Source organism: Lagenorhynchus albirostris, chromosome 2 (assembly GCF_949774975.1).
Source record: "Lagenorhynchus albirostris chromosome 2, mLagAlb1.1, whole genome shotgun sequence".
In the NCBI taxonomy this organism is placed as follows: Eukaryota; Metazoa; Chordata; class Mammalia; order Artiodactyla; family Delphinidae; genus Lagenorhynchus; species Lagenorhynchus albirostris.
In genome coordinates this window covers 103,076,117-103,148,205 of record NC_083096.1, presented here as the reverse complement: position 1 = coordinate 103,148,205, position 72,089 = coordinate 103,076,117, and the positions used below count along the sequence as shown (strand labels likewise).

Sequence of the window (72,089 nt, the reverse complement as noted above, 5' to 3'; positions counted from 1 at the left end):
ATGAGTTTCCAGGATTTCAAAATTTATCGCCTTCTCCTAGTTCATCCTTCAGCTAATCCGTTCACTACCTGCTCAGAGCTTGGGTGTCCTCAACTACAAAGTAAAAGCTTTGGGCTACAAGGTCACTGAAGGTCTCTTCTCACTCAACAGGGAATCTCTTTTACATGCTGGGGCCACCTTGTCATCACTTCAATGGCCACTTCGCTCCTTTATTAACATCCAGCAATACAGTGTCCCTCTGAGCTCAGAGAACTGGGGGCAGGAGTTTGGAATTAATACATCATTAGCATATTTTTATTAGCTGCACATGGTCAGCACGTCGGTCAAGTTGATAATGAGCCATACCCTCTATCTAGAGGGTAATCTCATCTGTAAAATGGGATGGTTGGAGTGAGCCCCTTCCAACTCTGATGTTCCATGATCCATAATTACTCTCTCTCTTGCTCCCGCAAAGAGCATATCATGTTCTACAAGGATCTGGCCGCCAAGGCACCTGGCAGTGAGAAACAAATACTCAGCTACTCCCAGCCTCACCCCAGGGTAGCTGAATTTCGAGGAGGAGGCTGCGACCGAGCCCAGAGGCTTGAATTTTAGTCACTGACCCCCATTCTTAGCATAAGTTGTTGTGGGAACCAGGTGAACAAATTTAATCTCTGGAGAGGAAAGGGCAACCTCCAATGCTACGTGATAGAAAAGCTCACCCTCTTCGCCTCACGTGCCAGCTCCCTTCCCCTGTGTGCTGCTTCTGGTCCCAGCCACGTGCCCGTGTGTGGAATGAACTACACTCTGCGGGCATCACATCGACCTTCCCCAGCCTCAGCACGCTTGTCGGCCAGGTACCCATCACTCAAAGAATTTGATGTAAGAGGAAAAATTCAGTCAGCTAATTCAAATTTTCCCAAATAGAGGAGACTGACCTCCTCCTAGCCCACTATATTAACCATACTTTCCATCTTCCTACAAAACATGCTGGTGGATGCCCCACACTCGGAGGCTGCACCATGCCCTTTGCTCCCACCAGCTGAGCTCTGGGCTTACCAAGAATCTCAGCTGTGCTTGTCTCCCAGTCTGTTTATGGTAGCAGTCCTTGTAATTGCAGTGAGGCGATTTACTCACATGTTAAATACAATTAAATACAAGTGCAAAACAGAGAGCTGTTGGTTATATAAAAGCCAAAGCATTTAGCTTATAAGGAGTAAACTAAGTTAAATTCCTAAAGATATCTGCAGTCAGTTTTGGCTTGTGGAAAAAATTTTGGTGTTTGGTGAAAATAATAAATATATAGAAAGATTCATCACTCAGATTGCTCTGTAGTGTCTATATCTTCTTGTTCCACTTTGAAGAAACCAGAATAAAAAATTGTAGATGAGACACTATGGCTGGATTCTATGTAACAGAAACAACACAAACGCCACTCAACAGACCCCATACTCAAAAAGAAAAAAAAAAACCTTTACCCAATATCAACACATTGGCTAATATTGTAGGTTGTAAGTTAAAATACAATACATAAGATACGCTCAAATCAGTTACTTTTCACGTATCAGACCTAATAAGATTTCAACCAAACATAGGTGAACAGTGTTCAGTCTGGGACCCAAATATTTGATCAAGTTTTTCATTTTACAGTTAACATTCAGTTCTTAGGGTGTCTCCATTGTTTTTATCACTATTATCATAAAAAATTTCAAGCACATATAAAACTAGAGAGAAAAGTAAATTTCCATATTCCATCACGCAAATTTTGCTATCCATGCTTCATCTATTTCTTTTTTTTTTCCTTTCTGATATATTTTAAAGAAAATTTTAGCTATTGTGTCATTTTATCCCTACTTTAGTAGTTACCTCTTAAAAATGTGAACATTTTCTTGTCTAACCACAACACAATCATCATACCTAACATAATTAGCAACAATTCTTTGCTGTCATCTGACCCTTTGTACGTACCCAGTTTTCTCAGAATGCACCCCAAATGTCTTTTTACTGTCAGTTTGTTTAAATCATGATACAAAAACAACACCCACATTACATTTGGTTGTTATATCTCATGTGTTTTTAAATTTAGAACAATATTCCCTCACATTTTTTTTTTCCTTCTGCTATTAACTTGTTGAAGAATCCAGGCTTTTTTAAAGAGAGATGTGGAAAGTTCAAAGAAGAGCAATTGACAAGGGGTTAGTGGTGAGGAATCTCAAAAAATGACAGAATGAACCCCCAGTTTTTCAGGGTGGTCAAGGAGTTGATGCTGTCATGGCTCAGAGAAAAGTTTCCACTCCTCTGGGAGCCAAGAGCAGGAGATGGTTGAAAGATGAAATGTTTAAAGTTCTAAAACAGATTTAATCTCTCAAAAACAAAAGGTCAAGCTATCAAAGAAATGCAAATCGAAGCCACAATGAAATACCACTTCACACCCAGAAAAAGACAATAAACAATGGCTGTTGAGGTTGTAGAGAAATTAAAGCCTTCACAAATTGCTGGAAAGAATGCAAAATGGTACATTGAAATTGTGCCTTGGGAAGCAGTCTGGAAGTTCCTCAAAAGATTAAACAGAGTTTGCCATGTGACCTAGCAATTCCACTCCTAAAGTATATACCCAAGAGAACAGAAAACACATGTCGACACAAAAACTTGTCCATGAATGTTCATAGCAGATTATTCACAATAGCTCAAAGGTGGATGACGTAGTCCAAATGTCCATGATGAATGGCTAAATTAATGTGGTACATCCACACGATGGAATGTTTTTCACCATAAAAACGAGTGAATCACTTTTACACGCTACAACATGGATGAACCTGAAAACTAGTATGCTAAGTGAAAGAAGCCAGCCTGAAAAAACACATACTATATGATTTCCATTTAAATGAAATGTTCAGAATCAACAAGTCTATAGAGATAGGAAGCAGATTAGTGGTTGCCTAGGTCTAGGGGGTTGGGGAAGATTAGAGGGGGTGATGGCTAAGGCGTGTGGGATTGCTTTTGGGGATGATGAAAATGTTGAGAATTAGAGAGTGGTGATAGCTGCACAGCCCTGTGAATATACTAAAAGCCACTGAATTGTACACTTTAAAGAGTGAATTGTACGGTAGATGAATTATATCTCAATAACGCTGTTAAAACACACACACACACACACACACACACACACACAAAGGTTCAGGGGTTGGTTATCAGCTGGCTTTGAGCGAGTACAAGGACCCAGCCTGAGAGGGACCCACCTCCATAGAAGGCAGGCGGCCACCTGCTTTACTTCTGCTGGAAAGTGTGACTCCGCCCACGCGGCCAACAAGGCACTGCTCACACCGCCTCCCTGCCGGCCCCTGCAGTCTTCTGGAGTGGATCGGTTCCGGGTTATGAACTATGCAACCTCTTGACCCTGGCTTCAGTAATACCATGAACGGAAACCCAAGAGGAACTTAAAGGAGATTCATTTTCACTTTCGCCCACCTGATTTCCCTCCAGGCTGACCGTTTCCTCTCAGACCTGTGCACGTCCTTGGAAAACAGCAAGACCAGATGCAGGTCCAGGTGCTAAACACTCAGCAGAGGAGAGAGTGGGGAGAGCCTGCAGGTCAGCCTCACCGCCATGGCAGCCTCCTTGCCCCCCGAGAAGGCGGGAAGAACCCAGCCCGGAGGCCGAAAGCAGGCTTCCCAGGCAGCGGGGTAAAGATAAGATTTCGTTTCCACATGGTCTGGGGATGGGGCTCCGTGTGACTGGTGGGACTGTTGAGCAATATCCAGCATGAAGTGATGGCCAAGGAACACCGGGAGATTGGTACCGAAGTCTCCTTGCCTGACTCTGAAATTTTCTCCAGGCTGTTTAAGCTGCTGCTCTTGTCAGATGTGGACATCTGCCCGGCCCACACATCTCCAATTATCCCTCCAGCCACAGGATCCTTTGCCCATTTTGGCAAAGACACGGGCCTCAGGAGAAACATTTGGGCCCACGGAAATTGCAGAGGACCTGGGTCTGCTGACACGCCTCTGGGTCTGCTGTTAATAGGGAAAGCTCCACTGATGGAAGGGCGCCGTGGGCGGGCCACATTCCCACGAGGCCCTGAGCACTCACTCTCCTGGCCACCCACAGGCCTTACAGGCCCCTCCCTTCTTTCTCCCATTGCTCCCAATTCCTGGTTCCACTCAGAGGAAAAGAGGCCACAGGCCACAGCCCTTCTTAGCAGCTCCAAGAAAACAGGTCAATAAACAGAGAGAAGAGAGACATCAAAAGAAAGAGTGCAACTTACAAAGCACATGTTTCCAGGGAGAAGAATCCAGAGAAAACATTAGATGCTTGTTTGGAGCCTTCACCCTAGATGCTAAAGAAGTGCCCTCTTTCACCCTGGGGGACCTGACACGCCATCCCCTCGTTGCTCTCGTTTCCAGTCCTGTGAACCCAGGAACCATCCTCCATGCCGAGCAGCCAGGAGCTGGTCTCTCTGTACATCTTGCTGCCAACATCTGTCCTCTGTCCCCTCCATCTCACCTTCTTCCTACCCACGCGGCACCCAGACCCTGCGGCCAGGCAGGTGGGAGTTAGAATCCTTGCTGGGCAACCATGGGAAAGTCTCCTGACCACTGTACTTCCCATTTACGTAATAATAGCACTCTCCTCCTGTAGCTGTGGTGAGCGATGATGAGAAAATGTGTGCACCCAGCCCAGAGCAAGTGCAGGAGATTTTTTTTTAATTCTCTTTTTTCTCTTCTCCTTCCCTCTTTTCTTTCCTTCCACAATCTTTCCTTCCTTTTCCTGAAGTTAAGTCTTCCAGGCTCAAACCTCCATCTCAGCTTCAGTGGTAAGCTGGGTGTGTCCCACTCCCAGATGGTTTGCAGGCTGCTGTGCAACACATTTCTGAACCCCAGTGAGGGCTCTGATTCTCACTCAGTCCCCAGCTCTGCCCATCTCTGGAGCACACTGCACTGCTCTCTCAGGCCAGCCGCCACACAGGAAAGGGGTCCTGGCAGGATTTCCCCATCATCACTGGCACACCCACAGTGTGACCTGCAGTAACTTCTGCATTAGATGACACTCACCGTGTCAGGTAATGAAACGAGGGTCTCCCTTAGCTGCTGCCTTTCCAGAGCTTGAGCACCATCTTCCAGAGCAGGCAGGTTCCTGCGAGGGATGCAGCTCTAGTTTGCTTCCTTTCCGACTCATTTGGGCCGTCGGCTTATTTGGAAAACAGCACTGTGCACCTGTGAGGTGTCCTATGACTGCTCTATGGACCCATTTTTGTCCCTGTGAAGCACCTGAGTAAGCAGGAAGGGGTTGGGGGAAGGGAGGGTCCTTTGGTTAATTCTAGAACTCCATAAAGAATCCATTCCCTCACTTTGGAGCCCACACATCACAGTGTACCAGCCAGGCCTTGTAACTACCTCCTGAGTAAGAAGCAGCGTCCTGGGGAGAGGGTGGTCATCCCTTCCCAGGTGCCTAGAGAAAGCCTTGGCTCTGGAAGGAAGTACTCACCAGGTAGGTTTTATGCATCAAGGCTGCTGCCTATCACCATGATGGCTCCTGACTACATGGCACTCTCTGGCCAGCTGGTGGGAGGCAGCGTGCCCTGCCTTCACCCCACTCCTGCAGTGAGTGATGGAGGTCACCAGTATTACTCTCCAGAGTACCAGAACCAATAGGATGGATGGATGGATGGATGGATGGATGGATGGATGGATGGAGAGAGAGACAGACAGATGATAAGAGTAGGGGCAGAAAAAGAATTCTTTTCCTTCTACCCTTCAAAATTCTCAGCTGGGGTCCCTGTAACAAAACAGATTAACAAGAGAAAGACAGAAGTTTATTAACATGTATATCTCATGTATACACGGGAGACACCCAGAAACTCTCAAAGAAGTATCTTAGAATTCAGGCTTAAATACCATCTTCAGCTAAATCAAAGAGACAAGGGTGTGGCAAGGCCAGTTATGGGGGAGATCAGGAAAAGTATGATAAAGAAAAGCAAAGTTTGTTATACAGATTTGAATCGATGTCTTCTCCATTGATGTCTCTGATAATTCAGTCATCCTTCTCTTTCAGGTACAGAGAAGGAAACATCCTTGTAAACTGAGATGTTTTCAAAATAAATGCAAATTTCCCGTACCGAAGAGTAACTTCTAGTCAGTTTTTTATAGCTTCTCCTGTGTTTACTATTCCTCGAAATAATCTCTATGCCAAGAGCATGTTCTGGGGTGGCCTAGTATGGTCTCCTACAAAAGGTAGATAGAAAGACATTTATTTATAAGGAATTAGCTCATGAGATTATAGAGACTGACAAGTCCCAAGATCTGCAGGATGAGTCAGCAGTCTGGAGACTCAAGAGAGCTGATGGTATAATTCCAGTCCAAAGGCTGACAGCCTCAAGACCCAGGAAGAGCCAGTGTTTCAGTTCAAGTCTAAAGGCAGGAAAAAAAAAAATCAATATCCCAGTCTGAAGGCAGTCAGACAGGAAAGAATTTTCTCTTACCTGGAGGAGGGTCAGCTATTCAGGCCTTCAACTGATTGGATAGGGTCCACCCACATTAGGGAGGGCAATCTGCTTTGCTCATTTACTGATTTAAATGTTAAGCTCACCCAAAATGCTTTCACAGAAACACCAAGAAGAATGTTTGGCCAGTATCTAGGTACCCTGTGGCCCAGTCAAGGTGACACATAAAATTAACCATCACCAGGAAAATTAACACCATTTTCCTGAGCTTCTAGAGCAGCTTTCCTCAAAATATGTGCTGCATGGAGTCCAGTCTTAAGAAATACTCCACCAAAAGAGAGAGAGAGGGAGAGGGAGAGAAAGAGAGAGAGAAACACCATATGGTCAAATATGTTTAGAAAATATAATACAATATATTTCTTCCTACCCTTGCCCCACTTCCTCTTGCGGAGTCTTACCGTGTAGTAACAGATAAAGAAAACTGAGAGGTCCTGTAATTAAGACAACTGTTTAAATGTGTTTGACCCAGTAGCTCCCAGAACAATGGAACACAGGTGTTTTGTTGTTGTTGTTTTTTAAGATTTTTTGATGTGGACCATTTTTAAAGTCTTTATTGAGTTGTTACAATACTGGTTCTATTTTATGTTTTGGTTTCTTGGCCCTGAGGCATGTGGGATCTTGGCTCCCTGACCAGGGGTCAAACTCTCACCCCCTTCATTGGAAGGTGAAGTCTTAACCACTGGACCACCAAGGAAGTCCCTGGGACACAGTTTAAGAAATGCTGCTTCAAGAATGGTTTTGAGACCTGGTTGGACATCCACATCACATGGGGAGCTTTGAAAATGCCAGTTCCCATTCTCTGACTGGAGGGGGACCTGGAAGTCCTCATTCCTAAACACTCCCTGGACTCTTCCGGGTGCTGCCTGTGGATTGGGCCGGGGGTGGGGGCAGGAGCTGCTCCATTTGGCAGTCATCCCATTCACTTAGATGTGTCCAGGGAAGGGGAGCCACTGCCAGTTAGCCAGAACTCCCTCTCTTCGGCCTGACTCCCTACTTTGGTGAGGGCAGCGTGAGGACTAATCCTTCCTGGAATCACCCCTATTTTCCCCCTAAAGCAATGTGAGAAGGCTCTACCTGTTTTAAGCCCTAGGGAGGCAGCAGGATTAAGGAGAATAATAAATTAAGGGGCTGGGTGAACATCCAAGGTGTTGTATGCAGCGGCGGGTCTAAGGCCTGGCCTGGCCCTCTGGGTCCTGCGCAGCCCCCAAAGCCTCTTTCTGTCCTGGGCACAAAGTTGCATTTACCTGTCTCACATGCTAAATTGTTTCACTTCTCTGTGACTGCCATCACTGTTCCCTCTACTTTCTTACTTAATGCCCACCTTTCTTTACTTGGGTAACTCTTTCTCCAAAGTGTAGCCCAGGTATTGTCTTCTAGAAGTTTTCTCACATACCAGGTTGGGCCCAGTGCTTCTATAATGCTGCACAAGATCCCATTTTAGCATTTAGCATGTATGTGCTAAAATGATGTGTTTATTAGTCCATGCCTTCCCAGACCCTAACCCTACTCACTCTACTTTAAAATTGAGGGTGTGTGTGTGTGAAAAATCCGAGGTTCCATTTCATGAACATTTTGGCTAAAAACTGGTGTTCTTAATCTAAACTATCCCTAATTCCTAAGTAGCACTTGCTGAGTACCTACAAATTCATGATTTCCAAACAAACAACTCACTCTTCTCCTCTTTGTGAAGGGTTAGAACACTTCCACTAGGCCTTCAACTCTTTAAAGTCAGATGATACGATTTAAACGTCTTTGAATCCCCAGAGCCTATATATTATAGGCTTTCAATAAATGGTGGAAGTTAACTGAACTGTTGATAACCTGTTAGGACACAGATTTCATTTATGTGATTCATTATCTTCATGATTTCATACCCCGAAAGCTAAGCCAATGATTTTTCTTCTTTGCCAGACTTCTATATTAAGGACCCAGATTTCTAACTCTTCACCAGGGGGAAGAGAGGACAGCAAGCTGTCAGGAAATCATGAGTTTGTAAGAACTCAGCAAGTTCCTGGAAGGAATTAGGGACAGGTGGGGCAATTGGGATTAAGAAATGACACTAGTTTATAGCCAAAATCTTCGTGAAATAAGACCTCATATTTTGCCAAAATAAGTAAATGAATGAAAAAAATTTTAATTTAAAAAAGAAGATAAAAGATAAATAGGCATCTGGAAACATTTGGTGTGCCACAAATTATAATTCTTGAAGGCTTACCACCAACATTTCAAATCTAGGGTTCAGAATCCTGATTTTAAGAATTCCGGTTATAGAGTTCTGGCAACAATTCTCAGAACTAAATTTGGTATCAATCAGCTCTACCTCTTTCTACCTCCAACAGGATGTGGTGAAATTCTGCTTAATTTGTATTCATAGCCAAGATGCCTTTTAGAATATTTTTGCTGGGAGAGAGGGAGGTGGAGAGGAGATGCTGGATGCTTCTAACATCACCAAATGATGGTCAGAAACTCTTTGGGTATGAAAACATTGGGGGATTGTATTAGAATGTTTTTGGCTCTCACACAACAAGGAGAATTTCTTATTTTACATTACAAAAAGCCCTGCAATAGGATGGCCCCCAAGTTAGTGACATCATCAAGAACCCAGCTTCTCTCCACGTTTCTGCTTTACCATCCTTAGTGCAAATCCACTGGCTTATCCTTAGGTTATCAACTTGTGGTTATAAAATGGCAGCCACTGCTAGAAGTATCACTTAAAAACACAAAAATGTCACATAAAAGAAATATCCCTGTCTCTCTTTTAAGGAGCTAATCTTCTCAAATCCCTTCAGCAGACTCCTCTCATTTCATTTTGGTTGGGATTGTATCACATGTTCAGGCTTAAACTATCCCTAGTAAGAGGAACAGGGTCATTCGAAGTGGCTTAACTTCATCAAGACCCAGCCTCTGGAAGCAGGGGATGGTCCTAGCCTCCCTGGAAGCACAAGCGCCTCACTAAGGAGGGGATACCGAATGGAACTGGGGTTCAGTTAGGAGGGAGGGTGGGTACCATGCCCATGGGGGGTACCTAACAGTTCCCACTACAGACATCTAGCCACATGCCTGAGAAAGTGCAGCAGGTTTAAAGACCCTGGTAGGGTGGAAGGTGATGGGCAAGTCAATAAACTCAGGGCAGGATGTTTTTTCAGGGATGCTGCTGCCTGGTCCTCATTCTCCACACAGATATGGGGAGCTCTGTTCTAGGAGACTGGAGGGAAAACAGACAAGGTCAAACCTAGTGGATGCCCTTTCAGTACATGCTTGCGTATGTAACATAATGTTATATTTTTATCTGTATAAATATCTTAAAGTATGGACCTAAAAGATGTATGTATTTTACCTGTGTAAGTATCTTGAAAGTATGGAGTTAAAAAGATGGAGGGGGTAGAATTCTCAAGTCAAGCAATCGGGTGTTCTCCAGCTGTGCTGTATACTTTCCTGTGTTCCCTGGGAATGGCCTTCTACAAACTCTGACTCATTAGATGACTATGTTTCAGATGACTGTACCAATTCTTAGTTGAGAACTAAGAATTCTATGTACCTATGAGGAAGCCAAGAGCTTTCAGGTGAAGTTTCCACATCATCATAAACTATCTCCAGGTGAAAAGATATGTTTGACTTTCTGGGTCCCACCTAGTCCTGCTGCCGCCGATGTCTGGAGGACTGTTATTTCGTGAAGTCTAGACTTGTTATCCCAGCCCCGGCACACACCTGCTCACCTGTGACTCAACCACCAGGGAGCCACCCGACAGCCTCTTGGCCTCCCACTCCAGCCTGCTCTTTGAGAGTCACTTACAGCCCCCTTTTGCCCGTTCTTGTCCCTTCTATCACCCTGAAGTTGGACTTATCAACTTTTAAGTTACAATTTTTAGAGTGGGTTTCTATAACATTTAGGTACAGGTAATTTTCCAGAAATGCGAGTTATTAAGACAGATGAGTGATCTCGCCAGCCCAATTGCCAGTCCTTTCATGAGTAAAGGCAACATTTTCTCAACCAAGGGGCCATCGGCTGGGCTTAAGAGGGCAGCAAGCCAACTCTATCTTGAAAGGGTCAAAAATGAAACATCTTAGCTGCATGTTGCTAAGGGGGACATTATTGTTCATTGGAGACCTCCTGATGTCATTTGTTAAATAAATGAATGGGTCCACCAGTAGCAGGTGGCCTGTCTGTCTACTGGTAGCATGTGGCCTGCTGGGTTAAAGGTCTGCTTACAGCCGGCTACCCTTCCTTCAAGGCACTAACAGGGCCTCTCCCTCTACAAAAAGGTCCTATTCTTCCAGGGAGGCAGTACCATTTAGAAGTTAAGGGCTCTATGCTAGAGTTCCTGCATTCAAATCCTGGTTCTGCCACTTACCTGCTGTGGGATCTTAGGGAAGTTATTTCATGTCTCTGTGAACGTGTCCTCATCTGCAGGATGGTACAATAAGGGTGTCTACTTCATATGCGTGTTGTGACTGTGACATGTAAAGTAATTGGTATATAGCAAGGGTTCAATAAATGTCAGCTATTATTATTTTTTAAATGTTTATGCCCTTTAACCCAGAAATTCTGCTTCTAGGAATTCATTCTAAGAAAGTAATCATGGATTTATACAAAAAACTACCCTTCAGCAATTTCTTATAATAGCAAAATCTAGGTACGGCCTAAGTATCCAAGGACAGGGAATTGGTTGACTAAATTATACTATGCCTATAAAATGAAACATTATTCAATAATTAAATACCAGTGTATCTCTGGATATGACATGGAATGATGCTCATGAAATATGATTAATATGTGATAAAAACAAAAATATAAAATAATATGCATAGTAGATACAGTGTATAAAGTGTTTATAAAAACAATGAGCATATTTTGTATGCCAGGAAAAGGGTATACCAAGATGTCAATAGTAGTTAGGATTTTAACCTATTTTTTCTCATCTACACTTTCAGTTTTTCTATAATTACAAGTAATGCATAGAAAATTCAAAGAATTCCAAACCGTCTTGTATTATTCCTGTCCTGACCTTGGTTGACTGACCTGAACCTGGGTCCCTGCTCAGCAAAGTAGAGTGAGGCTGTAGGTCCCTGGTCAAGGGCAGCTCACCCGTGGGTGGGTCCAGTGACCCACGAGGTGTGAGGGCCTCTGTCCAACAGGGGGACAGTGAACATCAGGCAGAGCAGCCCTCGTGGGATCTGGACAAGAGAGTGGGGAATGGGGTGGGCAGCCTGGCAGGTGAGGAGAACAAACCAGGGCCTCCGAGATGGGCCAGAGGCTCTGTAGGAGGGGGAAACCATGGGAGAAAAGGAAAGGAGGGGGTTCCCAATGCTGCCCTCGGCTCCTGAGGGCTTTCTGCTTCTTGGACCTATTTTAGTCCACAGGTGTCCTTAAAATCAACCCCAATTTCTGAGAGTATGTTTTTTTAATTATTAATTTTATTTATTTTTTTTTTGGCTGTGTTGGGTCTTCGTTGCTGCGTGTAGGCTTTCTCTAGTAGCGGCAAGTGGGGGCTACTCCTAGTTGCAGTGCTCAGGCTTCTCATAGAGGTGGCTTCTCTTGTTGTGGCTCGCGGGCTGTAGGTGCGCGGGCTCAGTAGTTGCGGCGCACGGGCTTAGTTGCTCCATGTCATGTGGGATCTTCCCGGACCAGGGCTCGAACCCGTGTTCCCTGCATTGGCAGGCGGATTCCCTGCACCACCAGGGAAGTCCCCTGAGAGTTTTTTTTGAGCGAGTCTCTGTGTCTCACGGCAAAACTACCTTGAACGGCCAGTGCTCCCAGCACTGTCTTCCCAAACGGATCATGCGTTTCTTTAGAGTAAGCAGCTTGTTCTCCACACCGTGCTCATGTAGCTCAAGACTGGGCAGAGTCTAGTTTTTCATTTAATGCTTCATTTATTCGTTTCTACACTCAACAAATATGTAATGTGTATTTATGATGTGCTAGGTATGCTTCTGAGCACTGAGGATACAACAATAAACAAAATAGACCAAAAAATCCCTGCCCCATGGATTGGCAAAATATCATAAATAAAATATATAGTATGTTAGTTCATGACAAGTGCTAATGAGAGAGATAAAAGAAGAGAGGGAGGACCAGGGTGGAGGGATGGTAGGCAGAAGGAGTTGCAACTGTAAATAACACCGTCAGAGAAGAGAGAAACATAGGAGCAGAGTCCTAAAGGAAATGAGGCATGTCATGTAATTATTTGGGGGAAAAGCATTCCAGTCAGAGAGAACAGCAAGTGTAAAGGCCCTGAGGCAGAGAGAGCCTGGTGCGTTTGAGAAAGAGCAATCACACCAATGTGGCTGGAGCAGAGCGAGAAATGGGGACAGCAAGGCTGCCCATGGGAAACGGGCCCATGCCTAAAACATGATGAGATCGGAGGACAAGGGAGGTGCAAGAAATGCAGAGGTTGTTTCTGGAAGGGACATGTTGAGGTGAAGCCTTGACCTCCAACCTAAGACTAGAAAGTGAAGCCTGAGCCCTTGCTTTGGGTCCTATCTTTAGGTAGGAGAGGAGGTCAGCAAGGTAAGGGAGGGGCCGGCTTGCGTGGCTGGATCACGGAGGGCATGGAAGGACTGTGGCTTCTACTCTTAGTAACGTGGGGAGACACGGGAAGCTTTTGAGCAGAGTAGAGGCATATGTGACTTGGGTTGTAACAGATGATCCAGGCTGCTGCGTGGAAAATGGCCTGCAGGACGGCCAGGAAGCGGGCTTTTGTGGCAACGCCGGGGAGAGATGATGGGACTGCAGATGAGGGTGGTAGTAACAGCCATGGTAAGAAGAGGCAAGACCACATTCCAGATGTGATTTGAAGTTGGAACACTGCAGCAGACATGATATCCTAGAGAAAGACTGCCCAAACCGAAGGCTCTGGCTCCAGTTCCAGGTTTAGGTTGGAGGTCAACATGTCCCTCCCAGGAACAACCACTAACTGTTCTTGCACAACATGACTCATTTTGGTTTTAGACAATAGGGCGTTTTCACGGGTCTCTGCTTGGATGAATCTTCTTTCTTAAACGACTCCCAACTTTCCTCCCTTCTGACTGTTCACCACCAATTGTCCAAAATAATTGGAAGAACCACATTGTCCTTTTTGAGATCTTATCAAGTCTTTGGCAAGTTCAGATGAAATAGCAAAATTCTCCTTTAACATTAATCTACACATTTTCTTTGAAAATGAAAAACAGATTTCCCGTAGCCTTGGAAGGGAGCAGGACAGGGAGACAGTAAGGTATGCTCAGGGCCAATGTTCCTGGAGTAAAGTTGCCCTTGGGTTGAAAGTTGAGAAGACCCTCGGGGGAGTGATTAAGATACCTTCTGTGTCATGAATCACTGCCAAAAAACATCAAACAGCGCCCTGTGGCCTCCAAGACTTAACATGCTTCCAAATATAGCTAATAAGTTACTGGGAAGAATCTTAGCCCCTTGATAAACATCTCACTGAGGCTGAACAACATAACTGCTGTGAAATTAATAACCAGTCCTCCTCCCTCAACTTCATCCCCCACCAACTGAACACTGTTCATCAGAGAGAGACCAGACAGTTTTGAAACATATATTGACCCTGTCTTTCTGGCTATGACCCAAGCATTCTAAGGATGAATTAATAACAGGGAGAAAATTATGCTCAATCATGCCAGGAATAGGGCTGTTGAGTTTCTGAGTCAACCAGAACTAGAGCTAATGTCTGCCGATGTGTGTGGTTTAATTGCTCAAGGTCACTTTCAAGGACCTGTAACCAGAGGCTGACCAGCTTTGTTGGAATTACTGGAATTTTTTCAGGCTCTGTCATGTCGGCCTACTTCATGTAGGAGTCATATGAAATGCCAGTGGTCCGACAGCCTAAACTCCAAGTAACATATTTTCTACCCTGCCTGTGTTCACTAGTTTTCCCTAAAGTGCGTTGACTTTGGGGTCAAACGATCTGGTTTTGAATTTTAACTTTACCATTTCTAGCTGTATGGCCTTTAACAAGAGGCTTAATTAACATCATTCAACACATATTTAGTGAACACCTACTGTGTTCCAGGTACTGTAAACACTGATGAGTATACAGTTCTCTGAGCCTTGGTTTTCTCATATGTAGATGCCACTATATCCCCTCCTTTGAGAATAAGCTTAGTAGAGAGCAGGGTTAGTGAGAAGATTAAGTGAGAGGTTAGTGAGAGGATTAAGTGAGATGTTTGCTAAGCAAACAGCACAGAGTAGGTACACAGTGAATGATATTCATTATTGTAATTTTAAGAAAGCATTCAGATTTCACAAGGGGGTAAGGAACATTTTCTCAACTGGCAGATAAGAAAACCTGGTCCTCTTTGAGAAGGTAATCAGAAGTCTGCTCCAGAACTTCACGCTCTTTTGAAATAGTCTTTCACTGGTCCGTGCCTATGTTTCCACGATGATTAATTTTATGTCAGCTTGATTGGGCCATGCGGTGCCCAGATATTTGGTCGGACATTATTTTCGGTGTTTCCGTGAGGGTATAAACCAAGTAAAGCAGATTGCCCTCTTTCACGCTTGTGGGCCCATCCTATCAGTTGAAGCTCTGAATAGAACAAGAAGGCCGATCCTCTTCTGAGTAGGAGAGAGAAACCTCTCCTGCCTGAATGCTTTCAGAATAGGACACCAGTTTTTTTTCCTGCCTTCAGACTTGAACTGAAACATCGGCTCTTGCGGGGTCTTGAGCCTGCCAGCCTTTGGACACAAACTACACCATCAGCTCTCCTGGTTCTCAGGCTTTTGGACTTGGACTGAAACTAAACCCCCAGCTCTCCCGGGCTTCCAGCTTGCAGACTCATCCAGCAGATCAAGGGACTTGCCAGCCTCATAGTTGCAAGGCTGTAGAGCTTATTAATTCATGTATGGCGTGGTATAGAACACGGAAACAATAAGAAGTTACGACCCCCATTAACTAAATTTGCCTTTAAATTTTTTTCCAGTTTACCATTTTCAAGATAGCCTTAGCTTTTAAAAAACTCATCTCTTGGGCTTCCCTGGTGGCACAGTGGTTGAGAATCCACCTACCAATGTGGGGGACACGTGTTCAAGCCCTGGTCCGGGAAGATCCCACATGCCACGGAGCAACTAAGCCCGTGCACCACAACTACTGAGCCTGTGCTCTAGAGCCCACGAGCCACAACTACTGAAGCCCGCGCACCTACAGCCCATGCTCCCACAACGAGATGCCACGGCAATGAGAAGCCTGCGTACCGCAACGAAGAGTAGCCTCCGCTCGCTGCAACTAGAGAAAGCCCGCGCACAGCAGCAAAGACCCAACACAGCCAAAAATAAATAAATAAAATAAACTTATTTAAAAAAATCTCTTTGTTTTCAGAAAGTGGATAAAAATATCTTACTATTCTAGATTAAATAAATCTCTCCACAGCTAAGCATGTTATCAGGGAACTGCATTCCCTTTGTTTCAACCTCTTTAAACATACCCACCTTGGATTAAGCATTGCACATGGTATAATGTTTCAGTATATTTTAGCTATGAATTGCCCAACACTTTATCAGGAAAGTAAATAGCACTGGGATTAAAAAACTTTAAGCCATCTGGATAAGCAGAACTTTCATTGTACAGGATCGTTTTGCTCACACAGCATTGCTTATACATCATGTACGATTCTGGGGTCTGCACATTGAGCCCTGGCTTCAGTTTCCTGGTGTCAAGGACACAGTCCCCCTTGCATGGCCCAGGTTCATCACCAGTGGGAAGAAGAACACTGTCTTGTTTTTCCTCTCTTCAATAACACCTAGACCCCCATCCCACGGGACGTGTAGAAGCTGTGTCTCAGCTCAAAGCAAAGGACAGTGATGTCTCCCACACACCTGCTGGAAACCCATCTGGATCAACGTGAGGGGAGGCCCTCCTCAACCTTCCCAAGGACTCCCTCCACCTCCCCTCCAACCCCGTGGTCAGTCCCTCATCCCAGTCTGTCTTCAGGGGGTCCCAACCTGGGCCAGTCCTGGAAGAAGGATTGCTTTTCACTGGGGGAACATCGAGAAGGCTAGCTGAGGCCCAGATGGCCCTGACCCAAGGGAACACACAGTACCCAGAGTCATCTTTCGATGACCTTTCCTCAGGGAGCAGGCGGGATGTGAAAAGTCCCCCAATCCTTCCTCTTTGGCTCTACGATGTGTTAATCTTATTATTTCCAGATATTTTTCCTAATAATAGTTGTTTGATCTAATGTAAGAGTGAGTCTGTGTTCCCTGAACACACAGTAGACAAGGGGAAATAATCTAGAAAGGAGTAAGAAAACAGAATCGTTGGAATTAAATACATTTTTTGCCTGGATGATTCTCACAGTTGATAATCACCATGATGGCATACATATTGGAGAGGAACAAATAAAACTAACCTTATTTTCAGACGACATATGGCCTATGCAGAAAATCCCAAAGAATGTTTTTTAAAAAGCCCAAAACAAAAATGAAGCAAACAAACAAAACCCATCTAGCACTAATAGCTTAGCTAGGTCGCAGGATACAAGGTCAACATTCAAAAATCAATAGTATCTCTATATACCGTCCATGACCATGTGGAAGCCAAAATTAAAAACATAATACCGTTTATACCATCCCTGTAAATAAAATTTATAGGCATAATTATAACAAAAGGTGTACAGGACTTGTTTGCTGAAGACAATAAAACACTGATGAAAGAAATTAAGGAAGATGTAAATAAATGGGAAAACATACCGTGTTCACAGCTTCGAAGACTCAACCCAGTAAAGATGTCAATTCTCCCTAAATTGATCTATAGGTTTAACACAATTTCTATCAAAACCCCAGCAAAATTTGTGTAGGTTTTGACACGATTATTATAAATATATGTGGAAAGGCAAAGGAATTAGAATAGCTGAAACAATTTTAGAAAAGAAGAACAAAGAGGAAGGAATCACTGTACCCAATTTTAAGATTTACTATGTAACTACAGTAATCAAGACAACGTGTATTATGGAGGAATAAATACCCAGACCAATAAAACAAAATAGATAAGCCAGAGATAAATCCACACTAGTACAGCCAACTGTTTTTTTTTTCCCAGTGAATATTTTTATTATTTATTTAATAGATCACCAACTTCATCTCCCTCCCTACCAACAATTGGCATTTCATTCTGTTTCCATGCTGAGTGGTGAAACAATGACAAAGCTAATCAGAATAAGCTACTTCATAAAGAGAACTGAGCTAACATAGCTCACTTTCTTTTAACAGGCATAATATAAATACACGCACTCTAGAATGCACAATGGTTTAGTCTCTAAGGAATTCAAATGGGAACTTGAAGAATGTAGGCAAATCCAGGGTGCGGTAAAGGTGAGCTGAGATGCCGTACAACTGTTTAAGGGTTCCTGGCACTATATCTCTTGGCCACTAGCCAAATCTTGACATGGGGGAAGATATTAGCTAATGCCAAGTGGAGATGCAGGAAGCACTAAGTTGACTTAGGGGCTATGCACAGGAACCAAAAGGCGGGAAAGTACTAAACATTGCCGAGAGCATCCACCACCCCAGGAAGGACTTCACCCTCCAGGAGCTCTAAGCTGGCCCCACCTCCAGTGCTCACATGACTGACTTTATCCTCCGTGTTCCATTTGGGACAGCAAGTAGCAGTGTCTCCCCCACCTATGATGGTGATGCAGCCCCTGGAAGTGGCTTTCACCACCTCATCCATGAGGGCTTTGTTTCCTCGGGCAAAAGCTTCCCATTCAAACACGCCCACAGGTCCATTCCACACGGTCTGCTGAGCCCGAGCAACAGCCTCAGCATACTCTTTGCTGCTCTCAGGACCGCAGTCCAAGCCCATCCAGCCAGGAGGTATGCCAGAGGGCACAGTGGCTTGGCCGGTCTTGGCATTCTCATCAGACTTATCAGCAGTGACAAAGTCAACAGGCAAGGTAATCTGCACACCATTCTTCTCAGCTTTGGCTATCAGGTCTTTGATGATCTTGGATCCCTCTTCGTCAAACAGAGAAGTGCCGATCTCCATGTTGTTGAGCACATTCAGGAAGGTAAGGGCCATTCCACCACCAATAATCATCCCACTGACTTTGTCCAGCATATTATTGGTCAGCTGGATCTTGTCTGCAACTTTAGCTCCGCCCCACTTTAGATGGCCAGGAAGGGTCGCTCTGGGCTCTCCAAGGCCTGGGCAAAGCAGTCCAGCTCCTCCTTCATCAAAATACCTCCAGCCTTCTCTGGCAGATTTACTCCCACCATGGAGCTGTGGGCTCGGTGAGCAGTGCCAAAAGCATCATTGACATAGACATCCTCTAGCTTGGAAAGAGAAGCTTGGAAGGCTTCTATTTGGGCTGGCTCAGCTTTAACCGTGTTCCCAGAAGCATCTTTTCCCTTCCCTTCTTCCTCCACATGAAAGCAAAGGTTCTCCAGCAGGATGACAGACCCAGCAGCTGTGTCCACACAAGCTTTCTCCACTTCTGGGCCCACGCAGTCCTTCAAGAACAAAACATCCTTGCCCAGCAGAGATTTGAGTTCTACAGCAACTCGTTGCCAGGAGTACTTGTCAGGCATGGGGACACCATCAGGCAGGCCCAGGTCAGCCAACTGATTTTTGAAAAAGGAGCAAAAGATACGCAATGGAGAAAGGATAGTTTTTTTAAAACAGAAAACGCTGGAACAATTCAATATTTATAGGCAAAAAAAAAGAACTTTGAAACAAACCTCACACCTTATACAAAATTAACTGAAAAATGACCATAGATTTAAATGTAAAATTATAAAACTTTTAGAAGAAAACCTTCAAACCTAGAGAAAAATGAAGAGTTCTTAAACGTGACACTACAAGCACAGTCCACAAAAGAAAAAATTAAGTTGTACTTCATCGAAATTAAAATCTTTTTTTCTGTGAAAGACCCTGTAAAGAGGATGAAAAGACATGCTATAGACAAGTAGAAAATATTTGCAAACCGCACATGTGGCCAAGGGCTCATGTCTAGACCACCAAGAACTTTCAAAACTCAACACTAGCCAGGGGTTGGGGGCGTGGGGGCTGGTGACTATAAAGGTGTAGCACCAGGGATATCTTTGTGGTGACAGAACTCTTCTGTATCTTGACTGTGATGGTTGTTATGTGGATTTACACATGTGAAATGATTTTGTAGACTCACATGTAAAACAAAGGAAATCTGAACAAGATCTGTGCCTTTTACTAATGTCAGTTTCCTGGCTGTGGTATTGTCCTGTAGTTATGTAAGTATTACCACTGGGGGAAATTGGGTGACGGTACACACAACCTCTCTGTACTATTTTTTGCAACGTTCTTCGAGTCTATAATTATTTTCAAATAAAAAGTCTTTAAAAATGGTTGCCTGGATGGTCCTTACTGGTTGATAATCCTCAGGATAACTGTGACTTTCCTCTCCCACTGTAGACAGAAGATCTTCACAGGGACGGACTGAGGCTTCTATCTCTTTGTGACTTCCAATATGCTGACCACAGATACGTTCAATATGTTTCTAAATGACGGCTGTCCTTGACCTCCTTTGGTTCCCTCCTCCTACTGGGATGTCTGCCCCCATGCCTTTACTTACAACTGCCTGAGGTTTCCATCAGCCACGCCCTGATGAGCCCCACTTGTTCCAGATTCTTCAGATCCCGCCAGTGACAGCGGGCTAGTCCAAATGAATAGTCCATTCTGTACTATTCTACACCTTCCAAGGGAGGGAAGTTCTTTGAGGTGGGACCTCCTTCTGTCATGTGCACCCCTATATCTCCATCCCCTAGAATGGTGCCCAGAATAGCAGGGACTCGGAAAATATTTATGGACTGAGGGACTGACTATCCATTAAACAAATACAAAAATGAAAAGAGCAGAAACAATCTTGCATGCCAAATTAAGGAGCAGGTCTACAGGTCTCTCCCCAGGAAGGAGGCAGCAACCTCCTTTACAGGCATGTGTCTTATTCAAGGCCACTTAACACACATTCAAGGGCCACCTTGTCTGCAGCAATTGCTCCCTCAGGATTCCTACAAATACTGCAAAGTAGGGGCACTGTGCAGTGCCCTCTGTTGAATTCTGTTCAGAAGCATCTACTGAGCCATACTGCCTGCAACGGGGATTCAGAGGTGAGCAAAGCCTGCTTCCTGCCCTGAAGAAGTCCCTGGTACAGTTGGGCGAGACAGACAGGCAAACAGATCATTCCAATAGGTGAGCCCAGGGTGCTAGGACAGTGAGCAGAGTGGAATCCCAATCTAGCCCAGGTTGACAGGGAAGGTTCCCCAAGGCATAAGACAGATGGGGATATGGGCAGATAATCACCCCTGAGAGCACAGTCTCTGTCAGGCTCTGGGCTAAACACCTCAGTGAGCCCTCTACTACGCCAAAAGGAAAGTTTATTCTTTCTACTCACCTGAATCTGGAGAACAAGTAGCATTAGGCAGCTAAGAGGAAGGGAAAGGGTGCTCCCAGGCCAAGACAGCATCATGAGAAAAGGCAGGGAGGTGTGCTCCACCATCCGGTGGGGCCCGCCAGCACAAATCGCTTGTATCACTGGTGACAACTTGACTGTGATTAAGGAGGGAAAGGAACCAGAAGTAGTTGACAGGAGCCAGACCCTGGAAAGCTTCGTTTGCTGCTCCCACGAATGCCAATGGCCTTCAGACTGGGCTCTGTGGAAGCCTGGCAATCGCGGGGCTAGGCCACGGTTGCTGCAAATGTTTGGTTCAAATTTCATTCAAATGTTTTTAGGAGAATGTTGTAGCAGATGCTGTTGGTGCCCTGCCCATACCTCGTGCTCCTTACCATTTCAGGGCACACCTGCACATTCTAAAGGGCCAGTTCTTGCATTTCTTTGACTGAGAGTTTTCTCTGACCACCAGGGTCCACTGTGCCCGGCCGCATGGCTGGTTGCCCACACCGCACAGCCCTCAAACAATGCAGTTGGTTATAAATTACCAGCTTCATTTCCCCACAGGAGAAATAATACTGGGCCACGTGCCCTATGCTGGCTCCCAGAGTTCCCTGGTGGCATTACGCTCTGTTTGTTCATGGTGGAATTTACTCGATGATCTTCCCTTTATTGGCTGCCTTCCGTCCCCATTCTCATACCCCCAGCCCCTGCAGGAGTCTCCTGGGAGCTCTTCCCAGATACATAGCTTCATTTAAATCCTTGTGTCAAGGTCTGTTTCTAGGGTAGCCCAAATTAAGACACACTCACACACACACACAGAATGTCTCTGGTAGGATCAAAAGAAACTGGTAACAGTGAAGAAAAATACTGGGGAGAACAATACTGGTTGAGGATAAGGTGGAGGGAGATTTATTTGTCACTAAATATCCTTCTTTTACCTTTTGGCTTTTGGACTCTGTCCATGGATTTTTCTTTTTTTAAAAAAAAGCCACCCAAAATATGTACTTTAAATCATTAAAAAATCAACTGTAATTTTATATCAACATAGTCACAAGTGCTTTATGTCAAATGCTAACATATCAGAGACCACAAATGCATTAATTCATGTCGCTGGGCAAATGCTCTTTGATACCGTAAGAATTGATCTTTTCTTCTGATTTGGTTCATGATTTTGAATATTTAATAAAGGTGTCACTGATTAGAAAGACTGTAGCTCTTTACGGGTGATTTCTTAAAATCCAGGTCTGTGTATGCCCTCTTGCATCAATTTGTACAGATACATGACCATGGTAAACTGAATAACCAAATGCAGGCTGACAAAACCTAGGTGATCACATTCACTCCCTACTGCATAATGGTTAGCTGTGCAGTCAGGATAATACTGCATGAGCACCTATCTTAAATTTGAGCTACTTCTGATGTGAATTTTGCATTTAACGTAAGCAATGAAAGCAGTTAGATATTGTTCATGATTCAATATTAGACTCAACATTTTCTCCTACTCTGTATTCAAGATCTTGGATTTGTTTAATTAAGAGCATCCTGAGATGGCAAGGCAAGATGTGTAAAAATAAAACATAAAAATGTTGCTAGTTTTATTACTTATATCTTGAGCCAAACTTTCTCAACACTGGGCAACAGAAACAAATACAGGAATAAATTGGATGCTGAGGCTGATCTAAAACTGCAAGTGCACCATAATCAAAAAGTCTACAAATAATAAATGTTGGAGAGGGTGTGGAGAGAAGGGAACCCTCCTACACCGTTGGTGGGAATGTAAAGTGGTGTAGCCACTATGGAGACCAGTGTGGAGGTTCCTTAAAAAACTAGAAATAGAGTTGCCATATGATCCAGTAGTCCTACTCTTGGGCATACATCCAGACAAGATGAAAACTCTAACTTGAAAAGATACATGCACCTCATTGTGCATTGCAGCACTTTTTATAATAGCCAAGACATGGAAGCAACCTAAATGTCCATTGACAGATGAATGGATAAAGAAGATGTGGTACATGTATACAATGGAATATTACTCAGCCATAAAAAAGAATGAAATAATGCCACTTGCAGCAACATGGATGGACCTGGGGATTATCATACTAAATGAAGTAAGTCAGACAGAGAAAGACAAAGTATATGATATCACTTATAGATGGAATCTAAGAAAATGATACAAATGAACTTATTTACAAAACAGAAATAGACTCACAGACACTGAAAACAAACTTATGGTTACCAAAGGGGAAAAGGGTGGGGGAGAGATAAATTAGGAGTTTGGGATTAACAGATACACACTACTATAGATAAAACAAGGACCTACTGTATAGCATAGGGAACTATATTCAATACCTTGCAATAGCCTATAATGGAAAAGAATCTGAAAAAGACTATATCTATATCTATATCTATCTGTCTATCTATCTATCTATATATGAATCACTTTGCTGTACACCTGAAACTAAACTAACATTGTAAATCACCTATACTAAAATAATTAATGAATTAAAAAATAAAAACTGCAAGTGCATCCATGACCATAAATGTCAAATGTTTATGCTTTTGAAAATAGCCTCATTATTCAGAGTGGCTGGCTTTAGAGCAAGCAAATGTTATAAACATTTGCCTGTAAAGTACATGTCTACCAATAAAATAACTTCCCATCTTTCTTCTACTGGTGTTCAATGCAATACTTTACTTGAAAAACAAGTTACATTTCCGGATGTTTGGACCTCTGATGTGGATAACAGCGACCAGTGGAGGCTCCTGGCTGGACCAGGGCTGTGGTCAGATGCGTGTGTTTCAGGCAGGCCACCCCAAAGGGAGAGGGGATTTCAGGGAGTGAGCCTGCAGTCCTCCGCATCCTGGAAAAGCACCTGGGAGGTAGCGGGAAGTCAGGCTGGAGACTGATTTGGCACTGAAAGCTTGACAGAGGGTGGTGATGTCTCTGGTGTGGGTGCGACAGTCCAGGGAAAATACATCGAATAACAAGAGAAATAGTCACGTGTAAGGCCTGAGAAGCAATGCCATGGCGTCATCGACCTGTCTCCCCACAGACATAAGCACTGACTTCACAGCCAGACCAAAATCACCTCCAGGAGTAGGATTTTGGATTCAACCTCCTTGAATAAGGAGGCCCTAAAATAAAACTGCATATATAGCAGCTGTGCTATAAATGCTTCTTGGTTGATTTATTCCAAAACACAAAGGATTATATTACAACAAGAGTCCCATTCAAGGGCTTCCCTGGTGGCGCAGTGGTTGAGAGTCCGCCTGCCGATGCAGGGGACACGGGTTCGTGCCTCGATCCGGGAGGATCCCACGTGCCGCGGAGCAGCTGGGCCCGTGAGCCATGGCCGCTGAGCCTGCGCGTCCAGAGCCTGTGCTCCACAACGGGAGAGGCCACAACAGTGAGAGGCCCGTGTACCGCAAAAAAAAAAAAAAAAAAAAAAAAAAAGAGTCCCATTCAAACAAATTAATCAAAATTTCCATATCATATCCAAACTTGCTTAAATGTCTCTATCTAGACAAAGATAGCAATTGGCACTTTAAAGAAAAATTATTATGTTTTTTTTTAATTGGGAAGGGTCTACATACACCAGCTACTTTTAAATGGGATCTTTTCTCATCAATGAATGAAAGAGAGAGAAAGAAGAGAGGGAGGGAGGGAGGGAGGAAGGAAGGAAGGAAGGAAGGAAGGAAGGAAAGGAAGGAAGGGAGGAAGGAGGGAAGGGAGGGAGGGAGGGCATAGCTCGTATTTAACCAGGCCCCGCAGAAGCCACATCACGCAGAGGAACGTAATGAACACTCCCCCAAACATCTTGGTTTCTTTCCCCACTGCTAATAGTTCATAACTGGTCTCTGAATAATTCCTTTCTTCACTCTCCCCGCCTGCTCCACTCCTGTCCCCAGCCCCTTCCTGGTTTCCAAAGCAGAGCCTGGGCCTCCCTGGGTGGCGCTCACCAGCCAGCTTAAGAGAGTCCCCCAGCTCTTCTTCCGGGACCCAGCCCCGTGCAGCTACTCCCTGAAGGGTCACAGTGGGGGGCCTGGAGGAGGACCCCAGCCTCCTTTCATGTTGAGTGTGTGCTTGCCCTCCTGGTTTCTTTTCCTGGATGGGGACAGAACCACAAAATCAGAGAAATGTCCTCTGCGGAGACGTGATTCCTGTCCTTCCCCTCCTAGGGGGGCTTCCCTGCCACCCTCACTGTCACGGTCATCCCTGTTGGCTGGACTCTGACCCATGTGGCCAGGCTGGGGACACGGTGGTCCCTCAGGTCCTCTCTCTGTCCCCATTGCTATCTGTGCAAACACTGGTTAAGATGGATGTCACGGGAAGCTTGGACCAGGAGAGAAGTCACAGAAGGGCAATGCTGTAGGGGAGGGAGAGAGGGAGGAGGGTGCTGCCTTGGGGTGAGTGGGGCCCTCCGGAGCCATCCCAAGCACAGGCCTTGGGTCCACAGCTCCACCATCGGTAAGTTAAGGAACCTAAGCTTCAGGGGCCCTCGCTTGCATTTCCAAAACCCTGTGCTTAATTTCATATTTGTAATTTCATATTTTTCCTTAAAGAAGGCATTCCCACATTATGAAGACTTCAACGACTCCCAAACCAGAGCCAGCCCTTGCCACCAGCTGATTCGGAACCACTTTTCTCCTGCTGCCACCTGCCAGGATTGCTCTCCACACCTGGCCACTGCTAGTTTCCCAAATCACTACTTCCCCCACTCACTGGGTTCTAGGCACTGGTCTGATTGCTTGAACACACCAGGCGGTGGCCAAGGCATCAGGGCCTTTGCACTGGCTGTTCCCCCTTCGTGGAATGTTTCCCAGCTCCCGTCCCAGGTGCTCACCTCCTTGGTGTTGACTCAGGTGGTACATTCTCTGTGGACCTCCCCGTGGAACCTGCTGCTCCCTTCCCCCTGCACTCACCCTTACCCTCTTTACCATGATAATTTTCCACGTCATTTGTCACCTGTTTACACATTTCAGAATCTAGTTATTTACTTTTTCTGTCCCCCTACCCTCCCCACACTAGAATGGAAGTTCCATGAAGGAAGGGAAATTCAGTATTGGTTTTGTTCATTGGTGAGTTCCTAGCACCTAGTACATAGTGCATAGTAGTCACTTGGTTATTATTTGTCTTATAAATGCATTAAGTTGCAGAGCCTGAGGCAAGGACCCTGCCTGCTGTAGTTGGGGGCTGGCTCTGGCCAAATGAGAGAAGGTTGTTTCTCAGAGGTGACTTGGCTTTATGGGCTGGGCCAAGGCCCGGGCCCACAAGCTGAGGTCATGGGCACCAGTACATCCTGAGCCTGCCTGTCTGCTGCAGGAGGCATCGTCTGGCCCTGGACAGTGCTGCCACCTAAGAATGAGTGTTCCCCAGAAACAGTGAGGCTACGATGAGGAGGGGCTGGAGCGTGTGTGTCTCATCGGGGCTGGGAACCGGGGGACTTCCAGGAGTGTGTCCACTCCTACAAAAGTACAGCCAGTTACCAATATAGCAAAGTGCAAAGATGTTTATTCAGAGCTGGCGCTAATTTCCTGCCTTCGAACATCTGGCAGACACCTGCTGGCCTGACTGCGGGGGGTGCAGTGGTGGAGCTCCCAGGAATGAGGGCCTTGTGTCATTTTAACCCCCACCCTGAGGACACATCGCTGAGTGGTATTTGATCCTGGCGCCAGGAAAAGGGTGTGTGTCTATGAGGTACAGGGAGTGGGTGACACCAAGATGTCCACAGAGCCCATGATCCCCAGTCAGCTAGTCAGGACACCCTCCCCCGTGTCATGCAGACAATGCGATGACACGATCTGGGCTTTATATAGCAGTTGAGGGTTGCCAAAGCTTTTGTCATAGCCTCTTTCATTTCGTGGTCATCCAAACCTGGAAGAAAGACAGACCAGGAAACACCATCTTGTTTTCCACAGGAAGAACGTGCAGCTGAGTGGTTAAGGGGTGCGGGGGTCACAGAGCCAGCACACGTCAAGACCAGACAGGTTGCACCCTGTCCTGTGTGCTCAGCGACAGGGGCCTCTGACGCTCTGGGTTTAACACTGGTGGCAACTATATCCCAAAACCTCCAAGCCACCTGAGTGCAGAGACTTATTCCTGGGGCTGCATGAGGGGTGAGTCATGCCACAGGCAGAAGAGCGACACTGGCCTCTCAGCACCCAGAGCACACCCGCCAGCTATTCTCTAATCTCTAATGGGCCACAGTGATTACCAAAAAAGAACAAAAACAAAACCACTGCTGCTTTTTAGAAAATGGTCAGCAACTGAGAGTCAGTAAAAATTGAAGAGGCAATCATAGGGTGGGGGGGAGTAATTTCATGATCAGGAGGAGCATGGCTGTGATGGCAGGAGCACTGGCAGCTGTTTTCTCTTCTGCACTTGCCAGGGGTCAGACCTGGCGCTACGTGCTTGACACGTATCTCATTTACGCCTCCCAACTGCTCCACGACTGGGTAATATTGTTATTACCATTTAACAGATAGGGAAACTGAGGCCTAGAGATGCATTCTGTGCTTAAAGCCTTACAAGTGTTAAGTGGTGGAGCCCAGACTCAAATTTTGAGTCTGTGGCAAAGCCTGTGTTCTCAAAGTCTACATCGTATGCATGGTATGGCCCCTCCGTGCAAAAGTCTTCTAGCAGCTGCATGGGCTCCCACACTTCTGAAGTCACCCACAGATGAGAGCGGTCTCAGACTGCATCCTGTCTCTTCTCTCAATTCATTCTGTCTGTCTGTCTCTGTCTCTATGTCTCACTCTGTCTGTCTGTCTCTGTCTTTCTCCTCCCCTCCCCTCTCCCCACTCTTCCCCCTCTTATCTCAGGGCCTTCTTCTCTTACCTTCTCTTTCTTGGGCTGACTGGAAAAAATCAAAATTCTCTCCCCTGATCATGCAGAATAATCCATTCATTCAACAGATGGCTTGGGGTGACTGTTTTGTGCCAGGCCCTGTTCTAGACACTGGGCACATGGCAGTGAACAAAACTGATGTGAATCCCTGACTTAATGACGTGATCGTGCTTGTGGAGAGATGGACAGAAAACACATATGTGAGGGCAAGTCAGGCAGGTGCTGCTGAGGGGGAAATAAGGCAAGGGGAGGTGGAAGGTCGGGACGGGGCCATGCTTTGAGATGCAGGGATGAGGGGAGGCCTCCCTGAAGACAGGGCATCTGGGCCAAGGCCAGAGTCCAGTGAGGGGGGAGTCACGTGACTGACAAACATCCCCAGTGACGGGAATGAGCTTGGCATTGTCACCAGATTTAGCAAAAAAAGAAAAGAGAAAGAAAGCAAAGGTTGGACATTCTGTTAGATTTAAATTTCAGATAAGCAAGAAGTAATTTAACTTGGGACATACTTATACTAAAAAATCATTTGTTGTTTATCTGAGACTGAAATGTAACTGGGAAACCTGTATTTTATCTGGCAACCCTAGCCTTGGATGTTTAAGGAGCAGCAAGAGACCAGTGTGGCCAGAGTGGAGGCAGCAAGGCGAGGATGGAGGAAGGTGACGGAGGGGGAAACTGGCAGAGGGGAGGGTGGTTGAAATTTCATACACAGAGAAGCCATCAGATATGCTTCCAGATTTTCCAGTGCAATTTTCTCCCGGCAGTTCATGAGAAAAACGTGTGCTAAGAGCTGTGAAAGAGGAGATGGGAGAGAACGCGTCGCAGGGGGAATTAATCTAGCCTGGGTCATAAAGACGTTTATGTCTGCAGCACCTGTTCTCCAAAGAAGGTGAAACCCTGGGAAACCCCCAGCATCAACGTGATGTTGGTCTTTTACTCAGCACAGAAGCTGGATCCCGAGCAGACTAACTGAAGGGGACGGCATAGGGTGTGAGCCGGGAGCCCAGAGGTGAAGTCGTAGAAGGTCTGGGGCCTCCACCCCTCCCCTCATGATGGGTGGGGAGGTGGAATTGCAGGTCAGCCAGGCCTCCTGGGCCCCTGGTGGCTGTGGGCAGCCAGGAGTCGAGCACTTGCCGTGGGCGGGAGCAGCTGATTTGGGTATCTGAGCTGGGAGGAAACCCTTGGGACTGAGCTGAGCCGTAAGTATTTAGGCTGAAAAACAGAAAACACCCTTTGAGGTTAAAATGTAAATAACCCAAGGGGCCTCATCCTGGCTGACTCCGGGATGTAGAGAGCAGCCAGATAGATCAGAGCAGATATTTCAGGGAAATTCCACTGTAAACCCAAATACCTACTTCACAGATAACCTTGAGAATTAAATGAGGTGATGGATGTAAAGCGCTGGGCTTGGTACCTATGACATTAAATATTCGATGTCCCTTCTCCTTTCTAACAAAAGGAGTTACCTCCCTTCCCAAGTCCTGGGACCTGCGTGGACCTTGAGGGCCTCACAAAAATAAGAAACAATGAAACTAATGTTGGATCCCGGGCAGCCTCGAAGCTCAGCACCACATCTGGATCTCTTCCCTTTCCTGTAACAGTCCTCATGTGACCCCATGAGATTAAAGAGCATGGCATACAGCAGCTGCCTGATACATTTTGCTCCGTGAATAGCACGGAGATAAATGGCCTCCTTCTTGATGTTCTCCTGTAGCTGGATTTCTCACATTCAAACCATCAGAAGAGGAAGTAGAGCCGCCGGAGTGGGGCTATCAGAGAATTAAGAGCAAGCTGTCCCCTCCCTCCCCAGTTCAGGGACATTGCTTCATTGCCCTAGTGAAAAGCAGGCCAGGGAAGCCACGGGGGCGGCACCGCAGTTGCCTTATAAGGACATTCACCAAGCCTGCCAGGTGTGTCATCCCGAAGCCCAAGGGGAGGCCGGTGACAGCCCCAGTGAGCCAAGGCTGGGTGAGTGAAGCAGCCTCAGAAAGCCACACGGGTGGCAAGTGAGAGTTTTCTCACTTCCTTCCCCCCTTACATGTTTCCATATGTTTTAAATTATTATCTCATTTACCTTGGCAATTGAGAAAAGGATTTCCAAGTTAAAAAAAAAAAGGTTCTCATAAGCTATCACTTCAGTAGTGAAGGAAAGTCTCTCTCTACTTTTTTGGGAGGCGTGGGGAACAGGGATTGGCAATGAAATAAAGAAAATGAAGGTCTGGGGAGAGATCCCCTTGAGAATTAACAAACAGCAGCACCTCCAAGACAAGACAATATCCACAGTGATAGAGAACCCCAACCACAAGGGCGGCCACAGGGAGACCCAGGCCCCTCCTGTGGTCTCCCAGCAAAGACCAGCCAGCGATGGGTGGTCTCGGAGAAAAGTGGGGCTTTTGAAATATACTAAGGGGAACGAAGGAGCAGTAGGCCTGACCAGAGGTGGCGTACAGTTGTAGTTAAGAGATTGGATTTTGAAATCATACAGATCTTGACTTTGCCCCTTTAGCTGGGTGAACTTGAGCAAGTTCATTAATCTTTCTAAGTCTTACTTGCCCCTTGTGAAGTATCTGTTCATTTAACAAACATCTACAAAGCATTCCAATGCTTTACATTAACTCCTCGAATTTTCATAAACAGCCTGCGAAGTAGACCCTATTATTATCCCCATTTTACAGATGAGGAAAGTAACCTGCCCAAGGTCACACAGCCAGTCATTGGCAGAACCAGAATTTGACCCCAGATAGTTGGGCTCCTGGGCCTGTGCCCTACAGCCCTAAGCTCTGCTGCTGAGAGTTTATTCAGCACCTGGGGTCGGGGAGCGGGGAGTTCTAGAGGATTCAGTGGACCTGGTAATGTAAGACCTCTCACCACAGTGCCCTGCGCATGGTAGATGCCCAGGGAATGTGACCTATTATTACCCCCTACCCCGTTAATCTCCCCGTTAAGTAGTGGGAGATTACCCAGAGCAGACTCTGAGAGGAAGATTGTAAGGACAGTGGTTTAGTAAGACCGGCCCTGGAAGAAACTGATAGGAGAGTGAGGGGAGCAGGCCATGGAAAGGGAAGGACCCAAGGTTGTGAGATTTCAGGTGGAGCCTCACAAGGGAGAGACTTGTGAGTTTGTGCCCATCGAGGCAAGGAGCTGGACTTCATGTTCACAAACTCTGTCAGCCCTTGGCTAAGGGGGGCCCTGAGGAAATGGAAACTCCCAGGCACCTCTGGGCTCTGCACCTGTGGGCAAAGCAGTGTAGTTACCAGGTGGCAGTCTTCCAAAGAGAGTGGCTGGTGTGGGACGATTAGAAGAAAAGCAGCCCCCCACTCACCACTGCAGTTGGTCCCTAGGTTGGAACTGATATTCATCATCTCCTTCCTCCACCATTCTTTCTAGATTTCCCCCACTCTCCACCAGCACTTCTACTGGTCTAGGTGGCTTGTTTGCTGAAATGGACAGACTTTTATCCCTGAAGAGTCTGAACCCTTGGTTACCATGCTCTTATCAGTTTGTAGTTGCAATAATTGCCCCCCTGCAGCTAAACCTGGGCACCAAGATATGGTCCCGATAAATCCTCTAATTTCCAAACCTATTCCTTCCTGGCCCCATGATGCAGCAGCAAGCCTACCTCCTCATGACGATCAGAGTCATCTGCTCTGCCATGATGGGTGTATGCGTTGTTCTCATTTCTGTAACCATGGTGATTCCATTTCACGGGCCCACTGTGCTGGCACTGGGAAGGCTGAGAGCAGGCCACGTCATCCTGTCCAGCTGATTGTCGAGTCCCTGATTCTGTAGTAGATTCTCTCTGGTGGGCATTCATAGGTGATGTAACAACCCCTACACTTTGGGCCCCCTCTGTATGCTCTTCTCCTATATCACCTCATCTCCAATCTTCCAATATTGCTCCATCCAAACCCCTGACCCACCAGCCGAACCACTTGCCACAGCTCAGGACTCACAGCACAGTCTTAGCTAAAGCCATTTCTCTCTCTTCACAAACTGGAAGACTAAAGCAGTGTCTGCAGCTCTGCCCATGGGGGGAGGATTTTCTCCTGCCCTCCTATTCTTTTCAGAGTCCCCTGAGTGGAGCTGTAATGCAGAACAGTCTCTTTTCAGCTCACACCAACAGACCCAGTCAACCCCTCCATGAGTTAGGCCTGGATTTTCTTTTCTTCCTTTGCCAACTGGTCATAGGAAACCCCTGGCCATCGGCATGAGCTTAGAGAGAGGCATCAATGCAACATAAGCAGGTGATAACGTGAGACTGTTCCACTTGGTCAGTTAGTGTTCTCACGCCCTCTGGACCTGCCCAGGCCCACTCCTAGCTGCACCATGATCACTTTAAGATGAACTATGCTGGGCTTCTCCAGCCTTATGACTTGGTGGGAATGACAGCCCTCAGTCCATGATAGGTAGCTCTGGACGCACATGTACTTGACGACTTCTGGCAAGATGCTCAGTCTCTTCCCAGGTTCAGTAGCCTGCCAAGAGCTTCCATTCAAAAAGTGCGTAATTTCTTGCAACAGATAGCATGTCCTTGCTCCAGAGCCTAGAGATCTGCACTGCAACCCCCAATGCAACTTGTCAGAGACACCACAATGTGCTCTCATTTATCACAAGATTCCTCCAGCACTATGGGATTTTCCAGTTCACGTGGCCCAAGTGGCAGGACAGCTTATACTACAGCCTGGACCTGCTGCAGAGCCCCCTCTTGCTCTGAGACCCAATCAAAATTGCCAGGGCTTCCCTGGTGGCACAGTGGTTGAGAGTTCACCTGCTGATGCAGGGGACACGGGTTCGTGCCCTTGTCTGGGAAGATCCCACATGCCACGGAGCGGCTGGGCCCATGAGCCATGGCCGCTGAGCCTACGCGTCCGGAGCCTGTGCTCCGCAACGGGAGAGGCCACAACAGTGAGAGGCCCGCGTACCGCAAAAAAAAAAAAAAAAAAAAAAAAAAATTGCTAGCAACGTGAGTCCTCTGATAAATGTGATGGAGCAGTTGTCCCAAGTGCAATACATATTGCCTCCAGCATCTGAAGGACTTCCAAAGTGCTGTGCTTCTTTCATGGTTGTATGAGGTGCAGATGCATCCACTGGTCCTTTACCTTGGAGAGAATGTTCTTCAGCATAGTCTAGAACACTGGAGCCTAAAACCTTTACCAATATGGCTGGCCCCTGGAATCTCTGTAGGGTTTATTTCCAACATTCTAGAACACATGTATCCTCCCAGGGCATCCAGAGATGCCACTTTCAGTTTACCAAGTCCAATCAACATAAAGACATCAACATGGTGGACCAAAGGGCAAAGCACTTACAGTTTCCTAAGAAGGAAAAAGGATGAAGTTCCAGGAGCCATTGTTAGATGAGCATGTCATCAACACCAAGGAAAAGTGTAAACTTGTATTAGTTAACGTTTTGTGATTAGGTAGAAAAGAAATTAGTGACCAATAGGAACCGGCCAGTGTTCTCTAAGACCAAGTCAGGCCAAGAGCATGTGGGGAAGAGCAAAATAAAAACCAGAAATCAGTTCACTTTGTCTTGGTAATGAGTAAATAAAATAAAATGATGATTGAGAGTATAGGTAGAAGAGAGAAAACAAATGGATAAAATGTTTATTAGTTGCTGATTTCATATACCCACACAATTCTTAACCACTGATAGTTGGAAATTAAATGTAATTTGTTCCCCTTTACTGGCACGGGAATGGACTGTGCAAATGTTATCTTGTGTTTCTTAGGAGTTAGTGAAAGCTGGGGTCAAAAACGCAGGACAAATTCCACATGATGCAAGGCTCTGCCACCAGGGGCTAATCCAACAAGCCAAGATGCCTCATGATAAAAAATTATCCCATATGGCAACGTGTTCCCCAAATGCCAGCAGAGAGAAATCTCTCATATTGCTCTTTCAATCAAGAAAAACTTTCCCCCTACTAGCATTACCTATGGTTTTTGCTGTTTCAAGAATAATATACCACACTGCTCATTGTAAAATCTTCAAAATATGAGAGTGTGGAAGGCACTAAAAAGTCTAACCTGATCCAGTGATAATTACTGTTAGTGGCTTAATAATACTCTTTTACTATTTTCTTGCTGAATGAAAGAATGAAAGGAAGGGTGGATGGGTAGATGGATAGAATGCTTTATAACCTGCCTCTTTCACTTGATATATTGCGTGCATTTTTCCTTGTAGAAACACATATCTAGAGATTTGCTTCTCTTCTAACAAGTGCATAATATTCCATTATATGGCTGTACCGTGATTTATTTAACCGTATCACTATGATAAAAGCTTGACTTATTTGCATTTTTAACTATTCTGTTATTAATGTTGCAATTACTATTCTTTCACATAAACTTGGTACCCTTATCTGATTATTCCTAGAGGACAGAGTCCTGGGATTGTTGGGTCAAAGATCATGTAAATTCTAAATTTTGAATTATTATTGCTTAATTGCCCTCAGGAAGGGTTCTACAAATTTACACTCCTGCCAACAGTGCAAGTCCCTGTTTTCCCCACCTCCCGCAAACAGTAGCTTTCATTGCATACGTGGAGATTAAGCCTCTGCCATACGTTTCATGGCCATTGGTATTGTTTCTTTTGTAAATTCTTTTGTAAATTGTCTATCATCTTTGGTCAACTTTTCTCTTAGGGAATTTGTCTTTTTATTATTGATTCATAAGTGCAAAATACTCATTAGGAACATAATCCTTTGTAATATGGGGAGATATTTTTAGAAAGCTATTTTGATGAAACAAATATTCCTGGCTAATGGGGAAAGACATAATATTGTGATTTAATGATTGGCCGTTCATATCCCGAGACCCTCCTCTGCCCCATGCATAGAAGGTATGCACTGCACAGGAGGCACATAGAAGATGCAGACAGATGCATCTTCCCCGAACTCGGGTTGCTGACTTTTTAAAGTAAGAGCTAAGCCAAGTGATAAATAAATACATAGATGCCGCATAGTATGAAATGTCGTAAGAGAGTTACAGGCCAGGTTCACTGAGGGCCTAACAGGCTCTGGTCTGGAAGAGCAGTAAAGGCTCCAGCTTTCTTCCCCGGTTATCCTGGTTATCTTCTGTCATTGTCTTAGGCTACTTGTATTTTTCTTTTCTTTTTTTCTTGGTTTCAGCAAAGCATCTTTTAATGGAAGTATAGCTGATTTACAATGTTGTTAGTTTCAGGTATACAGCAAAAGTGATTCAGTTATATACATATGTATAGATTCTTTTTCAGATTCTTTTCTCCTATAGGTTATTTTCTTACTGATTTGTAAGCAGGTTACTCTGATGTACTATCTTTAGAAACAGCATCTTGGACTCTGTTGGGATGTTCTGAATTCAGAAATATGATAAGAGTGCGGGTGTTGGGAGAGATGGTAATTTCCATTTAACAACTTCACCTCGTCCATCTCCTGTTCCTGTCAGAGAATGCCCAGGCCTGGAGGGAGGTTCCCGTGAGAGCCAAGCCTCACATCACTGGAGTGACACACCAGGCCCCACTCGGGAATGGCGCTTTACCCTGAACGAGTGTAGGCTGAATCCCCAAAGCAACTGGCAGGCTTCGAGGAGCTTGAAGGAGGGGAGTTACACCTCCTATTTGTGCTGTGGAAGCACTTTAGCTGCTGTGTGTAGGGTGGGTTCAAGGGGAGCAAACTGGAAGGCAGGCGGACCCCTGAGAGAGCTGCTATAGGACGGAGATGCAGGGCCTGAACTGAGGTTCACGCATGGAGTGGAAAGACGTGGAGGGAACTGGTGACTCTTTGCACGTGGAGGATGGGGAGGGTGAGTGATGGTGCCATTCACTGAGTTAGAAGGCGGATGGGGAGAAGCAAGTTTGAGAGGAGTTTAGTTGAGAAGAGGTACCTGTGGGACTCGGAACGACGACACCCAGGAGGCAGCCACATTCGTGAGTCCAGAGCCTACGGCCAGCTCCCAGCTGGAACTCTAAGGCTGGGATTAACAGATACACACTACCGTATATAAAATAGATAACTAACAAGGACCTACTGTATAGCACAGGGAACTCTACTCAACATTTTATAATAACCTATAAGGGAAAAGAATCTGAAAAAGAATATATAATACATATATACATACTGTGCTATACACCTGAAACACAACATTATAAATCAACTACACTGCAATAAAAATATAAAATTTTTAAATTAAAAAGTAAAGTTGTGAGCCATCAGCCTGCTACTAAACACTGAAGTCTTGGGAAGGTATTACCCCGAGCAGTAGTAGAATGAACAGCAGAGCTGGCACAGAACCATAGGGAAGAAAACCAACAGAGGAAGAGACACAGTGGGAGACCAGAATCCTGGGATAGACGCCGCCTCTCCACAGGCTCTGCGATGCCACAGTATGAGTCAGCACAAACCTAAGATTCGTTCTTCAGCCCAAGCTCAACATTTTAAAATACTGTCTCCGGTGTTTCCATTCCCCGGTGTCATGGCCCCAACCCAGTCAAACTCTGTTTCACAACTAGTTCTTTATGGTTGAAGCAACCAGCCTCAGGGTGTGTGGTGTCTCTGTCACAAGGTTCATCCACTGACTTTTGCACAACCCCAACTAGCCCTCTATTTCTGGGGCTCTGCCTGCTCACCATACATCCTCTTTATCCCACGCATAGCCCTGTGGAGAAATATTTCAACATAAGGAAGCATGTTTTGTGGAGGAAGAAAAAACCCTCCCTCTAAGTGTTGATGCTTTTGCTGAAATGAGGCACGTCCACAAGCTGCACAGGGCTCCCGGCTGAGGGTGGGGCAGGTAGGGCCAACTGGGAGCCAGATGGTAACGACTTGTCTGCCAGGAAAGTGTTTCTGACCCTTGCCTAACAGAGAAGTAATTTTTAGCAGTGGTTAAGGAGAATTTGCTCTTCCTTTAAGATGACCCATTTTTCCACTAGGCAAGACTCGTTCAGCTGCCCTCCCAGAGTCCTTACTTACACCCTGGTCTGAATCACACTTTGGAAAGTTAATTATTTACCATCTTGTATCATCAGTTGTGTCCCCAAATATAAGTTCCCTGAGGAGGCCAGAGGCCGTGATATGACTTCTCGTGGAGTCCCCAGGTGCCCAGGGCTGGCCGGCATCTGTGGGAGGCCTCCATGAAGGGCAGTGAATCAGGGGATGCGAACACTGGGGACCATAGGCCCGCTCCTCATAAGCAGGGAAACTGAAACCCGCAGAGGTTCAGCAGTGTGCCCACATAGCCAGCGGAGCAGAACCAGGACTGCTGAGCAAGGAAGTGAGGTGAAGCAGGGCAGTGACTTCTCAGGAGCACGGCCCTGGCCAGGCCTCCTGCACTTATTAGCCGTGTGAGTGGGAGCCAGTTCCCCGCCTCTGTCTCCTCTTCTATAAAACAGAGACAGCAGGAGAGCTCAGGGCTGCTATGAAGACTGAGTGGGCAGATCCAGGGAAAGCAAAGGAAACCATCTCAGTTCAGTGAAGTATTTGGGACTTCTAAGTATTTAATACAAGTTTGCTGAATAACGACATTTTCAATCTAACTCTGCCCACAGTGCAGTTGGGAGCTGGGGCTTCTTGTTCCCCAAGTACAGGGCTGTTCCCTCTGGAGACAGAGGCCCACGAGGCTCTGGGCACTGTCCAGGCTGCACTGAAACTGAAGCATCTATTATCAGGGCAGTGACCTACAGCCAGGCCCCACAGCCGGGAGTGGAAGTGTGACGTCACGCAACCAGAGGCAGAATGGAGATGGAGTCTGCACTGCACCGTGAAGGAAGCAGCATGAGTTCCACAACAACCACGCTGGGTGCCGGGTGGTGGGAGAGGAGGGACAGGTTGCCTCACTCCCCAGAGTCCCTCCTACTCCTTGGACCCATGCTGTGTTCTCTTGTAATAGGGAAGAACAGATCTGACTCCATATGGATCTGTTTCTTTTACTTTAACCTCTGTATTCCATTGCTTTTGCTACAAGTAAAGCATGCTGCCTATAGCCTGAAATATACAGGATGGCCCATTCTCAAGGCTCTGACCTTTAAAGGTGTAACACTTTTCCATTCATATAGAGATAAAAAGTTGCAGAACAGAGAATAACATTTGTCTTGCTTGAGGTTTATAAGAACATTGTGACATGACCTACGTGGGCAGCTGCAAGAACAAAGGATTTCCACACCAAGAAGTTTGCAGCAACCAATCACACCCCTTCCCCTTTTAGTATAAAAGAAGCCTGAATTCTAACTCGGGCAAGATGGTTCTTTGGGACACTAGTCCACCACCTTCTCGGTCTGCTGGCTTTCCGAATAAAGTCACTATTCCTTGTCCCAACAACTTGATTTACTGGCCTCTCTTGCAACGAGCAGCATGAGCTTAGACTCAGTAACACTCTCAGTTACACCTCTCTGCTGAGTGTTAATCCCCATGATCTGTTTATGCCACCCCTGTGTGTTCTTGTCCTCACGTCCCAGCCCATCACGACAGGCTCCTCCTATTTCCAGAACTTCAGCCACTGGCACATCCTTTTCCCCTTCAATCATCATTGCTGCCGTCATCATATAGGCTTTGTACCTATCTGTTTGGTTGTTTATTTGTTGGTTGGTTTTAGAGTATGATTCGTTGGCATAGAGTTCAAAAACTAGCAAACTAGACCATATCTGCTAAGGCGTGTATATTTAGGTGACAGTACTACGAAGAGCACCCATACTACCCAAGGCACTGTTCTAAAAACTACACATATATTAACTCATATTTAATCTTTTAAACAACCTCATCAGCTTGCATTCTCTCGTGATCCTTACGTCACAGATGAAGAAAGTGAGCACAGAGAGAGAAAGTATTCGGCCCAAGGATACGCAGCAAGTGAGTAGAGGAACCAAGAAGTGAATGAACACCTTCTGTCTCCAGAATCCATGTTCTTACCACTGTACTATGTACTATGTACCACTGTACTATGTACTATGCTGCCTTGTAAAAACAAAACAAAACAAACACACAAAAAACATGGGAATGATTGTTCTAGAAGTCAGCATAGTAATTACCTTCAGGGGGAGGCAAGGGATAGAAATCAGAAAGGGATGAAGGGGAGATGGCAGTGGTCCCCTCATGTCCTAGGTGGTGGTTACATAGGATTCACTTTGCAATTACTTGCTGAGCTGCAGGTGTCTCTTACGCAACATATACTATTGAGGGCTGGAGGGAGGAGCACAGTAGGCCTTGAAGTTGTGGTTTCTGCTTAACGTGGGTGGAAAGCGAGAGGCCACACCTCAGGGTCTGACTTCTCAGCCTGCTCCTCCCCACAGTGCAGTGGGGTGCCCGGCTTCATGTTGTTGGCTCTGTGGCACCACAGGGCCTCCTGGGCACTGAAGAAGCCGGAGTGCCTGAGGGGCTCACATCATTGGAATAACCGCTATCCTGGGCTCCCTCATCCCTGGGGCCTGGACCTGAGGGACCTCCAAACTTCCTGGGAAGTCTTCCAGAATAATCCACCAGGAAGGCCAGAGCAAGGTACAGCCCAAGGCAGAGAGGGCCAGAGCCATGGTGGGTCCGGAGGGAAAGGACAGGGCCCTCAGTTCTCCACGCTCTCATCCTGCCTGACTGTGACCTCCCAGGCCTTGACCCTCTTCTCCACACCATCTGAGACCCCCAGAACACAGCACCCCTCAGACCTCAGCTTCCATCACTCTCCTCGCTTACTCTTCACTGGCTGCTGACAAAGAGCCATTGTCCACTGCTGCCCAGAACGAGGCTCCAGCTCTTTCATGGGATTTCCAAGTGGTGAGGCACAGCACTTGGGAGTCCAACCCTAATCCGGTCTGAAGTATGTGGGACCCTGCCAAGTTACAGTGTTCTTCTCAAGGCCCCTCGATTCTCACAGGGGGACGCCCACGGTGTCATTCCTCCCAGGAGCAATGACTTGTGGCTTTGGAGAGAGTCTGTGTCTGCAATTCTTCTCCATTCTGGCACTGGTATGCTGATGATGACACCAGAATTCCCCTTCTACTCCCTAATCATCCTTCAAAGTCCACCTTGCTTCCTGGCTCCCCCTCACGGGGTTCATCCCTGAGAAATCGGCAAGGTCAGCAGAATCCCCTCCCCTCACCCCGCACTCTGCTCACTCCCTCTGGGTCAGTACGCGCACTCCCAGCTCAGCGGCTCTCACACAGCCCTGTCTCCTGACTGCTTAACACTCTTTCCTCTGCTAATACTCAGTAAAGGCTTTACGGCCGGTTTGCAATATGGCAGGCAAAATGTCAAACTCTTCTGTAAATTCTCTCATCTAATCCCCATTTAAATACAGCTCCTGGCACATGGGAGGGGGTCCATAAATATTTCTCGGCTGGATGCATCCTCACGAAAATCTTTTGTGGGAGGTACTATTAATCTCTCCATGTCATAGATGAGAAAATTAAGGCTTAGAGATGGTAAATAACCAGTCCAAGGTCACAATGACTAGTGTCAGAGCTGGGATTCCAAGGGCTTGTTTATTCCTAGGCCTTATATACTCAGCCCGTTGATCTTCTGCAGTTTATTCTTTCATTTAACAAATATTTCAGTTTTTACTATGCACCGGGAACCAGTCCAGGTTCAGGGATGCAGCAGAAAATAAAAGAGAAAATTTCTGCCTTACAGAGTTTATATTCAAATGAGGGACACAGATATTAAATATGATAAATAAGTAACATTTATAGTATGATTAATAGTGGTAAGAGCTGGTGAAAAAAATAAAGAAGGGAAGGAAAGAGTGGGGTGTCATTTTAGATGGAGTGAGCAGGAAGTCTTCACAGAGAAGGGGTAGTTGAGTACAGACCTGAAGGAGGTGAGGGAGATAGCGCCTCAGAAATCCAAGGCAAGAGTACCAGGTGCAAAGGCCCTGAGGCAAGGAGGATTCCTGGTGAGTCCCAGGAACAGCAAAGAGCTCAGCGTGGTTAAAGCAGAGTCACTGAGGGAGAGGGCAGTGGAGCTCAGAGCAGCAGGGTCAGGTCGCATAGGACCTTAGGCCACTGTACAGAGTGGAGTGAGTGCCGTGGAATTCACTGGAAGACTGTGAGGGGAGGCATGCCATGTTCTGATGTGCTTTTAATGAGGTTATTCTGCCTGTTGATTGAGACTTTAGAAAAAGCAAGGCAAATGCATCAGCAAAAAAACTAGCTAGAAGGCTGCAGCGATCCTCCAGACAGGATATTATAGTGGTTAGACTAGGAGGAGGCAGCAGAGGTGGCAGGAGACGGTTGATTCGGGATGCATTTTGTAGACGGTGCCAATAGGGTTCCAGACCCCTGTACCCACTTGCCTGCTGGACACCTGAAAGCTCCCTAGCTCCTCAGACTCATCAGGTCTGAAATTGAACACATTATCTTCCCCCAAGATATCTTCATTCCTCCTACACTTCCATCTCCGGTAATACCACTCCAGCTGGACAGTGGTCCAGCCAGAAACCTGGGCATCACCCTCGATTCCTCCCTCTGCCCACCTCTCACATGCAATCGGCCACCCTGTCCCATCCAGTCTGCTCTCTCCTCCTTCATCCCCACGTCCTCTGCCTCATTCAGTGCCGCATCCCTCTGGCCTGGACTCTCTCAAGTTTCCCTCCTCTGGCCTGGGCTCAGCAAACTCTACACGGCACCAGATGGATCATTATGGGAAGCAGACCATATCCGTTTAAAACTCTTCTAAGACTCTCTGTTGCCTGTTGAATAAAGTCCAAATTCTCTGGCTCAAAGCTGTCTAAAAGAAATACATTGCGAGCTACACATGTAGTTTGGCTTTCTCTAGTAGCTGCATTTTGAAAAGTAAAAAGAAAACAGATGAAATTAATTGTAAATATGTGATTAACCCAATATATCCAAATATTATCATTTTAATATATAATCAATACAAATATACTAATTATATATATTCATATATCTATTAATTATATAATATATGTATATTTACTAAGTCTTTGAAATCCAGTGTATAATTTACACTTACAGCACATCCCAGTTTTGACCAGACACATTTCAAGTACTCATTGGCAACGTGTGGGTACCAAACTGTACAGTGCAGCTCCAGACAAAGCCCTCTCTCATGGTTTTTTCTACCACTTTTCCTGTCTCATCCCTGTTCCCATTCCACCTTCCCCTGCCACTTGTTCCTTGTGTTCTAGCAGATCTGACCAACCTAGAGTACCCCAAACACACGTGCTGTTTCCTGACTCCCTGCCCTTGCCCATAAATACAGTGGTGCACAGCAGTAGGCCTGTACCCACTCTCAAGAGCCAATTTTGCACATCTCTTCCCCATGTGCCATTCAGTGATGCCATACTGGTAGCTTGACATTGGCCATTGTGGGAGTATTTATGCCACAGAGACTGACAAACACTGTAAACCAGGCTTTTGGGGAGGATGGAGACCACCTGCTAAACATATCACTGCCTATCACTGCACATAATACTCACCCCTCCATAATCGTCTTCTCCCACCCCTAGTTCACCTGATAAACATCTCATCCAAACATTTTATCATTTCATTCATCCTGTCTGTGTAGGTTTGCCCTCCTACTAGTCTTCAAGTTTGAAAAAAGAGCCTAGTTTTCTGTATGCAATTAGTACATGAGGTCCTCCCTCCTCCTCTGTTTTTTCCCTGAATACCCTATCATAATTATCACTGTATATAAGAGACCATAAAAAGAAGAAGTTTAAAGTATAAGTTTAAAAATGAAACCCATCTGGGTATGAATCCTGCCTCCTCTACTTACTGGGGATGTAGCCTCAGTCAAGGTACTTATTTATAACAAACACTGGTTTCCATACCTGAAAAGAGGTTTAAAAACACATCATCACAAGATTATCGTGATGATTAAATTATATAAATTGCTTAGTCCATTAGCTGGCACATACCAGACACTCAAAAATGTTTAGATATTATTAAGTCTTTCAGCATTTATCATTTGTATAAAGTAGTTGCTCAAAACACTTTTGTTAAAATAAATGTTGAATGAAATTTCAGAAATTCCTCATGTCCGATTCAGAGAGTGTATGAGTCAGAACTCCAGCTGGAGACAGACAGCACATACACTCAAAGGGCTGACTAAGGGAGGGCTTGTTAAAGGACTCTTTACAAAGGTCTGAGCAGGGTTGAGGGAAGTCCAGGGTTGGCAACAGTCTGTTACCACCTGTAGGCATGAAGGTGTGATGGGGGAGCATGTCCCTGAACCCGGTGAGAACTGTAGCTGGAGGAAAGGCCACCCAACGGGAGCTATAGCCTCAATGAAGGAACCTAGCAGGTGTCAAACCATCAGGATGGGGGTTGAAGGGATACTCCACCTCGATTTTCTCCAGCTTATTTGGAGGACGCCCTGCCAGTGCTTCCCACTGGCTGAATCCAAGTGAAGCCCAGGGCAAGCGGTACTCACACAGCTCCTGAAGGTCAGCCTCTTGGGCAGTGAGCTGATGGGGAAGATGGAAGATGGGCTGGAGGCCCAAAGGGAGACTCGAGAGCAGAGACTTCAAGTGGGATTGAGCCTCCTTCAGCCTGCAGGTGTCAAGTCTTGCTTACATACCATAGATAATAATCATTGAGACTGGGCCTTGAAGGATAGAATCAGATAACAAGCATTCATATGGGCCAGTTTTGGTTACTTTATCTACAAGTGTGTTCTCTCAAATGTAAGAAAGCTGATTTCATTCTGTAATCCTCTACTTGGTTGGCACCTAACAATTCTTAGAGTCAGGAAGTCCATTCCTATGTCTTACTTAAAATATTCCCACCACGACAGAAATATATTGTATTTTAAACAGTTCTCTGTAGAGAGGGGAAAGAACTGGTATGTAGATGGATAAATAGATAGCCTTAATTAAATCACCACTATAGTGTTTTTACCTTTACAATTGATCATCACAGCTCTTTTCATTTTTCTCCTATGGTCCTCTTTTCCGACTTTCTAGTGGGTCTGTAGAAATGACCTGTTGAGTATCTTGCTGATATCAGAAGAACTGTTAAAATGCCAATTGTGATTATCTTTGCTGCTGTTGTAGGCCTGGATGATTTTCCTGGGAAGGCCTGGAGGGAGGCTGTAACCATCTCCTGGCTTTATTGTGGGGCCTCTTCAGCTTCTCCACAAGTCCCTTATTCTGGAGAAAATGGTTGTGGCCAGACCAATTCTACTTCCCTATCTGTCCTAAAATTTGATGTTCTGAGTCTTCCCTTCCCAGCTAACACTTTCTAAAAGTACTGGCTGACATGAAAAGAAATGACATTGAGTTATTTGTAGTGAGGTGGTTGGACCTAGAGTCTGTCATACAGAGTGAACTAAGTCAGAAAGAGAAAAACAAATACCATATGCTAACACATATATATGGAATCTAAAAAAAAAAAATGGCTCTGAAGAACCTAGGGGTAGGACAGGAAGAAAGATGCAGACATAGAGAATGGACTTGAGGACATGGGGAGGGGGAAGGGTAAGCTGGGACAAAGTGAGAGAGTGGCAAGGACATATATACACTACCAAATGTAAAATAGATAGCTAGTGGGAGGTAGCCGCATGGCACAGGGAGATCAGCTCGGTGCTTTGTGACCACCTAGATGAGTGGGATACGGAGGGCGGGAGGGAGATGCAAGAGGGAGGAGATATGGGGATATATGTATATGTATAGCTGATTCACTTTGCTATACAGCAGCAATGAACACACCATTGTAAAGCAATTATACTCCAAAAAAGATGTTAAAAAATAAAATAAAAGTACTGGCTGAAGCCCATTCCACAGGAAAGAGGTTCCCAGAAGGGGCAAGCAGTGAGGGATCCAGACTCAACCAACATTCTGATTCCTCCAGTAGAATGTAAGCCCCATGAAGACAGGGGCCACGTCTACCTGCTTACCGGTGTCCCCAGTGCCTAGCCTGCTGCCTGGCACATAGCAAGTGCCTACTGTTTTTATAGAATGAATACATGAATGAATGCACACTGTGTGCCGAACATTCTCATGTCAGCAGTGGGCAAGGCCTCAACCACAGACCTTCTGGCTTTTGTAGTCAAATGCACCCCACTGCTTCCCGTCCAAGATGCCTCCCTTCAAACAAGCTACTTTGCTTTACCTTCGCTATTCCCTAGCCCAAGCTCAGCTTTTCAGTAATAAGCCTGGACCACAGCGGCTGCCATGATCAAGAGCTCCTCTCCCCACAGCTAATTAACCCATATGTGTTACTGTCTCTTCAATGTTTGCCTTGACCCAGAATCTTCTCCTTCTGATCTTAGGATCTGCAGCCACTTTGGGGGAGATTCTGTGTCTATCCCAGAGGTTTCTCTCTTTTTTTCTTTTTTTTTTCTTTTAAAGAGACAGCCTTTATTTTAAGGATTTTTACACTGAAAACTTCAAAAAGTGGTAGGTTTTGGGAACTTATTGACCTGTATTTAAAGGAACCGTTGACAAAGATTCGCCAGAAATAATCTGAACAAGCGGGAAAATAGTTAATACTGCTGAAACCGACTAAAATAACTCCAGGATAGATGGTTTATCTGACATAACGTTACCTCTAAATACTGTCACTGATATGAAACTGACTGCTTCTTACTTTTCAAAACACACAGTGGTATAATTAACAATATTCAATCACTTCTGTTCTTTCCTGAATATATAAAAATTCAAATACCAATTAAAAAACTAATATATTCTTTTCTTTAAATGTTTCTTATAGATACAATTTCAATATTTTCATTCAGTGGTGGTGTGGTTGAAGAGACTTTTCATTCACAAGTCAAACAACAATCCGCCCAAAGGGAACTGACAGTCTGTAGGCTCACAGTACAGATAAAGAGTTCGGGAATGCAGCAGCTGACATTTCTAAACTACAAAACAGATAAAATTCTTAGAAGATACTTGCAATAAGCTCTACTAAGCAGCTGGCCACAGGACTAGAACATCTGACAATTTTCCTGGTGATTTCAACGGGACTCCAGATGTTTCCAAATTCAACTTGAACTCTTATCTTAGGCTTTGTATGTTGCTTTTCCAGTTTCGCTAATGACACAAACATGATTCAAATCCCTGAAGTATTTATTATAGTCAAGGGCATATCCTACAACAAACTTGTCTGGAATTTCAAATCCAACAAAGTCTGGTCTATATCCAACACTTTGAGGGGTCCTATTCACCAGCACACTTGCAACCTTGACCATCTTTGGATTACGCTGCTTGGCCAAGGAAAGCAAGGTTTGCGTTGTTCTGCCAGTGTCAATTATATCTTCAGCAATCAAGACATTCTTTCCAGTGAAAGTTGAGAGATCATCTCCACCAATTACTTTTATGTCACCTGTTGACTGGTCATGACAGTAGCTTTTCAGTCTGATAAAATCTACCGTCATAGGTATAGATCTATCACTATTTCTGTTCAGTGCTTTGATGCAATCCAGCAGGTCAGCAAAGAATTTATAGCTCTCCTTGAGCACACAAAGGGCCAGGATGTGACGGCCTCCCATCTCCTTCATCACATCTCGAGCTAGCCATTCGGTCCTGTCTATAATTAGTCCATGAGGAATAAATACCTTTTCCAAATCCTCAGCATAATGATTAGGTATACAAAATAAATCTAGGTCATAACCTGGTTCATCACCACTAATCACGATGCTGGGGCTGTGGTCGCCATAACGGAGCCGGCTGCGTGTGGGCTGAGGGCAGTCTCCAGTGGTTTCTCTTTGAGTAAACTATTGTTGAGATACAGTAAGTCCCCCACATGGGAACATTCAAGTTGTAAACTTTCAAAGATGCGAACATGCATTTGCATGTCCAATCAGGTAAGCTAGTTCACGTGTCTGGCATACATTGTCACGTGCGTGCATCCTCCACAAGGGGTTGTGCTTTTGTGCACTTTACTGTCATCTATGACAAGAAAAAAAGAGCTACTACCCAGACATCACTGGATCGTTTTTTCAAGAGGGTAGATAGAGTTGATCCAGCAAGGAACCAGAACCTGTGCCATCAGTGTCAGGCGTGAGTGAAATACAGCTTGCCCTCGGTCTCCTATTGCTGACGATCCTTCAGCTCTACCATCTCCCACCTCCTCTCCCTCCTCCAGTCAGTAACTCTTCTTGCCTGTTCACTCGATGCCAGCCCCTGTATGCCAGCTGTTGTACTGTACTACTGTACTTTTCAAGGTACTGTACTGTAAGATTAAAAATATTTTCTTTATTTTGTGTGTGTGTTTGTTTTTTATGTATTATTTGTGTGAAAAGTATTATAAACCTGTTGTAGTACAGTACTATGTAGCCGATTGTGTTAGCTGGGTACCTAGGCTAACTTTGCTGGACTTACGAACAAATTGGACTTAGGAACACGTTCTCGGCATGGAACTCGTTCGTATGTGGGGTACTTACTGTATTAGAAACCCTGTCTGCCCCCAGAGCCACCACCTGCCAGTAGTGAGCTCCACGACCCAGTGGTGGTCTGGCAGCTCCTGGGGCATCCCTGGTCGGGGCGGAAGCCTGTCTAGTTTCAGGCTGTCCCAGGGTACCCACATCAAGCTGTAACCTGGCTCCAGACTGAGTTTCCCTTCAGTTTTTCCCTCCAGTCATCCCCACGGACTCCTGGACATCCCTGGATTAAGGGTCCCAGGGAATGGTGAGGACAAGTGTCTTGTTTGGGTCGCCCTCCACGCCTCCCCCACGATGCAGTGCCTCACTGTCCAGGATGTCTCCTCGCCCACAGCCATAACTACCAGCTCTGGGACTTCTGTTGCCTCTGCTTGCCCTGGCTGTGTTCTCTCTGGCAGAGCCAGCTGTGGAGCTAGCAAAGCCCTGAGTGAAAGACACGCTTGATCTTTTTGCAGTCCCTTCTCCTCCACTTATAGGTATACCTTTTACAAAACTTGAACTCTTGTGGGTGGGCCTTGGGACAGTGTCACATTTCAGAAGCACAGGACAATAGCCAAAATAGATTAAAAGGAATGTCTTTGCTCATCCCTCATGCAAGTCATTATGGAAGCTAGACAAAGATTGGAACTCATAAACATTTACTACATTTTCGTTTCCGTCTCCTTTGCTCAGAGGTGCTCTGAGAGGCTCTCCTCCTATCCCTGAAGAAAACTCCTCTACTCTCTGCCTCCACCTCCATTCTCCTCCTCCCCCAGAACTGGGTTAGATAGCTTGACTTAGCTTCTCTCCCAGCAACAAGGATCCTTCCTCTTTGGAAGTGGGGGAGAAGTCAGGAGTGTACAATTAAAGAATTCTTTTTATATGTTGGGAGAGAGGGAGTAGTGAGTACTTACACAGAAATCAGCTCTGGTCCATCACGTAGTTTTCAGAATAGGCATAGCCTCATGATTTTATTCTTAGTCACTAACCACTAGAAACACGTTCCTACTGATCTTATGATGTTTAAAGTGTCATGTTAACGATTACCATCCCAGCTTGGTAACTGAGCCAGCTGGCTGGTGAAAAGCAATAGCTCTGTGCTTAAGACTGGCTCAGGAACAGGATTCTGATGAGTTCTAGTTGGTCAGTTTTATCTGGTAGAGGTAGGGAAGGCTGCAACTGCATCATGGCTCTACCTTGTGTGGCAGAGCCTGTTCACCCATTCATTCATTCACTCATTCATTTATTCAACCAACCAAGATTTTTCTGTGCAGCCATTACTAGTCCAGCTCTGTGCTACATACAGAAGAGAGAGACGAATAAGTCTCAACCTTCACCTAAGGAGCACACCTCAAACTGGGGAGACAATCAGGCGACCTCATCAATCATAACACAGTTTGGTGGTGTAACGGCAGACAGAGAAGCAGGAACCAAAGGGTCACTGGGACAGAACAGCTAACTCTGACATGGGATAGAGATGGATCAGTCTAAGAAGCCTTCTCAGAGGAGGTGATATTTGAGCTGGGTCAAAAGAAAAAGTAGAAGCACTTCAGATGAAGAATGAAGTACCAGCATTTCAGGAAGAAGGCACAGAACAGGCAATGCCACAGTTACATGAAAGGGGATCCTAAGTTTGGGCAAGAATGAAAAGCTTAGAATAGCTGGACACAGAGTAGTGGGAGGGATACTGGGAAGTAGGTGGGGGCAGAATGTGAAGGACCTTGGAAAGTTTTAAAAAAATATTGGAGGAAAATAGAAAAGATTAAAAATTACCTATACTCCCCATCCTTTATTAATGTTATAGAAAGTATGACACAATGGAAATTTCCTCTTTGCCCATCCAAAATCACCATACCAAGGAAACCTCTGCTAATAGTTTAATAAATGTCCTCCCTTTTTCCTAAATTTATGCAGGTATTTTTATGTATACAAATTTAAATCACATTTTAAAAGATCCTATACGTATTGACCTGCATTTTTCCCCCAGTTAGTAACATAGGAGATATGTTTACGGATCAATTTATATAGAACTATTTTGTTGTTTTTAATAGGCAATGAGGAACCAGTGAAGGACTCTAAGTTTGGGGGTGAGTGGGTCAGATCTGTTTTATGTGGAGGCTGGATGAGAGAGAAGAGGCCAGGAAGCCCACTCAGGAAGGGTAAGGATGAGAACCCCACTGAAAAGGGCACAAAGATGAGATGTAAGAGAGGTTTCTGAGGTAAAATAGGCAGGTTGCGGTGACCAGTGTCGGCTGGGTTGTGAGAAAGCCTTGGTGAAGTTTCATTTTGTTATACATAATAGAAGCTACTAGAAGTAGCTTCAGAAGAAACATTTTAAAAGGAGGATTCAAGGGCAAGAGCTACAACCAGGCCTGAGGGGGCTTGGAATCCAGAAATAGAAAACTATCATGGGTCGAGATCACTGTCTACTCTTTCTAGAGCGAGGGTTTCTCATTCCAGTTTCTCTCTGAAGGTCCACCTCATCATCCTTTGTGTCTGCTTCTCCGTGCACTTGTGCCTAGCTGCACTTAGGAGGGTCTGCAGAGCACGCTGTACTACAGACAGATCAGGGGTGTGTGTGTGTGTGTGTGTGTGTGTGTGTGTGTGTGTGCGCGCACACGCCCGTGTGTGTGTGCTTTTAGAATTCCCTGGGCAATATCAACACAGAGCAAAGGTGAATAACCCATAGTAGTGAGACTTGTTCCGTGTCTCTGAGGCCCATTCCAAATTCCCAGGAAAGGTTGTGATTGGCCCAGCCAGGTCAGGTGTTTGCTTTGGTCCAATCAACTGTGTTCATGGTGGAGCACAGGTCAGAATAACCAGGTTAAGTCAGTCAGGGACAAGGAAGTGGAGGGGAAGGCAGGAGAGCCCATGACTTCCAGATTTTGTGGTTCCACACGACACAGGCAAATCAGATTTCACGTTTACCTCTCGCTCCTTCCCCTGGGGACAAAGCCTTTGCCTGAGTGGACAGAGTATTTTGTGTCATTGGCACGGGTGCCATGACGCCGTCTCTGCCTGAAAGGACAAAGGGAATAACTTAGTCCCTCGGCTTCCGCCGCTGGGGCTGCCGGGCCGCCCTCCTCCACAGGAGCAGCGCGGCCTGACTGCTCGGGGCTCAGGGCCGGCTGAGCAAGGCCTGGTGGCACAAAGTACGTCTCCCCGGAAGTAGAAGCGGAAGCAAACAGCTGTGAAATGATGCTTCATTGCAATCAGCTTCTTGCTTGTCATTAGGATAAATAACTGTAGGTAGACTGTGGCTTCATATTTCCCTCCGAGCCGGGAAAGAGCTGACCAGTGGGAGGCAAGCCTCTCGAGCTGGCAGCAGGCAGCAGGCTGCGCCTTCCCCGCTATTTACCTGCGTCGTCAGGCCGCTCCTCCCACCCCTCAAGCCTTCTCCCTGAATGGAGAACTCCTCACCCCCGCTGCCCCCTTCCTGGGAGGAAGGGGCACTTGGTGGCGTGTGAGGGAACTTCTTAGCCCAACCGCAAGTGATTTCTGTTTCCTGCTCCTCCAACTCAAAGTCACACTCCTCCCCGGGGGCGTGGGTCCTAAAATACTTACAAACCTCAAGACCAGCCCACGCACGGGTGGGTTTGAAGCCAGTAGCCTCTGTTTTTCGGTCCTGCAAGGTCTTATCTTGCCTTTCAATATCCTACTCTTGACTTTTCAACCGTGTTTCTATACTTCTGCCAACTCCGTAATTTATGGATGTGTTTGAGTGATTTTCTTCAGGTTTCATTTTACATCTCTGGAAAAGCTAAGGGGGTTATATTTTTATGCCAAGACAGAGGACTTGCTTGAGACTCAGCAGGCCTTAAGACAAGCCCCAGATCTGCTAATTACTAGTTTTGTAACCTCTGGCAGATGACTTCAGTTCCCTCCCCCATTCTCCCATGGCTATGTTTATACGTCTATTATTATATGTATCACTTCTCTGTGCTCCCTAGGAGATTCTGAACTTCTCAAGACTAAGCTTTTATCTGTCTGGGTAACAACCACAATAACTAGTACAGTGCCTGACACATAGCAGATGTCCAGAAAAACTCAAATGTAACCTCTAGAAGTCTATAAAATTGAGATAATTATACCAAATTATAAACATTAAATGAGGCAATTCATGTGATTTATAAACGATAAAGAATAATAATACATATGTCTAAAAGTTATAACAAAGCCATTATAAAATTTGTACAGCTTTTAAAAATATGCTTCTATCAAATTCGTCTTATTTCGTATTTGAAAAGCTTAGGGTAAAGGATTGATGAGGAAAAGCTAAGATTTCTCATTTACAGTGACTTTATTAATCACATGACTTATTCTGTCTCTAGCATAAGCCTCTGTTCTCACATGTGGTGTTTTTTGTTTTGTTTTCTTTTGTTTTCATTCAGTGAGTTACATTGTTTAATGGTTGACACATTTGGTATAAAGGATGATAACTCTAACCCAGGGTTTCTCAACCTCTGCACTATCGACATTTTGGGCCAAATAATTCTTTGTTGGGGGTTGGGAGCTGTTCTGTGCATTGTAGGATATTTAGCAGCACTGCAGCTCCCCTCAACCCACCAGATGCCAGTATCGCCCTCCCCCCCACCAAGGTAACACCCAAAAAAGTCAAATGTCCCCTGGAAGGAGAGAGGGGGCAAAATTGCCCCCATCCCTTCTATTGCTCTGAAGTTTTGACTCATGCTTTTTTTCTCTTGCATCTTTAAGTATTAACTTTCTCAATATTTGAAATGTATGAACTCATGTCTCTTAAGTGCTGCAAAATAAGACCAGTGTGAGTCCTACTCAAAGCATTTTTCACTGACTTGGATTTGAAAGTACTCATGTCCTTCAACACATTCGATTAGTCAGAGAGAATTTCCTAGCTTGCCAGAGAAATTCCCTCTTTCTCCCTTATTCTTCTTCCATACTCGGGGTTGGTACAGCCTTAATATCTATCCCTTACACCAAGACTTTGAAGACCAATCCTACAATTCCATCACCATTTCTTCTAAGAAGCAAGTAAGCTTCTTACCCCTAGGGCCTGTGATGGCCTGACTTCTCAGAGTTCCCCCAAGCAGACACATAATCAAGGCCCCTCTGTGAGCCTCACTGCACTAGAGGGACCCTAGGTCTAGAGCATGTATACATTTAGGTGTGGACACTTTATATTACCACCAAGCACAAGTCTCTCCTAAGTGATCTGCACCTATCTTCCTTTTTACACATGTACCTTTGCTCCTCACCTCCCTCCCTTCCTCTGCATTTGGTGTCCTTGTGGACTTACCCCAATTCACAGGCAATGACGTAACTTTTCCATCCCCCCGATGGCTGGGGCCACTGTCACAGTCCTCGCATTGCAGACAAGATGCTTGCTTTCCTCCCCATCTCCTGTCTACCCTCCTTTGAAGAGCACAGCCTATGGTTTTATCTGACATTCATTTTCTCCAAAGTGCAAAAGCTGTCATTAATAGTCTCCACCTGTTTGCCTATGAACCTGATAAGCATGAATTTACCAAGTACAAATGCTCTGATCACCTGTGATGCTGGCAGTCACTTAACAAATGCCTCTCTCCCACACAGAAAGGATGCTGTCTCATGAATTGAAAATGACCCTGCGTACCATGCACACAGTTTTCATTCTTCCTTGAGAAACCACGTTCTTGTGGACAAAAAAGAATGAGATGCTGTCATCTGATTGCATTATGCCTGTGTTGGATGCTCAGTATCTGGCACATAACAAGACTTTTACAGTTGTTTTTGGCAAGAGAGTTTGCTAACTCAAAATTATCTTTACAAAGTAGTATAACCAGCTAGTTTTAAAGTTTATTTGTGAAGATGAGTTGACATCTTAGAAGACAGGAGAGTATCTAATTAGGAACTTATCTGAAGCGGAAATTTTGAAAGGCTGTTTATTGTATCCAATATGTCTCAAAATAATTCTCTACACGTTGAAAACCACCATCAACACCACTGCTTTGAGCTCCTACTTAGTGCCTGGTGTACGTTATGTCATTTAAACCTCACAACAACCTGGTGAGGTTTTCTTGGAGATAGCTATCCCCATCTCACAGGTTAGGAAACTAAAACTCAGAGATGTCGTGTGAACATGACCAAAGGCACACAGTCATTAAGTAGCGAACTTAGGATCCAATCCAAAGCCCAACAAAGTGAGATGTTGGATATCACTATTCAGTATAGGGTTTTCTACAAAACTCTGAAGCAGAGTAAAGAGCTTCTTGTCTAATCCCAACAAGTATCACACTAAGAAGTCCTAAAAACATCTCACAGAGTAGTATGAAAAAATAAAGATTAGGAATCAGATCTGGATCTTAATCCATACTTTCCTACTTTCTAGTGGAATCATCATGGACAATTGCCTTATCATTGCTGAGCATCAGTTTCCTCATCAAAAACAGAGATTAGGGGCTTCCCTGGTGGCGCAGTGGTTGAGAGTCCGCCTGCCGATGCAGGGGACACAGGTTCGTGCCCCAGTCCGGGAAGATCCCACATGCCGCGGAGTGGCTAGGCCCGTAAGCCATGGCCGCTGAGCCTGCGTGTCCGGAGCCTATGCTCCGCAATGGGAGAGGCCACAACAGTGAGAGGCACGCATAATGCAAAAAACAAACAAACAAACAAACAAAAAAAACAGAGATTAAGGGTTTCTGTGGGTAATTATGTATTAACTCTTATGCTCTACAAAAATGTATTTTGACCATAGGTATTTCCCAGGAGCCTCATCACCAAATCACAGCAAGAACCTGGCTTCCCTACTCAAGTTGGACGGCCATTGCCAAGACTGTCCAAAGGCGATGCTGTCCTCTTTCCCATAACATCAGTGATGACACAGGGAGAGTGAGCATGTCAGGCCACGGGGACTGCCTCTCTAATAGGCTGACCACATTTGGAATACAAACAGAGCCTCTTCTGAGCAACCACAAGGAGAAGCCAAGCAGACTCAAGGGCATGCCTCCAAGTGGCTGGCCAGTGTCCACGGGCTTTAGAGCACTGTGGTTAGCCTCAGACTCTGTCAGAAGGGACAAGTCCCAGCTCCCAAGGTAGTCGCTTCCACAACAGTAAACCAAGATGAGTCATGTGAGGATGGAGAAACCTCTAGAGACAGCTTTCCATGTGAGGATCACTATAAAGAATTAAAGCCGGAGACGGGAGAACTCTAAGAACCTGGGCGGCTGATGTTTCCGTCTTAGTGAGTCAATATGTGAGACGTGGCAGGACATGAGCATGTGTGTGTACCTGTTCACACTCGTGTTCAATGAAGGAGAGCCTCTGTGTATCCTTCTGCCTCCTCTTGGTTTGCCAGCTGCCACTCAACAGTATCCTTGTGGATTGGAGACTTACACAATATTATTACTTGAGGGACAGTCTGGTTCTTTTTAATATTACAAAATTGCTCTTTCAAAAGTTTGGACCAATTCATTTTCACTCTTGCAGAGTATAAGAGGGTCTATTTTCTTCACCAATTTCAACACTTGGTAATAGTATTATTATTTCTACTTTTAAAGTAATACTGACACATGATGAAAATTACATTTAAATAGTATATAACACTGTGAAAAATCTCCTTCTCCCCCTCCTTACACTGTTCCACTCCCTATGCTAACCAACTTTAGCCAATTCTGATTTTAGTTATTCTGGTGGTTGCCACAAAATACTAAATAATATGCTTATGCCTCAGTTTCTTGATTTATCAACTCTCTACAGTATTTACTGACTCCTGAACAGAGATTTGTGCTAACTTATCCTCTCACAGTCTCTTCTCACCTTCATAATTTTGGACAGTGTTCCCCTTGATTTGTCACTATGCAACTGAAGAAACAGTCCCTCTACTCTTTCCCCCACCCTTTCTCCCCACATCCTTCACCTTCTGTCTTCTGCCATCACTGCCCCATTCCTTTTTACATTTATTGGGTTTGCAATAGTTATATTCTATTCTGAAACCAAAATTAAGCCTTTCATACTTTGTCTAAAAATTTATTCTAAAAATTGAAGATCAATAGGCAGCTTTTATAATTCTGTAAATATATTAAAATTATCTACTGAAGAATCAAGTAAGGAAGAAAATAATCCTGAACCACTGAAGGGAATGTTCAAAAGTCAAAATCAAATGAATCCCCTTTCCTTAACCTAATCAGTTTCTCACAACTATGCCTTAATATAGGTTGCTTCTTATTTGGATTAAGAGTTTCCCTCTGATTTTTGTTTTTCCTGGGGTTTCTATTTGCTTTTCTTTTTTAACTAATTGACAGTAGAAATATATATGCTCATTACCATATGATGATCATCCAATTTCTTAAAACATATCATTTTTTAATGGTTTAATGTTGCCTCATTGTCTTCCAGGTATGCACCACAGCTGCTGCCATGTTTTTTTTATTTTAATTGCATATTTATTTCTAATATGTTTTAATCCCATGACTTCCTCTCTGTTGTATTCCTCTTTCATCTTATTGGAGTGTACACACAAGTAATCTTTCAATGCTGTGGTCTGAATGTTTGTGTCTGCTCAAATTCATATGCTGAAATCCTAATGGGATCTTAGTTCCCCATCCAGGGATTGAACCCACGCCCTGTGCATTGGAAGGCAAAGTCTTAACCATTGGACTGCCAGGGAAGTCCCACTCATAACTCTTTATGAATTATTAATCCACAACAATAGAACTGTCTGTTTAAAAGTCTTGATAATCTTCTTTCTCCAACTTTCCCTTCTGCTCCTCCTTCCTCACTTCATTGAGAAATTCAGGGCGAAGAGGAAAGGCTGCACCACACTGTGTATTCTCTCCTTGAGTCAGGCTCCATCCTGCCACCTACTTGAATTGTGACCCTCACAATTTCTCTGCTCTCATAGTTGACCCACATGAGACCTGTGGTTGGAGCCACCTCTGTTTGCCCAGAACAATCCTCTGGAACATGGCGGGCTGGCAGCCCTGCCCGATGTTCCACTTCCCAGCAGGACATAAATGTGAGATGGAAGGTTCTGTGAGTGGTAGCTGGTGGACACACTGGCAGGTACCAGTGCCCACTCTGTCAGCAGTCCAGGGGCTCTCACCTGGGCTTCTATAAGCTGAACTCTCTCCATCTCCTGCAGCTCAGAACCATACGCATGGCAGCTTATTTCAATAACTTGAGCAGTCTTTGAACAAAGTATTTTACTTGGGGGCACGCATCAAACCCTTCCTGAAAATTAATCCTTGAAAAGTCACAATGATGCTGAGAAAACTTGAAGTCATATATGTGCCTCTTAGGAATTTTATTTTAAGTAAGACAAGGAGTTTTAGTACATTCATGTAGCAAACTGGGAAGATCTGGGGAATTCAGAGCTCATGTTCCCCCACCCCCAGCCTGGCAGGGGCCACTGGAGATGTGAGTCTATTTGTGGCAGAAAGCCATATGTGCAGCAAGAGTTTGAGAATGACTCTTCTCCCATTTACTGCAGAGGTACACGAACTTCTGAATTTAGAAGGAAGAAAGAGCAACAGGAGGGAGTGGCTTTTAATGAAGGATGAAGGGTGCCTTCTCTCAAAGCTTCTGGAGAGCCACATTGTATCTTAAACCATAGTGTTACAGAAAGAAATGCTACCTAACGAGACTCAAAGAATGGAACTCAAACAGGAAAATCCCTATGAAACCATGGGTCCCTGCAAGGGATCCTTTTTGCAAGCCCCAAAGGCAAAGGACTCTGCACACAATGGATATTTGTTTGTCTGCTGGGGCCGACATAACAGAACACACAGGCTGGGAGGCTTAACAGCAGACATTTATTTGTCCCAGTTCTGGAGGTTCGAAATCCAAAATGAAGGTGCTAGCACGATTTGTTTTTGGTGAGGGCTCTCTTCCTGGCTTGCAGAACTTCTTCGTGTGTCTTCATACGACCTTTTCTCTGTATGTATATGTGGAGAAAAAGAAATCTCTCGTGTCTCTTCCTTTTCTTATAAGAATACCAGTCCTGGGCTTCCCTGGTGGCGCAGTGGCTAAGAATCCGCCTGCCAATGCGGGAGACACAGGTTCGAGCCCTGGTCCGGGAAGATCTCACATGCCGCGGAGCAACAAAGCCCGTGCGCCACAACTACTGAGCCTGTGCTCTACAGCCCGTGCTCCGCAGCAAGAGAAGCCACCGCAATGAGAAGCCAGCGCACTGCAATGAAGAGTAGCCCCCCGCTCACCACAACCAGAGAAAGCCTGCACGCAGCAACAAAGACCCAACACAACCAAAAATAAATAAATTTATTTTTTAAAAAAAGAATACCAGTCCTATCTGATTAAGGTCCCACCTTTATGACCTCTTTTAACCTTAATTATTTCCTTATAAGCTCTTATCTCCAAATACAGTCACATTGGGGGTTATTTAACATACAAATTTGGGCAAGGACCACAATTTAATTCACAACCATATTGAATAAACACCTACGGTTAATTAATTAACTAATGATCTATCTGCCTGCCTTCTCAGATATGTGGAGCCCCTCCTTTTACCCACATCCTTCTTAGTCTTCCTCAAGGCAAATGCCATTGCCAATATGCTGGCACTACCCAGGTCATCAAGGGTGTAGTTTTTACAATGTCTCTATGAGGTGACAGGGCCTCGTTCATCCATTAATCAACAAACACCCACATGTCCACGACCAGACACCTCCATCCCCACCCTGCCTGCACACTGGGTTCTCCTGGCCTCTTCTCTCTATTTCTGTCCCTCTGACACTCTCTCTGTAGCCCTTGGAGTGTGAGAGCCTGAGACCTGTATTCACTATTAGGGGGAAATAGGAGACCCCACTTCAGTCTAGCTTTAGACCTCTGCTCTGAGGGGAGGGGAGTGCGGGTGGGAGAGAGTAGAGTGAGTCTTGTGCAGTGCCCACAAAAACTAGCAGTACTTTCTTTCCCAGTTGCTATCATCCCCCCCACCCCTCTATCACACACACACACACACACACACACCAAGGAAGGCATCACTGACAAGGAGAATATGGACATTCCCAGGACCTCTGCCAAAATGTCATCAAAATCTAATCTACATCTTTAATGAGGACCATGTGTTTGTTGTTCTAAAAGTCTGCGTGTTCCATCACATAAACACAAGGAAGCTCTGGTTTCAAGCTATAAATATATTTGCTCACCGCCCGAGCATGTATCGGAATGACTGTGCTACACGAACAGACCAGAGCTGTATAAGAATGATCCCCCCGAGCATACGTGACCTAGAGTGATTCCCCAAGATGTCATTTCCCTTCTCGAGTAGTCCCAGGTCATGTGTTGTATTCAGGGCTGTCCTCGCATTCTCCTGACTCCCTAGGACATCGCAGCTCAACATCTTTCTATGTTCACTGTCCAGGGGACCTATCTAGCTTGTTCATTTCCTCCCTAAATCTTTTGACTGTCCAGAATATCCCTAACAAACACATTTACAGTTTGCAAAGTCTTTTCACATGTCATCATTTAATTCTCACAGATACTCTGTGAGGTGACGGAGACTCAGTCACTCATTAATTCAACAAGCACTGACGGAGGGTTCGACACCATGCCAGGCACTGGGGAGACTGGGGTGGCTGAGGCATACTGCCCACACAAGAGGAGCTCACAGACCCCTGGGGGAAATAGGCAGCACCACTCAGTATGCTAGCTGTCTGGGAGGAGGTGCCTCAAGACAGTGCATTCTAACTCAGGTGGACCAGGGAGGCTTCCTGAGGGAGAATACGGATCTCACTCCTGATTGGCGGGGAGCAGATAGGGGTCGGGCAGGAAAAGAAGGGGGCCAAAGGAATGCCAGGCAAGGGAGCAGGACATTCAAGTTATCAAAGAGCAAGTCTGGCCCATTTGTGGCATGCTGAGTAGTTGAATGTAGTTTGAGATAGAATGTAAAATGGGGTAGGGAAGGTGGGCAGGGAAGGAATCAAGAGAGGAACTCAGGGGCCAGATCACAGGGGACTATATTTCAGGACATGTTAAGGAGTTTGGATTTCTACCCTAAGGGGAATAAACAGGTAATCACTAAGGGTGTGAAGTAAAAGAGGCACATGATGAGATTTGCAGTTTAGAAAAAGTAATTGGGCAGTGGCCAGACTGAGGGTGAGGCAGGAGGTTACTGACATGGTCTGGGAGAGACAGACGCTGAGATTTCAATTCAGAGCAGTGGCAGTGGGGCTGGGGAGGAGGGATGGATTCAACAGATATTTAAGGATATGGGATAGGGAGGGTAGGAGGGAGATGCAAGAGGGAGGGGATATGGGGATATATGTATATGTATAGCTGATTCACTTTGTTATACAGCAGAAACTAACACACCATTGTAAAGCAATTATACTCCAATAAAGATGTTTAAAAGAAAAAAGAGAGAGAGATTTAAGAGGACTATACAGGACTTGTGACTGGATGAATGTGGGAGGTCTGGGAGAAGCTAAGGCAAACATCCAGCCTTCTCTGGGGGCCTATCGGTGGGAGACACTGTCCTTCACCTAAGTGTGACTAGGAGGGGGGTGCAGGTGTGGAACGAAAGGTGAGCAGATAGATTGATGCTAAACTCCAGGGGCCTGTGAATCCCAAATAGAGACGTTCAGGGAAGTTTGGATTCAGGCCTCATGAATTCAGAGGAGGGGTCTGGCTTGGAGATCTGGATTTGGGAGATATTGGCATATTAGCAGTAGCTGCTATAACAGGAGTATGTGAGGTCACCCAGGGGATGGATGCAGAAGCCTGCTGTCATTTTTTCGCCAGAGCTGCTCCAGGTTTTGCTCAAAACCCACCAAGCCCCACCTTTAGCAGGAGTTAACGTAAGTCTTTAAGTTAAAGGGTCCAGAGATTTAAGAAAAAGGAAGCTACAAAACAAACAAAAAGAAAACAGACGGCACCAGCTGGGACCAAGATGGCGACAAATCTGACCTCCAACAGACCTTGAGTCTTATTGCACACTGATTTACTACATTAGCATATTAAATGACACACCTGCTGGTGGCCAAGACCAGACATTAACAAAAGAATAAAAGGGGGTGGCACCCTGCTTCCTGGGGAAGAGCCCTGTCCCTTCCCCGGTAGACTAATGCACATGCCTCCCCAACGTTAGCCTCACTCCTCCTCTCTGTAAAATTAAATCCCTCTCACCACATGGGTGAGAAGTTGATCTGTGTACTTAGGTCCCGCTTCTCCATTCTTTGGCCACTGAATGAAGTTTGTGCTGTCTTGATCTCAGCTTAGGTCGTTATTCGGCTGCTCGAACCCGAAAGGAAAAAGAAGCCTCCCCTACCCAGGCAGAGAGCCTTGGCCAGGCTAGGGCCTGAGTAGGGTCCATAAGACTTAATTTGGTAACAGTCTGACAAATGAGGAAACTGAGGTTGGCCCAAGATCTCTCAGTGGGTACATGGTATTGCTGGGCCTGCAGCCAAGTCTTTTGACTCCAGGCCCAGCACGCTTCCTGCCACTCCAAAGCCTCTGAGGGAGGCCTGGAAACGAACACAGGCTGCACCTGGGGCCAGCAGGTTTCACTTCTGTGGTTTTCCTGCTTCATCAGTAGGAAGCAGCCCTAAGCAGCAGCCCCAGGTGGGAGAAGTCTTCGCGATGCTGCTTTCAGGAGACTGGGAAGCTAGTCCAAATCCTCGTCCCGTTAATACTCTTGTATACGGTAAGGCAGAAAATGCACACATTAGTCATTATGTTCACACTCTCATTTGATTCTTACATCTGCCCTATAGGGCCCCTCTCTGCCCTGTCTCCTTCCCTAGACTCTGCCCCATCAGGTCCTTTGCTTCTCCTTCCTTCTCCATCAAAATTTGCTTGTCTTAGATCCCATTCTGTCTCCACCCTAGAATCTATGTGACCTATGTGATCAAGCCATTCTTGCTAAGACGGTACTAATAGGTTAGTGAGAGATCCATCCCATGGTACTCGCTCCTTTTAACCAGAATTTCTGGAGACATGTAAGTAGCATTATTAAAGGCAAGAATTTCAAGCAACTTGGCAGATTATTGAGGAAGGGGCAGGAGTGTGAGCAGGAGAGGAAGCAGGGAGAAAGCTGGGGGCTAGATCACCATGGGTATATTTCATAGGAAGGCCACTTTATCTTTGGACAGTTCAGGCTGGAGTGGCAGTTTTGCTACCACTGAGTCTAAGCGCCTCCCTAACTTTAGCTAATGGGTGTGAGGTGACCCTCTGCAGTCACACAGAATATGTTCCTGCCTGCTCCAAGTGGCAGATGTTTGACTGTCTGAACACCTGGGTCTGCTATCATGCAGATCAGACTGGTAAAAACTAAAGAAATTTCAATAAAGTATAGACTTTAGTTAATAATATTTTTAAATTAATGGAACAAAAAGAAAAACAATGGGAAGAAAACCACTGAAACCCAAAGCTGGTTCATTGAGAAGATCAATAAAATTGAAAAAAACTCTAACCAGACTGATAAGGATAAAAGAAGACACAAATTGTCAATGGTACAAATGAGAGAGCAGTATAACTACAGATTCTATAGATATTTAAAAAAATAAGAGCACATGAACATTATGCCAATAAATTCAACAACGTCTATGAAATAGACAAATACTTTGAAAGACACACACTACTAAGTCTCACTCAAGAAAATATAGATAACTGCTATATCTATTAAAGAAATAAAATTTATACTCAAAAACCTTGCCATAAAAAACAAAACACAACCAAAAAAACCCAAAACAACAAAAACCCTTCAGGAAGAGATGGTTTTGCTGGAAATTCTACCAAATAGTTAAGGAAGAAATAATACCAATTCTACACAAACTCTTCCAGAAAATTGAAGAGGGAAATCTTCCCAACTCATTCTATTAGGCCACCACTACTTTGTTATAAAAACTAAACAGATTTTAAAAGAAAACTACAGATCAATAACCCTCATAGTCATAGATGCAAAAATTAGTAACAAGTATTTAACAAGTCAAAACCTAGAATATATTGGAAAAAAATCTACTATGACCAAATGGAGTTTACCTCATGAATACAGGATGGTTTACTATTTGAATACTAATTAGTGTAATTCTTCATATCAACAGACTCCAAAAGAAAAACTATGATCAACTCAATAACTTCTCAGTAATAAGATAAACAATGTCTGAGGATCTAATGTATAACATGGTGACTATAGTTGACGACACTGTATTGTATAATTGAAATTTGCTTAGAACTTAAATGTTCTCACCAATGCCAACAACAAAAAAAAGATAAATTATAAAAAGATAAATATGTGAGGTGATGGATGTGTTAATTAGCTTAATGCAAGAATCCTTTCACAATGTATACATATAGCAAATCATTACAATGTACACTTTAAATAGCTTACAATTTTATTTGTCAACTTTACCTCAATAAAACTGAAACAAAAAGGATAAAAAGAAACAACAGAGTGAATGGTTAAATAAACTATGGTGTATCCATAGGGTAGAATACTACTTAGTAATAAAACAGAATGAACTATTGATATACTCAGCTTATATAAATCTCCAAGAAATTATGCTGTGTGGAAAAAAAAAGCCAGTCTCAAAGATTATATACTGTGTGATTCCATACATATGATATTCTTGAAATGAGAAAACTATAGAAATGAAGAACAAATTAGTGGTTGCCAGGGATCAGAGATGAGTTGTGAGGCAGGAGGTAGATGTGCCTATAAAAGGGCAACAGAGAGATCCTTACGGTGATGGAATGGTGATGGAATGATTCTATATCTTGACTGTATTGAGGTCAATATCCTGACTGTGATATTGTACTACAGATGTTACCACTGGGAGAAACTGGATAAAGGATACACTGGGTTTCTCTGTATTATTTCTTACAACTGCAGGTGAACCTACAAATATCTCAAAATGAAAAGTTTGATTAAGAAACAAAACATTTGGGCTTCCCTGGTGGCACAGTTGTTGACAGTCCGCCTGCCGATGCAGGGGACATGGGTTCGTGCCCCGGTCCGGGAAGATCCCACATGCCGCGGAGCGGCTGGGCCCGTGAGCCATGGCCACTGGGCCTGTGTGTCCAGAGCCTGTGCTCCGCAGCGGGAGAGGCCACAACAGTGAGAGGCCCGCGTGCCGCAAAAAAAAAGGAAACAAAACATTTAAAAATCTGTTTATGTACAATGAAGAATTAGGTATTAAAATGAAAATCAATATTACTTATAATAACATTAAAAATGTTAAACACTTTGAGATAGACCTGACAAAAGCTGGGTAAGGCACACAAAGAAAACTATAAAACACTGCTTATAAAAATTAAAGAAGATCTAAATAAAGACAGAGATAAACTGTGTTCATAGATTGGTAGACTCGGTATTGTTAATTCATTAATCTTCCTCAAATTTATCTATAGATTCAATGCAATCCTAATCAAAATCTCAGCAGGCACTTTTTAGAAAATCACAGACTGATTTAAAAATCCATGTGGAAATATGATGGTCCTTATATTAGTTTGCTAGGGCTGCCATAATAAATACCACAGACTAGGTGGCTTAAATAAGAGAAATTTATTTTTTCACAGTTCTGGAGGCAGGGTTGTTTCTTCTGGGGTTTCTCTCCTTGGCCTGTAGAAGATGGCCATGTTCTCCCTATGTGTTCACAGGGTCTTCCCTCTATTTATACCTGTGTTCTTCTCTTCTTATAAGAACATCAGTCACAGTGGATTACGGTCAACCCATATGACCTCATTTTACCTTAATCACTTCTTTAAAGGCCCTACTTCCAAATACACTCATATTCTGAGATACTTGGGGTTAGGATTTCAACATATGAGTTTTGTTGGGGACATAATCCTCTAAACACTCAGCCCATGACAGACCTAAATAAACTAAAACAGCTCAACTCTGAAGAAGAAAATCAAAGTTGGAGAACTTACACTACCTGACTTTAAGACATTACAAAGCTGCGGTATCCAAGACAGTGTGGTATTGGTGTAAAGATAGCCAACTCGATCAATGGAGCAGCACGGAAAGTTCAGAAATGGACTCACATGTAATGGTCAGTTGATTTTCAACAAAAGTGTAACAGAAAGACAATTCATGGAGAAAAGATAGTCTTTTCTACAAATGGTGTCAGAACAAATTGGTTATACATACTCATAAAAAAAACTGAACTTCAATACATAACTTTTACAACTAACCAAAATTAACTTAAAGCGGATCATAAGTCTAAATGAAAAACCTGAAACTGTAAAACTTCTAGAAAAAAATTAGGGGAGAAAACCTTTGTGACCTTTGGTTGGGCAGAAGTTTCTTATAACATCAAAAGTGTGATCCATGAAAGAAAAACCAAATAATCGAAACTTAAAACTTAGAACTCTTCAAAGACAAAATTAGGAGCTCTTCAAAAGATACTGTTAAGAAAATGAAAAGATAAGCCACAGGCTGGAAGAAAATATTTGCCAATCCCGTATCTGATAAAGGATTTGTATCTACACTATATAAGGAATTCTCAAAACTCGATTAAAGGAAGACAACACAATTTTTAAAAATCAGCAAAAGATTTTAACAGGAACTTCACCAAAAAAAAAACCCAACAACAACACAGATGACAAACCTATGAAAAGACATTCAACGTAATTAGTCATTAGGGAAATGCAAAGTAAAACCACAATGAGATATCACTATAAACCTACTAGCATGTTTACGGTTAAAAGGACTGATCAGGGGCTTCCCGGGGCTTCCCTGGTGGCGCAGTGGTTGAGAGTCCGCTTGCCGATGCAGGGGACGCGGGTTCGTGCCCCGGTCCGGGAAGATCCCACATGCCGTGGAGCAGCTGGGCCCGATGAGCCATGGCCGCTGAGCCTGCGCGTCCGGAGCCTGCGCTCCGCAACAGGAGAGGCCACAGCAGTGAGAGGCCCGCGTACCGCAAAAAAAAAAAAAAAAAAAAGGACTGATCAAATGTTGGCAAGAATGTAGAAGAGCTAGAACTCTCATATACTGCTGGTGAAATGTAAAATGGTACAACCATTTTGGAAAATAGTTTGGAAGTTTCTTATAAAGTTAAATGTATAACTACCATATTCTCCAGTCATTCTCTTCCTAGATGTTTACCCGAGATAAATGAAAGTATATGCCCATAAGAGACTTGTGCACAAACATACACAGCAATTTTATTTTTAATAGCCAAAACCTGGGAACAATCTGAGTCCGTCAGCAGGTGAATGCATAAGCATACTGTGGTGTATCCACACAACTAACTACTACTCAGCAATAAAAAGGAATGAACTATTGATAAGTGCAACAGCATGATGAATCTCAAAATCATTATAAAAAGAAAGTAAAAGAAGCTAGACGAGAAAGAGCTGGAATTTGTATTAAATTCTTGGAAATACAACTAATCTATAGTAACTGAGAGCAGACTGGTTGTTTCCTGGGGACAGAGCAGAAGGAAGGGCAGGGCAGGAGGGAGAGGTGACAAAGGGGCATGGAAAAAGTTTGGGGCACGATGGATACGTTCATTGTCTTGATTTTGGTGGTAGTTTCACAGGCATATACACGTTAAAACTTGTCAAATTGTATACTGTAAATATATATAGTTTATTGTATGCCAATTATATATTTTTTAAAAACCCTTTTAAAAAATATACACACTCCCAAGACCCAGAATCAGAATCTTCAGGGGTGAGACACAGGAATCTAATATACGACATGGATTTGAAACCACTGAGATTGGATACCATAGGAGGTAAGCAAACAGAATCGAAACAAATAGGAGGGACTAGAGCGTAATGAGACGTGACGGTACAGGCCTTGAAATCCCTGCTAAAAAGTTTGATGGTGACTTGCAACACAAATACGTATGATTTCTGAGAAGGGAAGTGACATAATCAAAACAAAGCTGCCATAAACTTGAAGCTTGAAGAAGGTTCGGAAGTGGTGGTTCCTGCGTGTTCACAGAACAGTGATGACTGGTTGATCCCTTGTGAGTTTCAAGAATGCCAAAGGCTGGCTGGTCAATGTTTTCTTTGTCACCTTAATAGATAATTTATTTGCATAATATGATTCTATAACTCTGAATGGTGACTTTTCTAAATAATTTTGTTAGATGTTCTTTATGTTGGTTAATATATTCCTGGTCTCTACATTTCAAATATTCTGCCACATACGCAGAGAAGATTTGAGGTTTTATCCTGTCATGATTTTTAAAGAGATGTTAGGAGGTGACTGTCTGGCCCATGACCCCTTCCCTGAGAACTGCCACCCTTTCCACAGCAATGCACACTTTTCAGCAGCTATGCTTGTGCTGTAGGACCTTGCTCATCAGGCTGGGCCAGAGACTACAGGCAGTTGAAACTGGGATAGAAAGACAAGATCTGGCTGTCTCTGGCCCCCTGCACTGAGCACAGACCATTTGGGTGCTGTGGGGTGGCTGAAACAGTCAAGGTCAGCCTGCAGAGAGAAACGGCAGCAGACTGAGAGAGAGGCAGAAGCAGGGAACAAAGCAGGGCTCTCAGGACTCGGTAAGTCTCAGTCACTTTCTGTCTTGGGTGACCCGAGATGCCCCCATAACCTACCAATACACCCTTTTTTCTGGCAAAGCTGTTTTAAGTGGCATTCTGTTACCAATCACCTCTAGAGATTTGTCCTTGATAGTTCTACAACCCAAACCCACTTATTCCTGCTACATTCAGTATGCTTATTTTAAATTAACAAAGGAATTTAGCACAGCTATTTCCAGTGGTGAATCCATGTCCATGCTTTGTGCAACAGTGATGCTGACGTTTCTGGGTTAGGAGGAAACAACTGACCAAGGAGGGACTGAGCTGGGTTTTTAGTAAGGGGGATGGAAGGAGGCATATCTCCCCATCTCCAGGCAGTGATGCAAGATTGGAGCTCACAGTAAAACATCTCCTGCTGTTGGGTCCCCACTTGAAAATTCTTTCTTACCTCTCCTCCACATTCTTCAGACCTTAACTTGACCCATTTTCTGAAGAGATCAGGGAACAGTTGTCATTGGTCTCTTTCACACTCTCATTAAGGTGCTGGTCAACCTTCTTTCTGAGCTAAACAACCCCATTTCCCTCATCTTCACCACCTGTCATCCAGGTTGTTATCCTATTCCCTCTTCCATTCCCAGTTGTTCCCACCCTGCCCAATTCCCACACTGGAGTTGGATGTAGATAAGTGTAGATAAATCTTCTCTTTCCACCTCGCAAGTGTTTCCTTAGTCTCTTTTCTTCCCTCCCTTCCATTCTCTCTGGCACTTCCAAAGTTCAGGGCCTCAACGACTCTGACCTGCATTTTGTAGCTAATACCTCTGCTCTCTTCTGTCTTCCTGCATCCTGCACAGAACGGCCGACAGACTCCCTCCTTGACCAATTCCTTTTTCTAAGACCTAGCCATGATCATACCGCTCTTTTTCTTGACTGCCTTCCCTCCCTCCTTGCATATGAAAGAAAGCACAAACTCTGTAGTCTCACACCCAGTCCACATCTTCCACTAGCTGGCCCAACTGATCTCCCATGAAACTGCCTTTGGGCTTCCTATGGTCCAATAAAGCATGCCGATTGCCTGACATGATGCCCTGAACCTGTATACATTTTATAGCTTCCTCACGCCCTCTGCCCAAACTTTCTTTCCCTTTCTCAGCTTTTCAAAGTCCTACTTATTCTATTTTTCTTCCAAAGCCTAACTCAATGTGCCTTCCTTTGCGATCCTCCCCAGTCAGAAGGTATTACTCTGTGCTTAACGGTCACACGGTTTATACTTCTGTTTATAGTTTAGAAAACTCTTTAAGATTCAACTTGTAGTTCTTGAATATGGACCTGTCCTCCGGCTAGAAAGCAATCTCTTTGTGGACAAAGCTGGATCTTACCCCTTCCAGTAAGCTCCAGGCCCCTAAGTCAATGCAGGGCATGCAGTGTGTGATCTGTGAAGGAATATAAGTCGATCAAGTTTGCAAAAATATGTGCCCACAGGCAAGCAGTGGGCCCACAAGTTTCGTCTGGTCATGTGACCACTGTCTCAGAAGATGCATGAGCTCAAATGACTCAGCAAAAATTTACTGACAGGAAATAAGTTTCAGAAGCAGACTCTATTAATACTGATCTGAAACACATGTGTCTGGAGGCCCAGCTCAGGTTTTCCATAACACATGCCAAGGGTCTGCAGCCTGATACTGTGCCCCAGAGGGGCTGATGAACAACAGGCTCCCTCCCTGCAGAGCTTTGAGCCTGCACACAGAGTTGTGCCTCCCTCATCCAAAAAATCCATCTGCCTGGATTTTCCAGATCGTGGAAATTTGTCCCTATAGACACCCAAACTTCTCAAATTAAAATTCATTTTGATAAACAGTTTCCAAAAGGAAGAGCATAATCCCACTTTCCCCCCTTCTTAAGCTTTCATGAATGTCATTTGATCACTTATGGCTAGCTCTGGGTTGACATCAGATCTATCAGTTACTATTTTCCCCACATGATTGCCCCACCAACTACTGCCGTTATACCATCAGATAATAATGCATACAACAGCAGCAGCAGCTACCATTTATGAGCACTTCCTACGTGCACAGCACACTGAGAGGCACTCTACTTATGTTATCTTACTTTGGCTCCACTACAGCCCTAAGAGGTAGATGTTATTTTTAGGTGTGAAAAACTGAAGAGCAGGGAGGTTAAGTCACTTACCCATGGTTACATGGCGAGTGACATGATGGAGACAGGCCCTAATCCAGGTGGTCGGCTCCAGAGCCCGCACGTGGCAAACCCTTACTCTGCTGCTTCCCTCGACACGAGTTGGCCAGAAATAACGTGACTGACTTGTCTGGGGCTCTCCTGGTTTTAGAACTGAAAACCCTCCATCCGGGAAAGACCACAATAGTTGGTCACCCTCACTTGAGAGCCAGAAAACACTCACCATAACACTTGGCTCTTGGAGACCGGATGTTCTGCTGTCAGTGGTCCATCCCTAGCTGCTGAGGGCATGGAAAGAACCATTAACCAAGGAGGTCAAACCACTAGGGCCAGACAGACACAGCGGCTCCCAAGACAGTAATAACGTCACTCTCCTTGAAAGCAGATTTTGTTCAACACAGTGAAGGTTAGAAAGTTATATGAATAAAAATCATATAGTTCTTTCTTCACATTCAAAACAAGAGAATGGCTACTTACACTTATTGTGGGCAATTCTCTAAGCTAGACTGTTTATGAGGTATGTTAAAGAGCTTATCGTTTAGGCAATAAAAGCTTTTTTAAAACCCTCATTTCCAGAAAACAGCATCTTAGGAGCCATGAATTATTTAGCTTCACAGGTCAGCTGACGGAAACGTGACTCCAGTCTTGACCTGTGGACCCAAGCAGGGGGAGGCTGAGGCCGGCCTGCAGTTGTGCCCCGCTGCCTGCGTGGGGGCATCACAAAATTGAATGCTTCATTGAGAAGACCCTTCCTTGCAACAAGGAACCTCTCACTTCCACTGAAAAGCTGTAAGTGAAAGCCCGAGGTAACTGACTTCACATATCTAGTTTATTCCACTTGGGTTTTAGTACTCCTTCAAAACCAGTATCCTAGGCAATGTCCCTACCGCTCCTGGGGCCTCCTCCTTAATCTGCCTGGTCCACCGGCCTGAGAAAAGTGGATAGGCTTTGTGACCACCTTTTCCTCAAAGGCCCTTTCCCAATATTTTGTGGCTGGGAAAGCTGAGGTCAACAGCAATCTGCCCTCCAGAATGCTGGGGTTGCTGTATTTGGAGGGTGTTGCTTCCACAGAATTCTAAGTGCTCCTTTGAGAGTCCGAGGTTAACTTCCAGGCAAAACAAAGTGGAGTAGCTTTCTGCCCTGTTTCTTGCATCTGCACAAGGCGGGACATTTTCTTGGCAGGAAGACTTAATATTTTAGGGAAAGAGAAGAGGCAGAGGAAAGCTGACCACCCTAATGGCAAGATTGGTGCTGCCCTCTCTCCTGGAGCCCCTCGGCTTGTCTTGAACTTGCTATGCAGCAGTGTCCAGCAGGGACTGGACACAGAGCCATGCCCTTGAGCCTCCCCAGAGGGATTCCCAAGCTCCAAGCAGGCAGTGGGTGTTTGGTGGGGGAGCTGGGTTTACTCTTCAATGAGCTAAATGACTCCTTTAGGAATTAGAAACCAAATAGTTTGAGGCTGCCAGAAAAGATGACAAATTTGCTTTTCCTTAACGAAACAAGAAACTGTTCCTTGGAAAATTATAAAGGCATTTTTAAAGGACATTAGGGTTCATATTTCTGTTCATTTTATTTTCAATTTTCTTCTTAAATTTAACTTAATTTAGGTATTTAGGAAATTGCTTATTAAAACCAAAAGATCAAGATGTTTTTCTCCCTTACAGCCAAATGTGGTCTGTTTTCCTTCACGGGAAGAAGTTTTCTTTCATAGCATCTTCAGGAGGGATGTGGTCACCTCTCCTCGGTGATCTAGTGCTGCTTTGGCTCAATCTCCATAAATACTATTATTTAGTTTGTGCTTTTCCCAACTTCCACCTACCTGGCCCACTTATGGGCTTTTAAATCTTCCAGGAAATTTCTGTAAATTGCCACTGACACAATGTTGAGAGCCTGTACAAACACCTTTGTACTGTGGCGGGATTCTAGGTGGACTCAGCTATGGCCCAGAGCAAAAAAATAGACCCTGAAACACACTGCAGAAGTCTGTCTTCCCCAAGAGTGCCCCAACTTATGTTCTGTTCAATGACCTCAGTGTCCAAATAGAAAAACCTGCTCAGACCATCTGATTTATGGGACTATAGGAAGAACATGCTAACCAAAGAGGATAGACTCAGAAATGGTAAGGCGTTTTCAAAGTAATAAAATCTGATTTCAAACTAATGAGATCAGAGTAAGCTATAATTTCAGTTATTTGTGCAAGGTGTTAAGCCCCAAAGTATTGATGACATCTTGAAATTAAAAAAAAAAATACTGAAGTTATGGCCCCTTCCAAATGCATGTACAGAGAAAAAGCTATAAAACCCTTCTTCTTTGGCCTTTACGTTCAGTTTAAGGCAAGTTAGATACAGTTATGCTCATCATTCAGATTCCGTATTCTCAAATTTGCGTACTCGCTAAAATTTATTTGTAATCGCAAAATGAATATGCTCTGTCCTTCCGCGGTCATTAGCAGACACGTGCAGAGAAGAAAAGCTGAGTCATCCAATGCATGTATCTCTAGCTAAGGTCTGAGCAAGGAGAGGGGTACAGAACAGGGGGCTGCTCTACGCTCTTTTACTGTAAACAAGCCTTCTTTTCACAGTCTATTTAGTGTCACGTTTTTCACATTTTCGTGCCTTTTTTTGGTGATTCCATTGTTTAAGGTAACTCCCAAGCACGTGCTGAAGTGCCGTCTAGTGTTCCTCATCAGAAGACAGGCTGTGATGGAGAAAATATGTGTTAGATAAGCTTTGTTCAGGCATGAGGTATAGTGCTGTTGTTGACCATGAGCTTAATATTAATGAATCAGCAGTATATCGTAAATAAGGTGTCTTTAAACAGAAACACAGAATAGATGGTTATATATTGCTTGGATGACGAAACTTGTGATCAGAGGCTCGCAGGAATCTAACCCTGTATTTCTACCAGGAGTGATGTTTCAGTATTCACTAATTCGATGTTCACAACAACTTTATAGAACATAACTGCCACGAATAATGAGAATCGACTAATTCCTCGAGCTTATAACTGCCCTTTTAAGGGAATTTAACTTATATAGTATCCCTTTGTTGCTAATGTCTGTTCACCCTCACTTATTAGGTATCTACTGTGTGGAGAACATCATGACAGGACCTTAGAGGGTCCAGAGATGACCGAAGCTAACATCTCTGCCCTCCAGAAGATTCTGATCGAGCAGAAAAGAGAAGAATTTGGATTGATGGAGCCTAACAGCCTGAGTTAGGAATACAAACACCTTTTCAGGTGCTTCCCATCACGGAATCGCAATCTTCAAAACTGAAAAATCTGGTTCATGGCCCCCTCCTTCAGCGCTTTTCTCACCCGGCTTCCAGGACGCCACACTATATCTCTGGCCTATCCCTATCAGTCTCATTTGCCCCACTTTTCCTTCACTGCTAAATGTCGGGTGTCCTAGAACTCGATTCTTGGATCACATTCTTTTCTGTCTACACTCACTTCTTTGGTCATATTATCTGGCTTTCTGATTTTAAATATTAACTATACATTGGTGACACCCCCTGACCTCTAAATTC

The 72,089-nt window shown here is 44.7% G+C and overlaps 2 protein-coding genes across 2 annotated transcripts; both read right to left on the bottom strand.

Annotated features, from left to right (window-relative positions):
- Window positions 1–17,517: 17,517 nt before the first annotated feature.
- Window positions 17,518–31,497, bottom strand: LOC132515500 (phosphoglycerate kinase 1-like). Its single transcript, XM_060141906.1, is given in 3 exon segments — window positions 17,518–18,579; window positions 18,582–19,034; window positions 31,303–31,497. Coding segments are annotated over 3 exon segments (1,275 nt in total). The 3' UTR covers window positions 17,518–17,952.
- Window positions 31,498–45,503: 14,006 nt separating this feature from the next.
- LOC132515498 (hypoxanthine-guanine phosphoribosyltransferase-like) lies at window positions 45,504–47,324 on the bottom strand. Its single transcript, XM_060141905.1, has 2 exons — window positions 47,295–47,324; window positions 45,504–46,320 (listed from the first exon to the last, which is right to left on the bottom strand). Exons 1-2 carry the CDS (start codon window positions 47,322–47,324, stop codon window positions 45,607–45,609), a joined length of 744 nt encoding a protein of 247 aa, XP_059997888.1. The 3' UTR covers window positions 45,504–45,606.
- Window positions 47,325–72,089: the final 24,765 nt, after the last annotated feature.

Coding starts and splice junctions, on each gene's coding strand:
- LOC132515498 (XM_060141905.1), bottom strand. CDS start 47,324: ATGGCTGTGGGCGAGGAGACATCCTGGACA. Junction 46,321..47,294: donor GCGAGGAGACATCCTGGACA/GTGAGGCACTGC, acceptor TCTCAACAATAG/TTTACTCAAAGAGAAACCAC.